Raw genomic sequence first — 72,089 nt, 5'->3', positions numbered from 1 at the left:
TCCCACCGGAACCAGAAATCTTCTCATCTGTTTTGAGTCAACAATGTGTACCATCTCATCTCAACGAAGTAAAGCACAGCAAAGACGTCACCAGAACCGTAAATGGTAGCCCTCACCGGAAACGGAAATTTCAGCTGTGTCCACCATCTCATTTTAATCCAGTCACGGTCCTTTAATTAGCGTCCCTAAGTTACGGGTCAATTTTTCAATCAGACATCGGGAGGGAGATCCTTTTGACTCTCTCTCTCCGAAAACACACCCTTCCAATTATCCTCTCACTGAAATATAACAACAGAAACAACTACAGCAACAGAAATAGCAGCAGCAGCGACTTCCCCTTTTTTTGTTGTGGATGGATTGCCCCTTATTTGAATGCTTCGCTGTCAGGATGGCCGAGCGGTCTAAGGCGTTGCGTTCAGGTCACAATCTCCAATGAATGGGTGGGTTAAGTTCCACTTCTGACAATCTGTTTAAGTAGATGTTATCCCAAATGCTTTTCACCAGCATTTTCACGACAGTGGCTTTTACAACCAAGCAGTCATGCAGTTAAATTTGACCTTGCTGGCTCCCTGTTGTAACTGTAGTAACTATAGCTGGAAATGAAGAAACACAAATTGGAAAGATGGCCAAAAACAGAGGATTTCCATCACTCCGGTATCTGTCTTACTTTAGCGTTACACGTCATTACATGTCACAAAGTTGAATAACTCTGCTTTTCAGCTGTGCACAGTATTTAGAACACCACTAGATTGGCCTGGAATAGAACCCCAGACTCTGGCGGGTCAGGCGGGAGTTTTTCCACTGAACCAGCAATGCTCATGTCTGGCTAGTTTTTGGCCTCCCAAGCTGTGGAATAACTTTTACTAGCCCTAACCTAACCATAACCATAACCCTAACCCAGTTCTTTTTGGGTATTGTCTTGGCTGTCCTGGAAGTATTGGCCGTTGCAGTACGCCGGCCCGTGCATTGCCTTTGGCATCCTATTTCAACTGTCCAGTCGTCAGACGAAGCGGAGGACATGATCGAGATTACCTTAACCTCACCATAACCCGAACCCATTGCTTTTGGGATTTTGTCTGATCCACTTATCAAAGCTGCACTCTTTTTGTACATTATGCATATTTTGGTTGTAGTATACACAAATCAAAAGTGAATTTCAAGAAGACGTCATGAACAAGTAGACATTTACTTTTTTGGATCTTGGATGTCCTGGAAGTATTGGCCGTTGCAGCAAGGGCAAAAAATCAAGAAAGACAAATTTGAAAGAAGCCCAAACCCTTCGGGGATTTTTACGGCGCTGCGTTCAGATGGTAGTCCCAGATGGAGGCATGGGTAAAAATCCAGCTTCTGACAAGCTCTTTCTGTAGATGTTATCCTAAATGCCTACTTTGCTCGAGCATTTATGCAACAGCAGCATAATCACCCAAGCATCCAGACAGTTGACTTGGACCTCACTAGCTCCATGTAGCAACTACCTCATCTTACCTCAGTGTCAAAAGTGAATGCAAGAAGACGTCATGAACAAAGAGACATTTACCTTTTGGGATCTTGGCTGTCCTGGAAGTATTGGCCGTTGCAGCAAGGGCAAAAAATCAAGAAAGACAAATTTGAAAGAAGCCCAAACCCTTCGGGGATTTCTACATTTTCTTAGTTCTTTGTCCAGACAATGAGAATGTGAAGTGTTGAATGTGAATTCCCCCTGTTACTTTTGTGGATGGATTCTGCATCTGAAGAAGGTCATTGTGAAACAGGACGGAATTGTTCATTTTACAGTAACAGTGAGCCTGTCACAATATACTTGATTGAATCAATGCCATCTCATGGGAAAAAAAGCTATTCTAGCTTGGATCAAGATAATGAACCACTGACAGCTGACTCACATGAGATTTTGCCTTCAACCAACCAAATTAAGGCTGCCGTTTAGGATTTTGAGGTGACTTCAGCCATGCTTGGCTCGTTGTTCTAGTGGCATGATTCTCGCTTTGGGTGCGAGAGGTTCTGGGTTCAACTCCCGGATTAGCCCAGGAGACAAGTTCAAGCTATGTGTTTGATATTAATGTTCATTTGTCTAAAATCCTTGTTCAAATCTTGGTGGACCCTGCGTCAGTTTAGTTCTTCCCTTTGCACTCTGAAAGTCTTCTGACACGTGTCAGATCACACATTCTATGTATCATCAACAAGTTTACTGTGTATTATAGAAACTGGGCTCTTATTTGAATGCAGGAAATCCCTTCTTGATGAAAGCATTTGAAATCGATAAGCAATTAAAGAAAACTTGCTTTGGCACAAGCTGTATGCTATTCCTTTTAAAACCGGCCTGAGTTAATTTTCCCTCCCTGATTTCTTTCATTCTAACTTGCATCCGAAGTACGTAATTGTGAAACAGGACGGAATTGTTCGTTTTACAGTGACTTTCAGACTGTCACAATAAACTTGGTTGAATCAATGCATCTCATCTCTCTATGAATTCGGGTCACACACTCTAATTTGAATGCAAGAAATCCATTCTTGCGCAGAGCTTGATGAAAGTATTTGAAATCGATAAGCAATCAAAGAAAACTTGCCTATAAAAATGCCTAGGGCACAAAGCTGTATGCTATTCCATCAGAACCAGCTTCTCGGTTTACCTTTATTCCAACCTGCATCCTAAGTAGGTCATTGTGAAACAGGACAGAATTGTTATTTTTTCAGGGATGGGTATTCTTTTTGGCATAGGGGGTGGAAGGGTGGAGGGTTTTTTGTTGTGGTGCAGGGGAGGGTGCTGGGGGTAGATATTGTTTATGGGGGCGTTCCTTTGAGGGGTTTTGTGCGGGGTGAGGCTTTTTTAAAGCGTGTCATCCGGTGGGTGCCACCTGACTTGGCAGAGGCTATGGAGACCCCCCTCACTCTGGAGGAGCTTGAGGGTGCCATCTGAAGGATGGGAAAGCGAAAGGTCCCGGGTATCGACGGTCTGCCAGCTGAGTTTTACCTCAAGTTTTGGGGGTTGCTTGGTCCGGGGGTGCTGGAGGTGCTGACCGAGGTCCTCCGCGCAGGGGCTCTTGGATTGTTGATGGCTATGGGGGGGATTTCCCTTCTTTTCAAGAAGGGAGACGTCTCTGACATTAATAACTGATGGCCATTGACCATGCTGTGTGCTGACGACAAGTTTCTGGCTAAGGTCCTCGCCGACCGTCTGCGCACAGTCCTCCCGGATGTGGCCCATGTGGAGCAAACATGCGGAGTGGATAGGCGCTCTGTGAGGTGGAACCTCCAGCTCATCAGAGACGCTGGGTGGAAGATAGAGGTCAACCCCTGATGGTGGTATGGTGGTATCTTGTCGAATCTTGTCACTGGAGGTGCACAAGCCAGTATATCATCAGTGCCGGTCCCAAGCCCGGATGAATAGAGAGGGTTGTGTCAGGAAGGGCATCCGGCGTAAAAACCATGCCAAATCAAACATGAAGACAACAAATCTGATTTCCACACCGGATTGGTCGTGGTCTGGGTTAACAACGACCCACACTGGTGCCGTCAGCCAACAGGGTGCCAGTGGAAATTGTGCTACTGTCGGCCAAAGAAGAAGAAGAGGGGGAAGTGTGTCCGGAGAGAGCAGGGGCGGAAGAAGGGTAGGAGAGTAGGGTTGAGAGTAGGAACTTTGAACGTTGGCAATATAAAGAGTAAAGAGAGAGAGCTGGCTGACATGATGGAGAGAAGGAAGGTAGATGTACTATGTGTACAAGAGACCAGGTGGAAGGGGAGTAAGAACAGGAGTATTGGAGCCGGGTACAAACTGTTCTACCATGGAGTGGAGGGCAGGAGAAATGGGGTAGGGATAGTCTGAAAGGAAAAATATGTCAAGAATGTTTTGGGGAAAAGAGAGTGTCGGACAGAGTGATAAGCATGAAGCTGGAAATTGATGGGGTGATAATGAATGTGGTCAGTGCATATACTCCCCAAGTTGGGTGTGAGATGGAAGAGAAAGAAGAATTCTTTAGTGAGTTGGATGTAGTGGTGGAGAGCGTCCCCATGGGAGAGAGAGTGGTCGTTGGAGCACATCTCAATGGGCATGTTGGCATGGGATCAGAGACATAGATGACAAGAAGGTGATGGTTAGGGATGGTGTCCAGGAGAGGAATGTGGAAGGACAGATGGTGATGGAGTTCGCCAAAAGGATTGAATTGGCTGTTGTGAATACGTATTTCAAGAAGAGGGAGGAACACAACGTGACATACAAGACTGGAGGAAGGAGCACACGGTGGACTACATCTTGTGCATGAGGTGCTGAAAGATTAGCGACTGCAAAGTGGTGGTAGGTGAGTGTGTTGCTAGGCAGCATCGGATGGTGGCCTGGAGGATTACTCTGGAGGCCAAGAGGAAGAAGAGAGTGAAATAAGAGCCAAAGATAAAATGGTGGATGTTGAAAAAGGAGGAGTGCTGCATGCATTTTAGGGAAGAGGTAAGGCAGCTAATAGGTGGGAATGAACGGTTACCAGATGACTGGGAAACAACTGCAGAAGTGATGAGGGAGACGGCACTTGAGTGTACTTGGTGTATCATGCAGGAAGAGAAAGGAAGACAAGGCCTTTTGGTGGTGGAATGAGTATGTACAGGAGAGCATAGAGCAGAAGAGGTTGGCAAAGAAGAAATGGGATAGTCAGAAAGATGACGAAAGTAGACAGGAGTACAAGCTGATGCGGTGCAAGGCAAAGAGAGAAGTGTCTAAGGCAAAGGAAAAGGCATATGACATGTTGTATGATAGGTTGGAGAGTAAGGAAGGAGAAAAGGACTTGTACCGATTGGCAAGACAAAGGGACCAAGCTGGGAAGTATGTGCAGAAGGTTAGGGTGATGAAGGATAATGATGGGAATGTGCTGACTAGTGAGGAGAGTGTGTTGAGAAGGTGGAAGGAGAACTTTGAGGAGTTGATGAATGAAGAAAATGAGAGGGAGAGAAGAGAAGAACCTGGAACAGCTGACCATACTATGCCGTCCATTTTATCTCCCCCGGGAATTCAGCACGGTCATCATTACAGCCATTTATATCCCACTGTAAGCGGACACCGACGCAGCTCTGTCGGTTCTGTACGATGTGTTGTGCGGATTTCAGAACAGACATCCCGACGCGGCTGTGGTGGTGACTGGGGACTTTAACAGGGCCAACCTTAAAAAAGTTCTGCCGAATTTCCACCAACACATCCCGTGTGCCACCAGGGGAGACAGAACTTTGGACCATTGTTACACAGCGTACAACAACGGATACAAGACCGTCTCGCTCCCTGCTTTCGGAAAATCAGATCACGCCACGATCTCGCTGGTTCCTGTTTACAGGCCTCTGATTGCGCGAGAACTGGTGGTGACGAGGGAAGAGAAGCGGTGGACGGATCAATCAGAGGCTGCTCTTCAGGACGCTCTGAGGGACGTAGACTGGGACGTGTTCCAATCAAGTTCAAGTGACGTCAGCGAGTTTACGGAGGTTGTAGTAAGTTTTGTAACTACGCTAGCAGATAATATTTTTCCCACGGTGAAAGTTCGGAGATTCCCAAACCAAAAACCATGGGTTGATAAATCCATCCGCTGCACTCTGAATGCTCGCACGGCCGCTTACAACGACGGTCTTGTATCTGGAAATATGGACAATTACAAAGCGGCGTCATACAATCTGCGGAGGGCGGTGAGGGACGCTAAACGGACGTACAGGGAGACCGTGGAGCTACAGATGGAGCGGGGGGACACCAGACGCTTGTAGGAGGGGCTGCGAACAATAACAAACTACAACAGCAGCTCCTCCCCAGCCACGAGTGTGGACGCCTCCCTAGCCAACCAACTGAACTCCTTTTATGCGCGGTTCGAGTCTGGCAACAGCACCGCTAGCTCTCCGGCTAATTGGAGTTACACCGCTGGGGATGAGCGCGCACTCCCAGTGTCCGTGCACGAGGTCAGGAGGGCTTCGATGCGGGTGAACACCAGGAAAGCTGCAGGCCCAGATGGCATATCTGGGCGAGTACTGAAGACCTGTGATAACCAGCTAGCTCCGGTGTTCACTACAATATTCAACATCTCCCTGGCGAATCAGTGGTCCCGTCCTGCTTCAAGAGGTCCATCGTCGTTCCTGTCCCGAAGATCGCCTCTCCTGCCTGCCTGAATGACTACCGTCCGGTGGCCCTCACCTCGGTGGTCATGAAGTGTTTCGAAGAGGCTGATTAAGCATTATATCTGCGCCTCCCTCCCCCGCACCTTGGACCCATTACAGTTCGCGTACCGGCAAAACAGATCCATGGATGACGCGGTCTCTCAGGTACTGCACACTACCCTCACGCACCTGGATGGCCAGAAGGGGGCCTATGTGAGAATGCTGTTCATCGATTATAGTTCAGCTTTCAACACCATAGTCCCCACCAGACTGGCTGTCAAGATGGAGGAGCTCGGACTGAATACTCCGCTGTGCGCCTGGATCCTGGACTTCCTCACAGCCCGCCCCCAGGTGGTAAGGGTGGGGAAGCACATGTCAAGCTCCCTCACTCTGAATACAGGATCCCCCCTGGGCTGTGTCCTCAGCCCCCTACTGTACTCCCTGTACACAAATGACTGTGTGGCCAGGTCCAGCTCCAATACCATCATAAAGTTTGCTGACGACATTGTGGTCGTGGGCCTGATCACCGACTGCGTTGAGAAGGCCTACCGCGAGGAGGTGGCTGACCTGTCACTCTGGTGCCAGGACAACAGCCTCCACCTGAACGTCAGCAAAACTAAGGAGCTGATTGTGCACTTTAGGCGAGGATCACAATCGAGGAGGCACGCGTCCTCGGTGATTAAGGAGACTTCTGTCGACAGGGTGAGCAGCTTCAAATACCTGGGAGTCCACATTACAGAGGACTTAACATGGACTGTACACACAGACACTCTGGTGAGAAAGGCGAGGCAGCGTCTTTACCACCTCAGGCAGCTGAGGAAATTCCGGGTCTCGGTGAGGATCCTCAAGTCCTTCTACTCTGGAGCAGTGGAGAGCATCCTGACAGGCAACATCACTGCCTGGTTTGGGAACTGTACTGCTCAGGACAGGCGGGCCCTGCAGAGGGTGGTGAGTTCAGCTGAACGTACCACTGGAACTACCCTCCCCCCCTTGCAGGAGTTATACACCAGGAGGTGTAGTAGCAGAGCCCACAGGATCATGAAGGATCCTCATCACCCCAACAACGGACTGTTCCAGTTGCTGCGGTCAGGCAAGCGCCTCCGCAGTCGCACAGCGAGAACAGAGAGACTGAGACTGAGTTTTTTCCTGCAAGCCATTAGAACTGTCAATGCTGACCTCACCAGGGGTCCTCACTGAGCCATACACATAGGCTCCACTACCTTCTGTACTGTATGTAGTATACTGTACCGCATACTGTGTCACTGTTCAGGGTTGTTCGTGATGCCGTATTGCTGTGCCGTACTGTTGTATACTGTGCTGTATTATCCCAAACACTACCTCACTTTATTCACATGCCACTTTAATGCACATATCTGTATATACATAATTGCCTATTCCATATACATAAGCATATTCCCTCTATCTATTTCATTTGATTTCATTTTATTTTCATTGTATTTTATTTTATTCTATATGTTTTTATACAGTAAGTCGAATACTTATATATAAGTATTCGACTTACTGTATTACGTTTGAGGAGTCAGTTAGTTGGGCTATTAGAAATTTTTCCTAGGACATATTGTGTGTTATCACCGGGTGCGTTGCATTACATTTCACTGCATATATGTATGAAAGTATGTATATGTAAGTGACGAAAAATAAATCTTGAATCTTGAATCTTGAATCTTGGTATGTGATGGGAAGCTCGTTCCAAGTTATAAAAATCAGCTGGTCTTCAGGTTCAAGTTCAAGTTTAAGTTCAAGAGATTATTTGTCACATACATATTGAAGTTTTTACCATTTCTGTCCACTTGTGTTCAGCTGATTGATCTGACTCGAGGAAGGGAATGTACCAAATGTTTGTCTGTGTTACAGAGGGGATCGACGCACAGGCTCGTAAGCAGCCCAGCAGTGGAACGCCATTCCTCCTACGCACAAGAGAATCATTATTATCCAGTATTATTATAATAATCCTCAGTGATATATATAATTGTGGCCCCGCCGCCGCATATTGAAATTAACAATAAAATAATCCTCAGTGATATATATAATTGTGGCCTGCGTGCCGCATATTGAAATGAACAATAATTCTTTCGCCATGTCGGCACAACACGGCCAGAAAGACTCCATCTCCCTCCCTAAACCCTTACCTGTGGGCAGAGACTCCCACAAGTGGCGCCTGAGCAGAGACCCAGGAGGGGCAGGGCGCCGAGTAAAAGGCTCCCTGGAGTCTTTCCGTGGTCTGCAGCTTGACTATGCCCCTTTGTCCGCCACATTTATATTTTGAATTGTATTTTCCAAATTGTCATTTCTCTGACCTGCTTTACTTTAAAATAACACAGAATAATTATTTATTACTTGTAAATTGTGATGAAAAATTTTATCTCAAAATTGTCTGCGAGCCATATATGTCATCGAAAAAGCCATAATTCGCTTGCGGGCCATAGGTTCCCGACCCCTCCCCAATAGAATACCTCTCATACAAATGAAAGGAGATGATACAGAATTGACAGAAACAATTGTTGATTATATGAGTAAAATGTTGAAAAACAAACATATTACGGCTAGATTGTCTCCCCCGACAGAACCAGTGACACAAGGTGAGATCCCGGTGAAACCAAGCGATTGGGTATTCATCAAGGTCCTGAAGATGAAGTGTTGGTCTACACCCCGGTGGAAGGGCCATTCCAGGTCCTGCTGTCCACCCCCACTGCAATCCGCATAGCTCAGGGAAAAACCTGGGTCCACCTCACACACTGCAAAAAGACTGGCATCACACCAACGGATTTCGATAGGTAGACACCATGGCTGAAAGACCATGGTACCGCTTTTGAAGGACGGGATGTGGGTTTAGGGGAACCATCTGTATATTGACGTCAATATCACTGCTGATAGTGGTACCCATACAATGGTACGAGACACAGGAGTCTAGGGGACAACCCACTGATGCCAGCACCACTGCAGCACCAGAGGCGTCTGTCGATAGGACCGAGCGCTATCGAGTAAAAAGAACTGCACACCCCCAATCTGATGAAAACATACACCGACCCAAAAGGGCAGTGAGCCCATATCTAAGGATTTCAACCCTGTGATTGCTTGGAAATTTACGGAAGGACAAACAACTAGTGTCCAATTTGACCTATGTTCAGTAATTCACTGTGGAAACCAGCAGTCGGGATATGTGTGGAGCACGAAGTACGTTTGCGAGGTACCCCATTCCTGACAATTTCAAGGTATACCTATGTCCACTAACCCCTAAAAGGAATGTTAAGTTAGCTCTGGCTCTGGCACAGGCCATGTAGTCTACATGGCCTGTGCCAGAGCCAGAGCTATGGTACCATTCCCCTTAAATCCTTATAATAATTCACAAGGTTCTAAGTGCGTATTACAATTATATGCCTCTACCGCCATCCCTGAAAATGGTATTGCTCACCTGTTTCCCCCATGTCCCCTAAGGTTAGACCCCCATGGTTCACGCCGTATGATGGTAACTTTACCTGTCTGTAGAGAGGCGGATCAGGACCGCACGTGGGAACACTGACGTCCTGCAACACAACCTTAAAAGTATCTGCGGGTGATGAAGGGGTGATGAATACTTGGGTGGCAAACCAGGCCACAGCAAGACATCTGCTGGTTCTGTGGAGGGAAGACCCTCCACCCGCTACTACCCGCAGGTTGGCGTGGGACCTGTGCTCCAGTACAGCAGATAATGCCCTTTAATGTCCTACCAGTAAGTGGCAGTAGTAACCATGTCCTGCCAACTACAACTGATCCTAAACGACACAGGAGAAGTTCCCCCGGAGAACGTTCGATAATCGAGGATATATTTATGCTATCAGAGTACCACGAGGGGTCCCCGCAGAGTTCAAAGCTCGCGATGAGATAGCTGCACGACTGGAATCTGTGCTTTTCTGGTGGTCAACCATTAATAAAAATGTTGATCGGATAAATTACATATACTACAACCAGCAAAGATTCATTAACTGTACTCGGGATGGGATAAGGGGCCTGGCAGAGCAATTGGATAAAACTAGTTTGATGACGTGGCAAATTCGAATGGCATTGGATATGTTGCTGACTAAAGATGGTGGCATTTGTAAGATGTTTGGCGACATATGTTGTACTTTCATCCCAAACGACACTGCTCGTGACGCCAGGGTGACCAAAGCATTGGTTGGACTGACAGCATTGTCCGAGGAGATGACGGAAAACACAGGGATATATAATCTATTCACCAAATGGCTGGGGACCATGTATAGTAAAAGGAGTGGCATGTTACAATCAATCCTTATCAGTAGCAGAAATGATTACAATTATAGCTACGTGTGGTTGTTGTTGTGTTCCATGCATTAGAGGGTTGTCTCAAAGACTCATAGAGAACTAAAACTATGCTGCACGCACAAGTTCCTAATGATGACAACAATGACAGTACAAATGCAAATTTTGAATTTCTGATCAAACCCAATCAGGAGGATTTTAATGATCTAACTCCTGTTCAGGATATGCTCAAGATTGCAGGTTCAGATGTGGATCTCAACGTCTGATGGCCAAAAACAAAAGTTGACACAAACCACACCAATGGAAATTCTTACAATGACACAAAAGTTTAATTAGATAAGAATTTTTAGGCATTATGAAGAGTTTATAGACAATCTCCAAAGGATTTTATAAGTCTCTGATGGCACAAAGTATGCAGCCAATTAAGATTGTTAATCTCAACTATGAACATACATGTTATCCGGGAAGAAGGTTGATGTTTTATATTTGGTTTATTGCGCAAGGGCAAGTCTTACTTAGCCAGGGAAAGGTCCAGCTGTAGGATCCGATAGGACGACCAGTCAGTGTTCGACACCTTTTGAATATTTATTTTGGACCTTCCTCCCTCTTATTACACAGAGATTAAGAAATGTATTATTAATGTTCTAAAAGAGTTGTTTTTACACTGATGACTGGTTTTTGTATACCCCATTAGGATAGTCGCCGAGGCAGAGGGGTGGTCTACAACATGGAACCTACAGTATGCTGCATAATGTAGAGCTTGCAATTTGATTAATTTAAACATGAGACAAATGGGCGTGAACATCAAAGTCATAGGTCGAGCTTGTCTCTGGGCTCTTCCGGGAGTTCAACCCGGGACCTCTCGCACCCTAAGCGAGAATCATGCCACTAGACCAACGAACCAAGCATGTCAGAAATTGCATCAAATCCCGTACGCCAAACTGGTTGGTTGGCGGCAAAATCTCATGAGAGTCAGCTGTCAGTGGTTCATTACCTTGATCGCCTAGGCAGAGGGACCCTGAGAGAATTTCCCTGTCAGAATGGATACTGAGTTTAGGAAATCGTATTATTGTACTGCCCGGCAGGCTTTATGCTCTCACACCCCAAATAAAATGTTATTCTTGGAATAAGCATAAACAGGGGGGAATGTGATAAGAATTGCACATGTCTATGTTTTGCTGTACTTTTCACATGAACTTTTGAACAAGGTTTTCTTCTAAAGGCTAACTAGAGTTCATGTCTTAAAAAAGACATGAACTAGTCACTTTCTGTGCCTTAATGTAAAGAGGAGAAAGGCAACATGTCTCAACCATCAGTTAAGGGAACTTCAACAGATAATCTGAGAGAGAAAGTAGTGTTTTAAAGACTGTGCCCATTGAAAAAGAGAAGTCATTCCACTTTGGACAGGAGCAACGTCTAATGCTAAAGTACGATGTGGCGCTACGTCCAGGGAGCCAGTAAGGTGAGTGACGTCAAAGTCAACTGCATGACTGCTTCGTTAGAAATGCCACTGTCATGCAAATGCAAAGCAGACATTTAGGATAACATCTACTTAAAGAGGGTTTCAGAAGTGGGATTTGACCCGAGGTCTCCATCGGAGACTGCGACCTGAACGCAGTTCCTTAGATCACTCGACCATCCTGACGGCGAAGCACTCAAATAAGGTGCAATCCATCCACAACAAAAAAATCCCTTCTTGCGCGGAGCTTGATGAAAGCATTTGAAATCAATAAGCCATCAAAGAAAACTTGCCCATAAAAATGCCTTTGGCACAAAGCTTAATGCTATTCCTTCAGAAGCGGACTGAGTTTATTTTCCCTCCCTGTTTTCCTTCATTCTAACCTGCATCCGAACAAGGTCATTGTGAAGCAGGACTGAATTGTTCGATTCACAGCAACTTTGAGCCTGTCACAATAAACTTCATTGAATCAATGCCATCTCATGGGAAAAACCTCTACTTGATTGGATTAAGGTAATGAACCACTGACATGTGACTTTCATGAGATTTTGCGGACAACCAACCAAATCTAGGCTGGCGTTCAGGATTTTGAGGGGACTTCAGACATGCTTGGCTCGTTGGTCTAGTGGCATGATTCTCGCTTCGGGTGCGAGAGGTCCCGGGTTCAACTCCCGGATGAGCCCAGAGACAAGTTCCAGCTATGTGTTTTTTATGAACGACGTCCTGAGATCAGTTCCCGGGTGATCCCAGAGACAAGTTCCACCTGTGTGTGATATTGATGTCCATTTGTCTAACATACATCATGTTTAAATAAATTGCAAGCCCTACCATATGCAGCATGGGTTCCATGTTGTAATTGTTTAGGCTTTGCATTCAGTGATCCTAGTTCAAATCTTGGTGGACCCTGCTTCAGTTTAGTGACAGGAGACAGGTTCCAGCTATGTGTTTGATATTAAAGTCCAGTTGTCTAAAATACATCATGTTTAAATACATTAAAATTGCAAGCCGTTTAAATCTTGGTGGCATTTGAAATCAATGAGTTAATTTTCCCTCCCTGTTTTCCTTCATTCTAACTTGCCTCCGAATAAGGTAATTTTGAAACAGGAAGGAATTGTTTGTTTTACAGTAACTTTGATCCTGTCACAATAAACTTGATTGAATCAATGCCATCTCATGGGAAAAAACCTCTACTTGCTTGGATCAAGGTAATGAACCACTGACAGCTGACTCTCATGAGATTTTGCCGACAACCAACCACATTACGTTTGCCATTCGGGATTTTGAGGCAATGTCAGACATGCTTGGTTCGTTGGTCTAGTGGCATGATTCTCGCTTAGGGTGCGAGAGGTCCCGGGTTCAACTCCCGGACGAGCCCAGAGACGAGCTCGACCTATGAGTTTGGTGTTGCCCATTTGTCTCATGTTTAAATGAATCAAATTGCAAGCTCTACATTCTGTAGCTTCCATGTTGTAATGGTTTAGGCTTTGCTTTCAGTGATCCTAGTTTAAATCTTGGTGGACCCTGCTTCAGTTTAGTTCGTCCCTTTGCACTCTGAAAGTCTTCTGACACATCTGTCAATGAATTTACGTCACACATTCTAAGTGCTTCAAGAAGCACTTTTCTGATATTCCTACGTTGTTTGACAACCTCACATGTTATTTGATGCTCTGAGTCAACAAGTTGACAGAGTATTACAGTAACTGGGCTCATGTTTGAATGCAAGAAATCCCTTCTTGATGAAAGCATTTGAAATCAATAAGCAATTAAAGAAAACTTTCCCATAAAAATGCCTTTGGCACAAAGCTGTATGCTATTCCTTCAGAACCGGCCTGAGTAAATTTTCCCTCCCTGTTTTCCTTCATTCTAACCTCCAGCCGAACAAGGTCATTGTGAAGCAGGACGGAATTGTTCGATTCACAGTAACTTTGATCCTGTCACAATAAACTTGATTGAATCAATGCCATCTCATGGGAAAAAACCTCTACTAGCTTGGATCAAGGTAATGAACCACTGGCAGCTGAATCTCATGAGATTTTGCCTACAACCAACCAAACAGAAGCTGCCGTTCAGGATTTCGAGGCGACAGCCCATTCTTGGCTCGTTGGTCTAGTGGCATGATTCTCGCTTCGGGTGCGAGAGGTCCCGGGTTCAACTCCCGGACGAGCCCGGAGACAAGTTCCTGCTGTGTGTGATATTAATGTCCATTTGTCTAACATACATCATGTTTAAATAAATTGCAAGCCCTACCATATTCAGCATGGGCTCCATGTTTTAATGGTTTGGGCTTTGCATTCAGTTTTTCTAGTTTAAATCTTGGTGGACCCTGCTTCAGTTTAGTTCGTCCCTTTGCACTCTGAAAGTCTTCTGACACATCTGTCTAGGAATTCGGGTCACACATTCTAAGTGCTTCCAGAAGCACTTTTCTGATTTTCCTCCGTTGTTTGATAACCTCACATGTTATTTGATGCTCTGAGTCAACAAGTTGACTGTGTATTACAGTAACTGGGCTCTTGTTTGAATGCAAGAAATCCCTTCTTGCGCAGAGCTTGATGAAAGCATTTGAAATCAATAAGCAATTAAAGAAAACTTTCCCATAAAAAGGCCTTTGGCACAAAGCTGAATGCTATTCCTTCAGAACCGGCCTGAGTTTGTTTTCCCTCCCTTTTTCCCTTCATTCTAACTTGCATCCGAAGTAGGTATTTGTGAAACAGGATGGAATTGTTCGTTTTACAGCAACAGGGAGCCTGTCACAATATACTTGATTGAATCAATGCCATCTCATGGGAAAAAAAGCTATACGAGCTTGGATCAAGGTAATGAACCACTGACAGGTGACTCTCATGAGATTTTGCCTACAACCATCCAAAATTAAGGCTGCCTTTGAGGATTTTGAGGCGACTTCAGACATGCTTGGTTCGTTGTTCTATTGGCATGATTCTCTCTTTAGGTACGAGAGGTCCCGGACGAGCCCAGGAGACGAGTTAAAGCTATGTGTTTGATATTAAAGTTCAATTGTCTAAAATACATCATATTTAAACAAATTCAAATTGCAAGCCGTTCAAATCTTGGTGGCATTTGAAATCGATAAGCCATCAAAGAAAATTTGCCCATAAAATTGTCTTTGGCACAAAGCTGTATGCTATTCCATCAGAACCGGCCTGAGTTAATTTTCCCTCCCTGTTTTCCTTCATTCTAACTTGCATCCGAAGAAGGTAATTTTGAAACAGGAAGGAATTGTTTGTCTTACAGTAACTTTGATCCTATCACAATAAACTTGATTGAATCAATGCCATCTCATGGCAAAAAACCTCTACTAGCTTGGATTAAGGTAATGAACCACTGACAGCTGACTCTCATGAGATTTTGCTGCCAACCAACCAAATTAAGTTTGCCATTCGGGATTTTGAGGCATTTTCTAACATGCTTGGTTCGTTGGTCTAGTGGCATGATTCTCGCTTAGGGTGCGAGAAGTCCCGTGTTCAACTCCCGTACGAGCCCAGAGACAAGTTCCACCTATGAGTTTGATAGTCACGTCCATTTGTCTCAAATACATCATGTTTAAATGAATCAAATTGCAAGCTTACTGTTGGTTCCATGTTGTAGTGGTTTTGGCTTAGAATTCAGTGATCCTAGTTCAAATCTTGGTGGACCCTGCTTCAGTTATGTTCGTCGCTTTGCACTCTGAATGTCTTCTGACACATCTGTCAATGAATTCAGGTCACACATTCTAAGTGCTTCAAGAAGCACTTTTCTGATATTACTACGTTGTTTGACAACCTCACATGTTATTTGATGCTCTGCGTCATCAAGTTGACTGTGTATTACAGTAACAGGGCTCTTGTTTGAATGCAAGAAATCCCTTCTTGCGCTATGGGAGAAATTTACTAGTACATTTAAAATAAATATGTTCATTATATTCTACCATTAAATAAGAAGGAACATTCATTATCTTGCCCATATGCTATATGAATGAAGTAATTGTGCGTGAAACAGGGGTCAGCAAAGACATGGTGTTTCAGTCTAAACAAAGGTAGCAGACCGGAATAAGTGCTTTGTTGGCTGTGAGCCATATGACATGGGAAGGTCTGTTATTGCAAACATCCCCTCTAAAATATGGCCTGGACTAGCGTCGGGAGGTTTGCTAATGTAACTAACGTCAAAGAATGCAGACAAATGGCTTCTTTGCACTATTGACCGTGTAGGAGGAAGGAAGGGATCCTTTTTGAGGAGACAGATGTACATTCTGGACCAGCAGAAAGAGGTTAAAAGAAGGAGTCCGTGAGCGGCTCGGGAGTTCTTTGTCAAACCAACTCAGATTCTGTTGTCACTTCTTGCAAGTGAAAATAAAGTCTTATATCTTCAGACCTCGACTCTCTCGAACCTCTCTTCTTCAGTTTAAGTGTTAGATGCGTTTTTTTCCACAACATATTTGGCGTTGTCGGCAGGATTGAAGAACAGGGACCCTGGGCTGCTGGGCTGTGGGTCGGGGACCAGCAAGGGTCACACAAAAACGGGTGGCCACCCAACTTGAAAAGGTAAGCATTGTTCCTACCTATTAATTTAGAAAATTTGTGTGATCATTGTCTGCCCGATTCTCACGCCCGTAGTAGGTCTCTCCAAAAAGAACCAAAAGCATATATGTTAAAGAAGGAGGAGAGAGAAAGAGAGTGGCTTGGAATGAATTTGACGCATGCATGCACACACAACGCTCTGTGATTTATACACATTGTAGCGGAGTGTGGAAACGATCCAGAGAGATCTCTTTTACTTCTGGTAAGCAGGTTAGAGACGTCCTGTATAGATCTCTTTTACTTCTGGTAAGCAGGTTAGAGACGTCCTGTATAGATCAATTTTTGGTAAGCAGGGTAGAGACGTCCTGTATAGATCTCTTTTACTTCTGGTAAGCAGGTTAGAGACGTCCTGTATAGATCTATTTAATTTTGTCTACGTGTTATCATATAGAAAGTCCATTAAAAGCATAGGGACAGTGCTCAGAGGCTTATCACTCATGTGATTATCCACTTTAAGTTTGTTTTAAAGTTTAAAAATCTGGGATACTCCCTCTGACGAGAGGGCTCAGTTGGTCGGAAGAGTTATTTTGTGTTGTTTTGTGTTGGTCAGGAGCTTTGTTATGTGTTGGTAAATCTGGGATACCGCCTTTCAAGAGAGAAAGGGTCTGCATAGTCAGAGAATTGTGTTTGTCTTCGTCTATTGTAGTTAATTAGCTGAGAGTAGGAGTTCAAGAAGTAATAGATAGAGATATAGGTGAAGATAAGGTATTGTAACTAACAACTAGCCTAAAATACATTTCTAATAATAGGGTCGAGCAGAGTGGCTGGGGAAGCCTGTAGAGAGCAGGGGTTAGAAAGGAGGAGAAGAGAAAGAGAAAAGGTGGGGGTCGAGCAGCTCCGGGGGAGCAGAAAAGAAAAAAAGGAAAAGAAGAGCAGCTTTACATTCACTTGGAGAAGACTGAGGAAAAGGCGTGAACGTAAACTGTAGTGAATAACAACAGAATAAAACTAGATAATAATAGCTACATACACTATTAAGTATCATGGCCCCTACAGCCGTAGAAATATTGACTAAAAAAAACCCTTTAAATAAAGAGGAGAAAATAAAAATCTCAGCCAAATGGGGTAAGAGGACTGCCAAATTGGGAACAAAGTGGCCAGAGGAAGGAACATTTGATGCTACGGTGTGTGAAGAAATGGAGGTGATGATAAAGAATCACAAAACAAATAAAACCGGGAAAAAAGCGATTGAGAAAAGAGAGAGAGAGAGGATAATATTAGCAATGTTCCAAAAAGAAGGGACACAGTGGAGGCAGAGAGAAAGAACAGCTAGGGAAATGTTGAGTGGAGTTGAGGAAGTTGAAAAGGTTCAGCCACCTCCATATAACACAGGACAGTACCCAATGATAACAGGCACAGTGGAGGTTAAAGGGGAGGTTAAGCTGGATAAAGAGAGGGACAAGGCTTGTAGAACACAGAGAGGGAGAGGACCACCCTTACACATGGACTGTTATAAAGGCCTTAGAAGGACAGCCAACGAGTGGAGTAGTGATAGCGGTAGTGATAGTGATGGGGACGAGGGGGATAATAGAGGAAGAAGGTTAAAAGACAGCCAGATGGAGATGACAGCAGAGTGCAGCCATGAGGGAGAGAGCTTCAGTGGGACACCAGGGAAAGAAAGGGAGGGGGCCGAGCCCAGCAGCAGTATATCAGCGCAAGTTCCCCAAGCGTTCGACTTGCAAGAGGAACGTAGGAGATCGCAAAGAAAGAAAAGAGCACCTAAGACTTATTCAGGAATATATCCTATCCTGGTAAAAGGACAACAAGCCCAATATATCCCATGGGGGTCCCAAGATTTGGAAGAATTGGTAAAAAAGTTACCTAATATTAACAAAGGGGCTGCAAAGTGGATGGGGATGTTTGAGGAAAACACCATAGGGAATATAATGGTGGTGGGTGATCTGAATGCTTTGTTGGCCAGAGTGTTGGGGATAGAGAAGATGAAGAGCATACTAACAAACGGGGGTTTGAGCCAACTGCTGGACGAGGCCTCTGATGGAACCACATTTGACGCTTATAGACAAAGAACTTGGACAGCACTCAGATGCGAGTACCCAGTCTGTATAGACCACAGGATCCTGAGGGGTCACACAATAGGCGACACAGAGAACCCTGCAACATTCCTGCAGAACCAAGTTAGGAGGTGGCAATTGGAGACGGAGAAAGATCCAGAAAATGATGGATTGGTCTCGATCCTGTTCAGAAATGCCATAGTAGAAGCATTGCCTGACCCGGTCAAGCAAAGCAAGCTAGGAGATGTGGTGGGACTGACCTCATCAATGCCCCATAAAGAGTTCAGCGATCATCTGGTCCACGCAGTGGAGAGATATCGACAAAACGAACAGAAGATTCAAGAACAAAGCAAAGTGGTGCAGAGAAGGCTGACTCAGCTTCAGCTAGAAGAACTCACGAAGAAAGAAAAGAAAAAGCATGCGGTTGTTGTGAAACCAGATGTTGCAACAATGCAAAACTTCCAACAGGCCCCGCCACAGATCCAACCTCTTCAACAGACATTTCCCCCCCCGGCACGACAGCCTCAGAGCCAAGGGTCACTCACCCCACCTGTGGTTAATGTTTATACGCAGAATAGTGGGAATCCGAGGGGTTGGAAAAAACAGAACCAGTATAGGGGACAGCGAGAAAATCCAAGGTATGCTCAGAAGCAGGGACAGTGTAGTTACACCCTGGGACGGGGGCCCCCGAGACAGTACAGAGAGCTTATGGTATGTTGGGGATGTAACCAGGAAGGACATACAAGAAACGAGTGTTTAACCAACCCTTCCTCACCAAGACAACAGCAGGGACAGCAGTGGCAAGGTCAGCAAGGTCAAGGAGGAGGTCAGCGAAGACAGACAGGACCGTTTATGGGTCAAGGGTACTAGGGGTGCCCAGAGAATCCTCAGGGGGAGGGTCAGCATGTAGCAATTACGAAACATGCTGAAGTGGAACCAACACTGCAGGTTCTGATAAATGATAGAGGCACACCAATGATGGTTGATACTGGAGCTACTTACACATGTCTAAGTAAAAAAGATGCCTCTCATCTCCCCATGGCAGAAAAAATTGCCAAAACTGTAGGATTTTCGGGACAAACGCAGTTAACACCCACCCATGACATTAAAGCTACACGGACGTGTAGCTACCATACCCATCTTGGTTTCAGATACCACACCGGTCAATTTATTAGGAAGAGATGCACTATGTAAATTAGGAATACAAATATTATGCACACCACAAGGCATACTAATTGAATCAACAGGGATAGCACCTCAAATGGTGGTATCAAAACCAGATACTGCAAATATTTACTGGATAGGTGATATCCACGAGCAAGTCAGCAAAACAGTGGACAAATGGGGAAAATACATTAGAGCTCAAATTCCCCAAGAAAGAGAGTCAAGGATAGGATATCATTGCACCCTGATATATGATCCACAGCAGGACCCACAATTGGAAAAGGAATGGCAAACGAAAGCCGCAGGAAAAAAAGTGGCAATTGAATCGCAACACATAGTAATTGGACCACAAGGTGCTGCTATGGCGGCAAAAGATGCGGATCAGTCGACAGCAATCAAAAATTGGTTCACAGACACTGACAGAGTACCTCACATTACCCTACTGATAAACAACGGTTTCGAAGCTAAACACCTGGGGGCAATGGTGTCCTATGAAAACCAACTCAAATGGGAGGAAACGGATAACAAATTAATTCTCCAGTCATGTAAAAAATATTTGAAGAAATTGTGCTACACACACATAACAGGCGTTTTACAGGAAGTGGAAGTGATTCAAAAACAACAGGAACCACTAACAGCAGGACAACTACTCAGGGACAGACAGATGGAGTTGAGGACAGAAATGGAAGAGACGATACCTGGACAGGTATGGTCACAATCTGACACCGATGTAGGTTTAGTGCATTCAGCTAACGCGGTAAAAATCCAAACCAAACCAAACGTTCAACTGCCATGGCGAAAACAATATTATATGAAACCCGAGGCAGAGGCAGGCATAGCTCCCACCATAGAAGGACTAATAAAGGCAGGTGTTGTATTAGAGACAAAAAGTAACTGTAACACTCCTTTGCTTCCTGTGCTAAAAGCAGATAAACAAAAATGGCGGTTAGTGCATGATTTGCGAGCTGTCAATGACGTTGTTGAGGACATGCAGGCTGAAGTTCCAAATCCACACACGATGCTGACCAACGTTCCTCCTGATGCCAAGTATTTCACAGTGATTGATTTATGTGTTGCATTTTTCAGTGTACCTCTTGCAGAAGAAAGCAGACATTTGTTCGCATTTACGTATAAAGGTAAACAATACACTTATACAAGAATGCCACAGGGGTTTAAACATTCTTCACATTTGTTTAATCAGGTGTTGAAAAGTGATTTGAACGAACTGGTACTACATGGTACACTGATACAGTATGTGGACGATCTCCTGATATGTTCTCCTACATTGGAACAGTGTCATGTGGACTCCATGGCTGTATTAACACGATTGGCAATAGGGGGGCACAAGGTGTCCCGGAAAAAATTACAATACTGCCAGACAGATGTCGAATACTTGGGGAGGCTGATAGCACACCAAACTAAAGCCATAGCACCCAATCAGCTCGAGGGGATTAGCAAAGCACCTAAACCAGACACGGTACGACAAATGATGAAATTTCTGGGGATGACAGGGTTTAGTTCAGATTGGATAGAGGACTATGCCCTTAAAACTGCACCATTAAGAGCAATAATGAAGAACGTAGGAACAACTAACCTTCAAGCTAAACTTATGTGGGATGCAGATGCATTGGCAGCGTTTGAAAGCATCAAACGAGAACTTCAGGGAGCAAGTGTATTGGCAACTCCAGACTATACAAAACCATTCCTATTGTATGTAGCAAATAGGAGTCAGGGGTACGCATCAGCAATACTAATGCAAGAATCCTGCAGTGGGAGGCGAAATCAACACATAGCATATTATAGCTCAAAATTGGATACAGTAGCACAAGGCTAGCCACCCTGTTATCAGGGATTAGCTGCGGTACAGTATGCTTATGACAACGCTTCGTCCATCACGATGGGATATTCGGTAACTATTTTTACACATCATAAAGTTACTGAACTGATTGAACAGGGGAAATTTGTGTTGACAAACTCGAGGTTGTTGGAATATTTGACCTTGCTTCCGTTCCCCGATGTTACCATTAGAAGGTGTTCAACGGTGAACCCAGCAGACAAAATTCCGCATGATTTTGAAGGGACGTCACATGACTGTGTGACTGATTCTCTGACGTTTACCAAGTTAAGGCCTGATTTGTTGTCAACGCCACTAATTGGGGCTGAGGAGGAGTTCTTTGTAGATGGTTCGTGCTACAGAGATCATTTGGGTAACCATGCAGGATTTGTAGTAGTACGACAAAACCCGGATAGAACTTTCGCTGGTTTAAAGAAGACTGATGCATAATGCATTGTGATCAGATTGTGGAACTGATGTTGGCATTTTTGCTACCTAAGCAAGTGGCGATTATCAAATGTCAGGCACACAAGAAAGGAAATGACTATGTCACAAAAGGAAACCGTGCTGCAGATGAGGCGGCCAAGAGAGCCTCTAACAGTTGTGTTTTGATTCAGGCAGTGTTGACTATGCCTGTGGCTTCACCTACTGAAGATGATGTTGTCCGCATGCAAGAGAAGGCTGGTGTCTATGAGCAAAACATGTGGCTGAAGAGGGGTGCGGTGCACACGTTAGTGGCACCGACCGCGTTGTTAGGATTGCTTATCACTAATGCGCATGGTTTTGACCATTGCGCAAGGGGGGAAGTAGTAAGGAGAATCAGAAAACAAGGTTTTTGGTCACCATACTTGCAAACAATGGTTGAAAATCAGCTCAATGAATGTGAAGTATGTGCGAAAAATAATGTAAGAAAAACAATCACCACCCCATTGGGACACATTCCAACACCGGAGGGACCATTCAGACATCTTGTCTTAGACTATGTGGACATGATCAAAAAAGTAAATGGGAAAAGATATATGCGTGTAGTCATTGACAGATTTAGCAGATGGGTGGAGGCAGTCCCATCAAAAGATCAGAGTGTGGCCATAGTAATCAAATTTTTGACCAGAGAGGTCATGCCAAGGTTTGGAATTCCAACAGAAATAAGCTCAGACAAGGGCTCTGCGTTTATCCAAAAAACTGTTAAACAAGTAATACAGCAATTGCATGTGAAGCAAAGATTGGGTGGTGTGTATCACCCTCAATCACAAGGAATGGTAGAAAGAGTGAATGGAACAATCAAGACAAAATTTAACAAAAATTGTGCAAGTGCTAAATTGAACTGGGTAGATGCACTCCCATTAGCACTAATGAGTTATCGCATGCAAAATAACAGAATGACACATTTAACCCCACATAAAATGCTCACGGGTCGACCCATGCCTGCACCTAACCTCAGAGGACCCCATAATGGTCCTCCACTGGAACAATTGCAATTAGAAATTAGAGAATATATCAAGCAACTAACTGGCATACATAAGCATATATTCCAACAGGAGAAGGACCGAGTTCCAGAACCAGAAGACGACCCACCAAGGGGGGTGGAACCAGGCGACCAGGTGTACCTAAGGGTGTTCCGGAGAAAGTGGAACGAGCCCAGGAGAGAAGGACCATACAAAGTCACCAATGCAACCCCAACTGCCATCCAGGTGGAAGGGAGTTCCACCTGGTACCACCTCAACCACTGCACGAAAGCTGCGCAGCCCAGGACGAGGCAAGAGAGTGGGGAGGTGTTGGATGCAGACGCACCCGATACTGACCCACCACCCCAAGACCAGACCCAGCCCAGCCAGGATGATGATGACGACATGGAAGGGGAGAAATCCAAGGTTTGACCTGGCCTTGAGGAGGCTCACATGTGATCGTGCTAGTAACCTCTCGATGTGGGTCACACCCTTGGTATAAAAGTAATCATATAGAAATGCGGAGAAAGAACAAATAAGGTGTTCTTAACCACTCTTAACAACTTGAAACAAAAAACAAATAAGGTGTTCTTAACCACTCTTAAAGAAAACAACTACGTCTACCAACAACTAATAAAGCATCTAAACTACAAATATAAGACAAATTACTCTGGACCTATACTACTAAGAGGAAACAAGCATCCTTTTAAATGTAAGTCACCTTAAACCCTGGTTAGGGGACTTCTCCTTGAAGCCAGAATATGCCTATATTCTTTAACCCAAATGGGATAACTACAAAACATGAACCTGACACTCTACCTACCATAATACGGGATTGGAGAATCTTGATAACGTGCGACGGCCCGTGCATTACCTTTGGTCCCCTATACCAAACTGACCATGCTGGCCAGGGGGGAACATAGGAAAAGTACTCACCAATACATACCAGGCTACCCAAACTGGGTAGACGGGATCATCAATACAGTACTCACCCAACCTAATCTAGCCTGTGCCTAGGAAAGCAGATTCTCCTTATAACCCATTATATGTATTATCTAACCAAATCTCTCTCCCCTTTCTTTCCTCCTCTTAAAGGCATTGACATGGCGCAAGATAAGGTGTACAACAACTTCCAACTATTGATTAGAGTCTATTCTCATAAATTAACAACTATACAAAATAACTTAGCTTACAATTTTTTTTTTTTTTCTCTTTTTTAATTCTTTTTCTCATTCTCTTCCCCTTCTCTCAGGAAACTGAGAGAGCTGGGACGGTAGAGAATAGCCCGAACAGGCAGGAGGAGAATGCAGTCCGAACAGACGGCTCTCCATCCCTCTACCTCCCTTCTACATATACTTCTCCTCCACTTCCCTCTCCTCTCCAACCCTAATCCTAAAACCCTGACCCTAACCCTAACCCTAACTCTAGCTCTAAACCTAACCCTAACGTTAACCCTAAGACTTAACCCTAAACCTAACCCTTAGCCTAACCCTAAACCTAAGCCTAGCCCTGGTTCTAAACCTAACCCTAACCCTAACGTTAACCCTAAGACCTAGCCCTAAACCTAACCCCAAACCTAACCCTAAACCTAACCCTTATCCTAACCCTAAAACCAAATCCTAACCCTAACCATTGACGAATAGAGGTCGTACCCAAACTCAACAAAATCCAAGAACAAAAATATCCCACTGACAAATAGAGGTCGTACCCAAACTCTACAAAATCCAATTGAAAATGGAAGAAGTTTCCCAATGACAAACTGAGACAGAACTGACCTATACTCAACAAAATCTAAGAACATAGATATCCCACTGACAAATAGAGGTCGTACCCAAACTCTACAAAATCCAATTGAAAATGGAAGAAGTTTCCCAATGACAAACAGAGACGGAACTTACCTATACTCAACTAAATCTAAGAACATAGATATCCCACAGACAAATAGAGGTCGTACCCAAACTCATCAAAATCCAACCAACAAGAGTAGAAATATTTCCTAAAATAAACCAATTGACCGGGGGACACACACCAGGGTCTTGACGAAGCCCAGGTGGCCTGCCTCAAGGAGAGGGTGTATAGTTTGTTTAAAAGGCTGAAACACTCAATGATCCTGAGGTACACTACTGATGAATGTGTCCTAAATTTCTAAAAGTAATCATATAGAAATGCGGAGAAAGAACAAATAAGGTGTTCTTAACCACTCTTAACAACTTGAAACAAAAAACAAATAAGGTGTTCTTAACCACTCTTAAAGAAAACAACTACGTCTACCAACAACTAATAAAGCATCTAAACAACAAATATAAGACAATTTACTCTGGACCTATACTTCTAAGAGGAAACAAGCATCCTTTTAAATGTAAGTCACCTTAAACCCTGGTTAGGGGACTTCTCCTTGAAGCCAGAATATGCCTATATTCTTTAACCCAAATGGGATAACTACAAAACATGAACCTGACACTCTACCTACCATAATACGGGATTGGAGAATCTTGATAACGTGCGACGGCCCGTGCATTACCTTTGGTCCCCTATACCAAACTGACCATGCTGGCCAGGGGGGAACATAGGAAAAGTACTCACCAATACATACCAGGCTACCCAAACTGGGTAGACGGGATCATCAATACAGTACTCACCCAACCTAATCTAGCCTGTGCCTAGGAAAGCAGATTCTCCTTATAACCCATTATATGTATTATCTAACCAAATCTCTCTCCCCTTTCTTTCCTCCTCTTAAAGGCATTGACATGGCGCAAGATAAGGTGTACAACAACTTCCAACTATTGATTAGAGTCTATTCTCATAAATTAACAACTATACAAAATAACTTAGCTTACAATTTTTTTTTTTTTTCTCTTTTTTAATTCTTTTTCTCATTCTCTTCCCCTTCTCTCAGGAAACTGAGAGAGCTGGGACGGTAGAGAATAGCCCGAACAGGCAGGAGGAGAATGCAGTCCGAACAGACGGCTCTCCATCCCTCTACCTCCCTTCTACATATACTTCTCCTCCACTTCCCTCTCCTCTCCAACCCTAATCCTAAAACCCTGACCCTAACCCTAACCCTAACTCTAGCTCTAAACCTAACCCTAACGTTAACCCTAAGACTTAACCCTAAACCTAACCCTTAGCCTAACCCTAAACCTAAGCCTAGCCCTGGTTCTAAACCTAACCCTAACCCTAACGTTAACCCTAAGACCTAGCCCTAAACCTAACCCCAAACCTAACCCTAAACCTAACCCTTATCCTAACCCTAAAACCAAATCCTAACCCTAACCATTGACGAATAGAGGTCGTACCCAAACTCAACAAAATCCAAGAACAAAAATATCCCACTGACAAATAGAGGTCGTACCCAAACTCTACAAAATCCAATTGAAAATGGAAGAAGTTTCCCAATGACAAACTGAGACAGAACTGACCTATACTCAACAAAATCTAAGAACATAGATATCCCACTGACAAATAGAGGTCGTACCCAAACTCTACAAAATCCAATTGAAAATGGAAGAAGTTTCCCAATGACAAACAGAGACGGAACTTACCTATACTCAACTAAATCTAAGAACATAGATATCCCACAGACAAATAGAGGTCGTACCCAAACTCATCAAAATCCAACCAACAAGAGTAGAAATATTTCCTAAAATAAACCAATTGACCGGGGGACACACACCAGGGTCTTGACGAAGCCCAGGTGGCCTGCCTCAAGGAGAGGGTGTATAGTTTGTTTAAAAGGCTGAAACACTCAATGATCCTGAGGTACACTACTGATGAATGTGTCCTAAATTTCTAAAAGTAATCATATAGAAATGCGGAGAAAGAACAAATAAGGTGTTCTTAACCACTCTTAACAACTTGAAACAAAAAACAAATAAGGTGTTCTTAACCACTCTTAAAGAAAACAACTACGTCTACCAACAACTAATAAAGCATCTAAACAACAAATATAAGACAATTTACTCTGGACCTATACTTCTAAGAGGAAACAAGCATCCTTTTAAATGTAAGTCACCTTAAACCCTGGTTAGGGGACTTCTCCTTGAAGCCAGAATATGCCTATATTCTTTAACCCAAATGGGATAACTACAAAACATGAACCTGACACTCTAACTACCATAATACGGGATTGGAGAATCTTGATAACGTGCGACGGCCCGTGCATTACCTTTGGTCCCCTATACCAAACTGACCATGCTGGCCAGGGGGGAACATAGGAAAAGTACTCACCAATACATACCAGGCTACCCAAACTGGGTAGACGGGATCATCAATACAGTACTCACCCAACCTAATCCAGCCTGTGCCTCGGAAAGCAGATTCTCCTTATAACCCATTATATGTATTATCTAACCAAATCTCTCTCCCCTTTCTTTCCTCCTCTTAAAGGCATTGACATGGCGCAAGATAAGGTGTACAACAACTTCCAACTATTGATTAGAGTCTATTCTCATTAATTAACAACTATACAAAATAACTTAGCTTACAATTTTTTTTTCTCTTTTTTCATTCTTTTTCTCACTCTCTTCCCCTTCTCTCAGGAAACTGAGAGAGCTGGGACGGTAGAGAATAGCCCGAACAGGCAGGAGGAGAATGCAGTCCGAACAGACGGCTCTCCTTCCCTCTACCTCCCTTCTACATATACTTCTCCTCCACTTCCCTCTCCTCTCCAACCCTAATCCTAAAACCCTGACCCTAACCCTAACCCTAACTCTAGCTCTAAACCTAACCCTAACGTTAACCCTAAGACTTAACCCTAAACCTAACCCTTAGCCTAACCCTAAACCTAACCCTTATCCTAACCCTAAAACCAAATCCTAACCCTAACCATTGACGAATAGAGGTCGTACCCAAACTCAACAAAATCCAAGAACAAAAATATCCCACTGACAAATAGAGGTCGTACCCAAACTCTACAAAATCCAATTGAAAATCGAAGAAGTTTCCCAATGACAAACTGAGACAGAACTTACCTATACTCAACAAAATCTAAGAACATAGATATCCCACTGACAAATAGAGGTCGTACCCAAACTCTACAAAATCCAATTGAAAATGGAAGAAGTTTCCCAATGACAAACAGAGACGGAACTTACCTATACTCAACTAAATCTAAGAACATAGATATCCCACGGACAAATAGAGGTCGTACCCAAACTCATCAAAATCCAACCAACAAGAGTAGAAATATTTCCTAAAATAAACCAATTGACCGGGGGACACACACCAGGGTCTTGACGAAGCCCAGGTGGCCTGCCTCAAGGGGAGGGTGTATAGTTTGTTTAAAAGGCTGAAACACTCAATGATCCTGAGGTACACTACTGATGAATGTGTCCTAAATTTCTAAAAGTAATCATATAGAAATGCGGAGAAAGAACAAATAAGGTGTTCTTAACCACTCTTAACAACTTGAAACAAAAAACAAATAAGGTGTTCTTAACCACTCTTTAAGAAAACAACTACGTCTACCAACAACTAATAAAGCATCTAAACAACAAATATAAGACAAATTACTCTGGACCTATACTACTAAGAGGAAACAAGCATCCTTTTAAATGTAAGTCACCTTAAACCCTGGTTAGGGGACTTCTCCTTGAAGCCAGAATATGCCTATATTCTTTAACCCAAATGGGATAACTACAAAACATGAACCTGACACTCTACCTAACATAATACGGGATTGGAGAATCTTGATAACGTGCGACGGCCCGTGCATTACCTTTGGTCCCCTATACCAAACTGACCATGCTGGCCAGGGGGGAACATAGGAAAAGTACTCACCAATACATACCAGGCTACCCAAACTGGGTAGACGGGATCATCAATACAGTACTCACCCAACCTAATCTAGCCTGTGCCTCGGAAAGCAGATTCTCCTTATAACCCATTATATGTATTATCTAACCAAATCTCTCTCCCCTTTCTTTCCTCCTCTTAAAGGCATTGACATGGCGCAAGATAAGGTGTACAACAACTTCCAACTATTGATTAGAGTCTATTCTCATAAATTAACAACTACACAAAATAACTTAGCTTACAATTATTTTTTTTTTTTCTCTTTTTTCATTCTTTTTCTCACTCTCTTCCCCTTCTCTCAGGAAACTGAGAGAGCTGGGACGGTAGAGAATAGCCCGAACAGGCAGGAGGAGAATGCAGTCCGAACAGACGGCTCTCCTTCCCTCTACCTCCCTTCTACATATACTTCTCCTCCACTTCCCTCTCCTCTCCAACCCTAATCCTAAAACCCTGACCCTAACCCTAATCCTAACTCTAGCTCTAAACCTAACACTAACGTTAACCCTAAGACTTAACCCTAAACCTAACCCTTAGCCTAACCCTAATCCTAAGCCTAGCCCTGGTTCTAAACCTAACCCTAACCCTAACGTTAACCCTAAGACCTAGCCCTAAACCTAACCCCAAACCTAACCCTAAACCTAACCCTTATCCTAACCCTAAAACCAAATCCTAACCCTAACCATTGACGAATAGAGGTCGTACCCAAACTCAACAAAATCCAAGAACAAAAATATCCCACTGACAAATAGAGGTCGTACACAAACTCTACAAAATCCAATTGAAAATGGAAGAAGTTTCCCAATGACAAACTGAGACAGAACTTACCTATACTCAACAAAATCTAAGAACATAGATATCCCACTGACAAATAGAGGTCGTACCCAAACTCTACAAAATCCAATTGAAAATGGAAGAAGTTTCCCAATGACAAACAGAGACGGAACTTACCTATACTCAACTAAATCTAAGAACATAGATATCCCACGGACAAATAGAGGTCGTACCCAAACTCATCAAAATCCAACCAACAAGAGTAGAAATATTTCCTAAAATAAACCAATTGACCGGGGGACACACACCAGGGTCTTGACGAAGCCCAGGTGGCCTGCCTCAAGGAGAGGATGTATAGTTTGTTTAAAAGGCTGAAACACTCAATGATCCTGAGGTACACTACTGATGAATGTGTCCTAAATTTCTAAAAGTAATCATATAGAATTGCGGAGAAAGAACAAATAAGGTGTTCTTAACCACTCTTAACAACTTGAAACAAAAAACAAATAAGGTGTTCTTAACCACTCTTAAAGAAAACAACTACGTCTACCAACAACTAATAAAGCATCTAAACAACAAATATAAGACAAATTACTCTGGACCTATACTACTAAGAGGAAACAAGCATCCTTTTAAATGTAAGTCACCTTAAACCCTGGTTAGGGGACTTCTCCTTGAAGCCAGAATATGCCTATATTCTTTAACCCAAATGGGATAACTACAAAACATGAACCTTGACACTCTACCTAACATAATACGGGATTGGAGAATCTTGATAACGTGCGACGGCCCGTGCATTACCTTTGGTCCCCTATACCAAACTGACCATGCTGGCCAGGGGGGAACATAGGAAAAGTACTCACCAATACATACCAGGCTACCCAAACTGGGTAGACGGGATCATCAATACAGTACTCACCCACCCACCCTAACCCTAACCCTAACCCTAACCCTAACTGAGCCATGCACTAGGCTCCACTACCTACTGTACTGTATGTAGCATACTGTACCGCATACTGTATCACTGTTCAGGGTTGTTCGTGATGCCGTATTGCTGCGCCGTACTGTTGTATACTGTGCTGTATTATCCCAAACACTACCTCACACTATTCACATTCACATGCCACTTTAAATGCACATATCTGTATATACATAGCCATATTCCTTCAACCTATTCCATTTTATTTCAATTTATTTTTTATTGTATTTTATTCTATATATTTTTTATCTTATTCTATAAGTATTCCACTTACAGTATTACGTTTTAGGAGTCAGTTAGTCGGTCTATTAGAAAGGAATTTTCTACTTTTTATTTTATTTTATTTTTGTACTTTTTCCTAGGACTTATTGTGTGCTATCACCGGGTGCGTTGCATTACATTTCACTGCATAAATGTATGGAAGTATGTATATGTATGTGACAAATAAGAATCTTGAATCTTGAATCTTGAATCTTGAAGGCCCCATTTGTTTATCGTTTTTTGATTCTTACCGCAGAACATTATTGCAGATTTTTCTTTATTGATTCTTGCGCCAGAGGCTTTCTCATAGGCCCCTAGGTGTTTGAAGACATGGTCTATGCTGTCACCATCCAAGACCATGATATTAATGTCGTCTGCATATTGGACTATTTTGGTTTTGTTGCCATTTGGCGTTAAGATACCTTTTATATTTTTGTCTTTCAGTATTAGGAGTGCGAGGGGTTCTGCGACCAGGGTGTATAGCAGAGCTGAGAGGGGGCATCCCTGTCTCACCGACCTCTCGATCCGAATGTCCCTGGTGAGAAGTCCGTTGCATTTCACCCTGCTACTCGCACATCGATATAACACCTTGATCCAATCGATGAACTTTGCTCCGAAGCCGAACTTTTCCATTACGGACCAGAGGAACGGATGCTCAACCCTGTCAAAAGCTTTTTCTAGGTCTACTCCAAGCAGCAGGCCCCTCTGCATAGTCATTGTTTTTACTGTATCCCTAATTGTATTGATGGAGTCTGTAATATCTCTGCCTGGGATACTGTAAGTTTGCGTATTGCTGATGATTGAGCCTATTACTGCTTTAAGTCTATTAGCCAGAATTTTTGCCAGAATCGTATAATCTGAATTGAGTAGGCTAATTGGCCTATAGTTTTTCAGTTGGTTCCGACATCCTTTATTCTTAAATACAATTATGATGATACCTTTTGTGAGGGAGTCCGGAGTTGTCTGGTTTACTCTAATACTAGTGTAAAGTTTTAGCAGCAAGGGGGCCAGCTGGGCTTTGAAGCACTGGTAGAACTCTGTCCAGATTCCGTCTGGGCCTGGGCTTTTGTTCTTATTTAGTCCATCTATTGCCAGTTCTACTTCCGCTAATGTGATTACCGTGTCGCACTGTTCTTTGTCGATGTGATTGATTTCCCTATCAATACATTCCAGTATTTCTTTAGTCTGTTTTGGATTGGAGCTGTTACTAGTAAAGAGGTTCTCGTAATACCTATGTATTTCGTCCAGTATGTCTTCCTGCTCAGCTATTATTTCCCCCTTACTATTTTCAATCGGACCCATTCTGGCTTTGTTTTGGGTTTTTTTTCTAGGCCAAGGAAAAAAGCTGTACATTTCTCCCCATCTGTGATATTTTTAAATCTACTTCTAACAGCTGCTCCTATGCATCTTTTCTTTTCAAAAGAGTGAAGTTTAGCTTCATATTCTTCAAATTTTGCACAACTTCTGTCAGGGTTATGGTCAAGTAATGTAATTTCTTTTGCGAGGAGGTCCCTTAATGTTCTCTCCTCCATTCCTTCCCGCCATCCTTTCTCTTTACTATAATTTATACAGGCTCTCTTAATTCGTCTTTTTACATCGTCCCATGATTTGATTTAGTTTCCTTCTACAGCTAATTCATCCGTTATATTGCTCAGTAGATTCCTTATCTTTTTTTTGAAGGTTTGGTCCTCAAGGAGACTGGCATTGAAGCACCAGATGCCCCCACCTCTGGGCCTTCCATCGTCCCCTAATTGCCAGTATAAAGATGCGTGATCGCTCCAGCTATTGAACTCATATTTAATTTTGTTAATGTCTCTGATAATGCTGGAGGAAGCCAGACAGAGATCGATTCTGGACTGTTTGAGGACCCCCTTTACAATCTGCCTTCTCGAGAAGTCCCGCTTCAAAGGGTTTGAGATTCTCCACATTTCTACTAGGTTATGGTGATTTATCAAATTCATTAGGGTTGTTCGACTGGCGTCACTCTTGAAGGTATTGTTTACTGACACGTCCATTTTTGTTAGAGCCACATTAAAGTCTCCAGTTATTATTACATTGATTCCGTACGATTTCTTTAATTTAATGAACAACTGCTTTCTATGATTTTCATTGTTTGGTGCATATATGTTAATTATTCTATATCGTTGTTTATTAAGTGAAAAATCTACAATTAATACTCTGCCTTGATCGTCTTGGTATATCTCTTCAGCACTCATGCCTGATGCAATCTTAGATATGATTGCCACCCCGCATGATCTTGCTGACCCGTGGTTTGAAAATACCTGCTTGTTTCTCTGGTTCGCCACATAGTCGTGATGCTCCTGGTCCCACCAAGTTTCTTGCAGGCAGACTACATCCGAGTTCAAAGTTTGCAGTACAGAATCTATTTTCGATTTTGTGCGTAGGCCGTTAGCATTTAGAGAAGTGAAGCTAATCATAAGAGTCACACTGAGATGAGAGTATGATTTTCGACATTTAGTTATTAACTCTGTCTTTGTTTCTCTTGCTTCTCCTTCTCATCTGCTTTTCACTTAGCCTTTTCCCAATTCTGTTCATATGAGACAAGTCTATCTCGGATTCGGCCTCACTTGCACTTGAGATCGGGTTATCAAGAGGCAGTCGCTGGAGGGGCTGGGACTGAGATGATGACCTGTTCATCATTCCCATCTCAGATGCAGGATCTCTGATTTGCTTCAGCAGCAGCGGGGTAGGAGCGGGGGTGGGGCCCACTCCCAAGGCTAGCACCTCCCCTCCCACCTCCGCCTTCAGCCTCGCTCCTCGTCTCGCTCCGCTCTCCTCGTCAGAGCCGGAGCTCAGATCTAGCCTCACCTCGCTTGCTTGGTTCATACTACCCTCCACTGCAGGTTGAGTTTCATCCCTCACATCCGCCTGCCCCGTCTCAGTCTCCATTTTATTTTCATCCTCGCTATGCAGTTCGCCTTGCCTATCGGTTGAAGCGGCCGTCGTCACCAGCGGAGCGCCGCCGTCCTCCTCGCTCTTATTGCAGTCACATTCATTCCAAGTGTTATGACACAGGTCACATTTCTTGGCACTTTTGCACTCTCTCGCAAAGTGTCCTTGCAATCCACATTTGCGACAGAAGAACTCCGGACATTCCCGTAGGATATGTCCAGGCTGTATACAGAGGCGGCAGACCTTTGATTGTCTATCGTGAATGACGCGGAAGTACTCTGGCCCTATGGCAGTTTGAAACTTTGCAGAGTATGGAAGACTCTGAACTAATTTATTGAATTTTACTCTCATAAACCGTGTACCGTCCACAATACGGGTTCCTGGCCACATTCTGCGCTTAATCGGTGAGGTGGCCGACACGCCCCAACCATGTAGCTTCCCCAGGAATTCGTCGTCAGTAATATAAGCCGGGAGGTTGAGGAAGGAAACGACCATCTCGTCATTCCTCAGTTCTCTGGCTATAATTCTTACTTCTCCAATCTTGAATCCCTCCAGCAGGCGATCTTTCCCTCTTTGGTGACTCATTGTAAGTTCGTATCGTCGATCTCCGGTGGTGCGGCAAGCTAGTAAACCGCCGCAGAGCTCTCGCACGTTCTTCATCAATTCCGTCGTCGTAATACTTTCCTCCCCTTGCAGTTCCACACAGACTGTAAGCTCTTTTCCATAGCTTCTGTCTGCTTCGCCGCCACCTTTTGGTGCGTTTGCTTCTTCATTCAGCCGTACGTGATCCATTTTCCCGGTCGCAGAGTTTGTTTCAATGTGATCGGTCATCGCACACCCCAGGAAAACAGGTGGTTGGGGTGTGTTGGGGGGGGACCCCCCACGCACTGAAAACAACCACTGCTGGAGGATCAGTCACATAAAAATGAAAAAGATTCCTTAAAGACATTGTGGAGTCCGGAAAAAACTCCCTTCCGTGTTCCACCCGCGGTGTTCCACTTCCTGGTGCTGTCGGATGCCAGTCGCGCATGCGCACTGGTTGACAAACAACACTTTAGCCACAAATACATGTTAGATGGGCCTAGAACTCTGTGAGAAACACTTAAGAAGCACATAATAGTTCATCATATTAATTAAAGTTCTATGCTGTACTGCAGCATTCTGAATCATTCACCTATGAAGAGACAATGGTTCGGTGTTTCTCTAATTCAGCTAGACAGCAAACCGTCCAATGTTCTTAAAATGCTCATACCTCGACAAATTCATTTTATATGGGCCTAAAACTGGTTGACAAACAAACACTTTAGCAGCACATACTAGTTAATCATTGTATTTAAACTGTCTGACACTGTCACACAGAGTAATGACTGAAGCTTTTAACCAATTCCCCTTTTCGACGTTTAAATCGGCTGAAAATGCGTTTTTTCCCACATGTGCACACTATGATGAAAATGATCATAACTCGACAAATTCATTTTCTATTGGCCTAAAACTGTTTGACAAACAACACTTTAGCAGCATATACTAGTTCATCATTGTATTTAAACTGTCTGTCACTGTCACACAGAGTAATGACTGTAGCTTTTAACCAATTCGCCTTTTCGACGTTTAAATCGGCTGAAAATGCATTTTTTCCCACATGTGCACACTATGATGAAAATGATCATAACTCCACAAATACATGTTAGATGGGCCTAGAACTCTGTGAGAAACACTTAAGAAGCACATAATAGTTCATCATATTAATTAAATTTCTATGCTGTACTGCAGCATCCTGAATCATTCACCTCTGAAGAGACAATGGTTCGGTGTTTCTCTAATTCAGCTAGACAGCAAACTGTCCAATGTTCTGAAAATGCTCATACCTCGACAAATAGATGTTGTATGGGCCAAAAACTGTTTGACAAACAGCACTTTAGCAGCATATACTAGTTCACCATTGTATTTAAACTGTCTGACACTGTCACACAGAGTAATGACTGAAGCATTTAACCAATTCGCCTTTTCGACGTTCAAATCGGCTGAAAATGCGTTTTTTCCCACATGTGCACACTATGATGAAAATGATCATAACTCGACAAATAAATTTTACATGGGCCTAGAAATCTGATAGAAACACTTAAGAAGCACATAATAGTTCATCATATTAATTATATTTCTATGCTGTACTGCAGCATCCTGAATCATTCACCTCTGAAGAGACAATGGTTCGGTGATTCTCTAATTCAGCTAGACAGCAAACCGTCCAATGTTCTGAAAATGCTCATACCTCAACAAATTGTTAGGAGGTGTGCTGAGTGAACCCAGGTGCAGAGAACAAGGCAGAGGCGAGGTGGCAAAAATAGAGGTTTTACTCAAAACAAGTACAAAACTGGGCAAAAACAAATAAGAAGTCTCGGGAGCTTGGGACAAGAGCGTTGTCATGAGGTTAGACAAACTCAAGACTGAGCGCCCGAGGACACAAACGACAGGGTCTAAATAGGGACGACCAAACGAGACACAGGTGAAACATATCATCTAATGAGGCAGGGTAATCAGGAACAGAAATAGGTGAAGCAGAGCAACCTTGAAAAGGCAGTACTGGCGGCATCTAGTGGCTGATGCTGGTAGGACCCGGGCGAACCCTGACACAAATACATGTTGTATGGGCCTAAAACTGTTTGACAAACAACACTTTAGCAGCATATACTAGTTCACCATTGTATTTAAACTGTCTGACACTGTCATACAGAGTAACGACTGAAGCGTTTAACCAATTCCCCTTTTCGACGTTTAAATCGGCTGAAAATGCGTTTTTTCCCACATGTGCACACTATGATGAAAATGATCATAACTCGACAAATTCATTTTCTATTGGCCTAAAACTGTTTGACAAACAACACTTTAGCAGCATATACTAGTTTATCATTGTATTTAAACTGTCTGTCACTGTCACACAGAGTAATGACTGTAGCTTTTAACCAATTCACCTTTTCGACGTTTAAATCGGCTGAAAATGCATTTTTTCCCACATGTGCACACTATGATGAAAATGATCATAACTCCACAAATACATGTTAGATGTGCCTAGAACTCTGTGAGAAACACTTAAGAAGCACATAATAGTTCATCATATTAATTAAATTTCTATGCTGTACTGCAGCATTCTGAATCATTCACCTCTGAAGAGACAATGGTTCGGTGTTTCTCTAATTCAGCTAGACAGCAAACCGTCCAATGTTCTGAAAATGCTCATACCTCGACAAATACATGTTGTATGGGCCAAAAACTGTTTGACAAACAACACTTTACCAGCATATGCTAGTTCACCATTGTATTTAAATTGTCTGACAGTGTCACACAGAGTATTGACTGAAGCGTTTAGCCAATTCCCCTTTTCGACGTTTAAATCGGCTGAAAATGCGTTTTTTCCCACATGTGCACACAATGATGAAAATGATCATAACTCCACAAATACATGTTAGATGGGCCTAGAACTCTGTGAGAAACACTTAAGAAGGACATAATAGTTCATCATATTAATTAAATTTCTATGCTGTACTGCAGCATCCTGAATCATTCACCTCTGAAGAGACAATGGTTCGGTGTTTCTCTAATTCAGCCAGACAGCAAACCGTCCAATGTTCTGAAAATGCTCATACCTCGACAAATACATGTTGTATGGGCCTAAAACTGTTTGACAAACAGCACTTTAGCAGCATATACTAGTTCACCATTGTATTTAAACTCTCTGACACTGTCACACAGAGTAATGACTGAAGCATTTAACCAATTCGCCTTTTGGACGTTCAAATCAGCTGAAAATGCTTTTTTTCCCACATGTACACATAATGATGAAAATGCTCATAACTCGACAAATACATGTTAGATGGGCCTAAAACTGTTTGACAAACAACACTTTAGCAGCATATACTAGTTCATCATTGTATTTAAACTGTCTGTCACTGTCACACAGAGTAATGACTGAAGCTTTTAACCAATTCGCTTTTCGACGTTTAAATCGGCTGAAAATGCGTTTTTTCACACATGTGCACACTATGATGAAAATGATCATAACTCCACAAATACATGTTAGATGGGCCTAGAACTCTGTGAGAAACACTTAAGAAGGACATAATAGTTCATCGTATTAATTCAATTTCTATGCTGTACTGCAGCATTCTGAATCATTCACCTCTGAAGAGACAATGGTTCGGTGTTTCTCTAATTCAGCTAGACAGCAAACCGTCAAAAGTTCTGAAAATGATCATAACTCCACAAATACATGTTAGATGGGCATAGAAATCTGAGAGAAACACTTAGGAAGCACATAATAGTTGATCATATTAATTAAATTTCTATGCTGTACTGCAGCATTCTGAATCATTCACCTCTGAAGAGACAATGGTTCGGTGTTTCTCTAATTCAGCTAGACAGCAAACCGTCCAATGTTCTGAAAATGCTCATACCTCGACAAATACATGTTGTATGGGCCTAAAACTGTTTGACAAACAACACTTTAGCAGCATATACTAGTTCACCATTGTATTTAAACTGTCTGACACTGTCACACAGAGTAATGACTGAAGCGTTTAACCAATTCCCCTTTTCGACGTTTAAATCGGCTGAAAATGCATTTTTTCCCACATGTGCACACTATGATGAAAATGATCATAACTCCACAAATACATGTTAGATGGGCCTAGAACTCTGTGAGAAACACTTAAGAAGCACATAATAGTTCATCATATTAATTAAATTTCTATGCTGTACTGCAGCATCCTGAATCATTCACCTCTGAAGAGACAATGGTTCGGTGATTCTCTAATTCAGCTAGACAGCAAACCGTCCAATGTTCTGAAAATGCTCATACCTCAACAAATACATGTTGTTTGGGCCTAAAACTGTTTGACAAACAACACTTTAGCAGCACATACTAGTTCATCATTGTATTTAAACTGTCTGTCACTGTCACACAGAGTAATGACTGTAGCTTTTAACCAATTCGCCTTTTCGACATTTAAATCGGCTGAAAATGCATTTTTTCCCACATGTGCACACTATGATGAAAATGATCATAACTCCACAAATACATGTTAGATGGGCCTAGAAATCTGAGAGAAACACTTAGGAAGCACATAATAGTTGATCATATTAATTAAATTTCTATGCTGTACTGCAGCATTCTGAATCATTCACCTCTGAAGAGACAATGGTTCGGTGTTTCTCTAATTCAGCTAGACAGCAAACCGTCCAATGTTCTGAAAATGCTCATACCTCGACAAATACATGTTGTATGGGCCTAAAACTGTTTGACAAACAACACTTTAGCAGCATATACTAGTTCACCATTGTATTTAAACTGTCTGACACTGTCACACAGAGTAATGACTGAAGCTTTTAACCAATTCGCCTTTTCGACGTTTTAATCGGCTGAAAATGCGTTTTTTCCCAAATGTGCACACTATGATGAAAATGATCATAACTCGACAAATACATTTTCTATAGGCCTAAAACTGTTTGACAAACAACACTTTAGCAGCATATACTAGTTCACCATTGTATTTAAACTGTCTGACACTGTCACACAGAGTAATGACTGAAGCGTTTAACCAATTCCCCTTTTCGACGTTTAAATCGGCTGAAAATGCATTTTTTCCCACATGTGCACACTATGATGAAAATGATCATAACTCGACAAATACATCTTATATGGGCCTAGAAATCTGAGAGAAACACTTAAGAAGCACATAATAGTTCATCATATTAATTAAATTTCTATGCTGTACTGCAGCATCCTGAATCATTCACCTCTGAAGAGACAATGGTTCGGTGATTCTCTAATTCAGCTAGACAGCAAACCGTCCAATGTTCTGAAAATGCTCATACCTCAACAAATACATGTTGTATGGGCCTAAAACTGTTTGACAAACAACACTTTAGCAGCATATATTAGTTCACCATTGTATTTAAACTGTCTGACACTGTCATACAGAGTAATGACTGAAGCGTTTAACCAATTCGCCTTTTCGAAGTTTAAATCGGCTGAAAATGCATTTTTTCCCACATGTGCACACTATGATGAAAATGATCATAACTCCACAAATACATGTTAGATGGGCCTAGAACTCTGTGAGAAACACTTAAGAAGCACATAATAGTTCATCATATTAATGAAATTTCTATGCTGTACTGCAGCATCCTGAATCATTCACCTCTGAAGAGACAATGGTTCGGTGTTTCTCTAATTCAGCTAGACAGCAAACCGTCCAATGTTCTTGAAATGCTCATACCTCGACAAATACATTTTATATGGGCCTAAGACTGGTTGACAAACAACACTTTAGCAGCACATACTAGTTAATCATTGTATTTAAACTGTCTGACACTGTCACACAGAGTAATGACTGAAGCTTTTAACCAATTCGCCTTTTCGACGTTTAAATCGGCTGAAAATGTGTTTTTTCCCAAATGTGCACACTATGATGAAAATGATCATAACTCGACAAATACATTTTCTATGGGCCTAAAACTGTTTGACAAACAACACTTTAGCAGCATATACTAGTTCATCATTGTATTTAAACTGTCTGTCACTGTCACACAGAGTAATGACTGTAGCTTTTAACCAATTCGCCTTTTCGACGTTTAAATCGGCTGAAAATGCATTTTTTCCCACATGTGCACACTATGATGAAAATGATCATAACTCCACAAATACATGTTAGATGGGCCTAGAACTCTGTGAGAAACACTTAAGAAGCACATAATAGTTCATCATATTAATTAAATTTCTATGCTGTACTAAAGCATCCTGAATCATTCACCTCTGAAGAGACAATGGTTCGATGTTTCTCTAATTCAGCTAGACAGCAAACCGTCCAATGTTCTGAAAATGCTCATACCTCGACAAATACATGTTGTATGGGCCTAAAACTGTTTGACAAAAAACACTTTCGCAGCACATACTAGTTCATCATTGTATTTAAACTGTCTTACACTGACACTTTTGACACTTGATTTTTTTTGACATAGTATAGTATGTCATTTTTGGGATATTTTTTGGCGTTGTATTTTCTGAAGGATTTGTGATATTTTTCGGCGTTGTATATTTTTACGTTTTTCGACATAGTATTATGTAGTTTTTGTGATATTTTTCGGCGTTGTATATTTTGACGTTTTTCGACATAGTATTATGTCGTTTTTAGTATATTTATCTGGGTTGTATATTTTGAAGTATTTGTGATATTTTTCGGCGTTGTATATTTTGACGTTATTCGACATAGTATTATCTCTATTTTGGGATATTTTTTTGCGTTGTATATTTTGACGTTTTTCGACATAGTATTATGTCGTTTTTGGGATTTTTATTGGCGTTGTATATTTTGACATTTTTCGACTTTTTTTGTATGTCGTTTATGGGATATTTATCTGGGTTGTATATTTTGAAGTATTTGTGATATTTTTCGGTGTTATTTATTTTGACCTCTTTCGACATAGTATAGTATGTCATTTTTGGGATATTATTTGGCGTGGTATACTTTTACGTCTTTCGACAAAGTATTATGTAGTTTTTGGGATATTTTGTGGTGTTTTTTATTTTGACCTTTTTCGACATAGTATTATATCGTTTTTGGGATATTTATCTGGGTTGTATATTTTGACATTTTGAACATATTTTGGCGTTGTATATATTGATGTTTTTCGACATAGTATTATGTCATTTTTGGGATATTTTTTGGCGTTGTATATTTTGACGTTTTTGGGAATTTTTTCGGCGTTTTACCTTTTGACGATTTTCGAGATAGTATTATGTCGTTTTTTGGGATATTTTTTGGCATGGCATATTTGACGTTGTTTGACATAGTATTATGTCGTTTTTGGGATATTTTTTGGCGTTGTATATTTTGACTTTTTTTGACATAGTATATTATGTCATTTTTGGGATAATTTTTGGCGTTGTATATTTTGTCGTTTTTCGACATAGTATTGTTTAGTTTTTGGGATATTTTTTGGTGTTGTATATTTTGAATTTTTTCGACATAGTATAGTTTGTCGTTTTTGGGATATTTTTTTCGGCGTTGTATATTCTGACGTTTTTTGACATAGTATACTATGTCGTTTTTTGGGATATTTATCTGGGTTGTATATTTTGACATTTTGGAAATTTTTTGGCTTTGGATATTTTGACTTTTTTCGACTTTTTTCGTGTGTCGTTTTTGGGATATTTATCTGGGTTGTATATTTTGAAGTATTTGTGATATTTTTCGGCATTGTATATTTTGACGTTTTTCGACATAGTATTATTTAGTTTTTGGGATATTTTTTGATGTTTTATCTTTTGACGTTTTTCGACTTTTTTTTGTATGTCGTTTTTGGGATATTTATCTGGGTTGTATATTTTGACGTTTTTGGGATATTTTTGGGCGTGGTATATTTGGACGTTTTTCAACATAGTATTATATCGTTTTTGGGATATTTTTTGGCGTGGTATATTTGGACGTTTTTCGACATAGTATATATAGAATGTCGTTTTTGGAATATTTTTCGTTGGGTATATTTTGAGGTTTTTCGACCTAGTATTATATCGTTTTTGGGATATCTATCTGGGTTGTATATTTTGACGTTTTTCGACATAGTATTATGTCATTTTTGGGATATTTTTTGGCGTTGTATATTTTGACGTTTTTCGACATAGTATTATATCGTTTTTGGGAATTTTATCTGGGTTGTATATTTTGACGTTTTTGGGACATTTTTGGCGTTGCATATTTTGACTTTTTTCGACATGATATATTATGTTTTTTTTTGGGATATTAATCTGGGTTGTATATTTTGACATTTTGGACATATTTTGGCGTTTTATCTTTTGACGTTTTTCGACATAGTATTATGTTGTTCTTGCGATATTTTTTGGCGTTGTACATTTTGACTTTTTTCGACATAGCCTTACGACCCGGAGAAGAAGTTAAGTTTGAGATATTTTCGATTTGGTATATTTTGACGTTTTTCGACATAGTATATTATGTCCTTTTTTGGGATATTTATCGGGGTTGTATATTTTGACGTTTTGGAAATATTTTGGCATTGTACATTTTGACTGTTTTCGACTTTTTCCGTATGTAGTTTTTGGGATATTTATCTGGGTTGTAAATTTTGAAGTATTTGTGGTATTTTTCGGCGTTGTATATTTTAACGTTTTTCGACATAGTATTATGAAGTTTTTGGGATATTTTTTATGTTGTATATTGTGACGTTTTTCGACATAGTATTATGTCGTTTTTGGGATATTTATCTGGGTTGTATATTTTGACGTTTTTGGGACATATTTGGCGTTGTATATTTTGACTTTTTTCGACATCGTATAGTATGTCATTTTTGGGAAATTTTTCTGGATTGTATATTTTGACGTTTTTAGATATTTTTCGATGTGGTATATTTTGAGGTTTTTCGACATAGTATTATGTCGTTTTTGAGATATTTATCTGGGTTGAATATTTTGACGTTTTTCAATATAGTATAGTATGTCATTTTAGGGAAATTTTTCTGGGTTGTATATTTTGAGGTTTTTCAACATAGTATTATGTAGTTTTTGGGATATTTATCTGGGTTGTATATTTTGACGTTTTTCGATATAGTATTCTGTCGTTTTTGGGAAATTTTTTGGCGTTGTATATTTAGTTTTTTTCCGACTTTTTCGGTATGTCGTTTATTTTTGTTATTATTTGTGATATTTTTCGGCATTGTATATTGTTACGTTTTTTGACATAGTATTATGTAGTTTTTGGGATATATTTTGGTGTTTTGTATTTTGACTTTTTTCGACATAGTATAATATGTCGTTTTTGGGATATTTTTCGGCGTTGTTTATTTTGACGTTTTTCGACATAGTGTATTATGTCATTTTTGGGATAGTTTTTGGCGTTGTATATTTTGACTTTTTTCGACATAGTGTATTATGTCATTTTTGGGATAGTTTTTGGCGTTGTATATTTTGACTTTTTTCGACTTTTTTCAATTTTGGGATATTTATCTGGGTTGTATAGTTTGACGTTTTTGTAATATTTTTCAGCGTTGTACATTTTGACGTTTTTCGACATAGTATTATGTACTTTTTGGGATATTTATCTGGGTTGTATATTTTTACTTTTTTCTACATAGTATAGTATGTCGTTTTCGTGATATTTATCTGGGTTGAATATTTGGACGTTTTTGTGATATCTTTCGGCGGGGTATATTTTGCCGTTTTTCGACATAGTATTATGTCCTTTTTGGGATATTTTTTGGCGTGGCATATTTGACGTTTTTTGACATAGTATTATGTCGTTTTTTGGGATATTTTTTGGCGTTGTATATTTTGACGTGTTTTGATATAGTATATTATGTCATTTTTGGGACAATTTTTGGCGTTGTATATTTTGACATTTTTCGACTTTTTTTTTATGTCGTTTTGCGGATATTTATCTGGGTTGTATATTTTGAAGTATTTGTGATATTTTTCGGTGTTGTATATTTTTATGTTTTTCGACATAGTATTATGTAGTTTTTGGGATATCTTTCGGCGTGGTATATCTTGATGTTTTTCGACATAGTATAGTATGCCGTTTTTGGAATATTTATCCGGGTTGTATATTTTGACGTATTTCGACATAGTATAATGTCTTTTTTTGGATATTTTTGGGTGTTGTTTATTTTGACTTTTTTCGACATTGTCTCTAGTATGTCGTATTTTGGGATATTTATCTGCAAGGTATATTTTGACGTTTTTGTGACATTTTTGTGACTTCTTTCGTATGTCGTTTTTGGGATATTTATCTGGGTTGTATATTTTGAAGTATTTGTGATATTTTTCGGCGTTGTATATTTTGACGTTTTTCGACATAGTATTATTTAGTTTTTGGGATATTTTTTTGTGTTGTATATTTTGACGTTTTTCGACATACTATTATATCGTTTTTGGGATATTTATCTGGGTTTTATATTTTGACGTTTTTGGGACATTTTTTGGCTTTGGATATTTTGACTTTTTTCGACATAGTTTATGTCGGTTTTTGGGATATTTATCTGGGTTGTATATTTTGACATTTTGGACATATTTTGGCGTTGTATATTTTGATGTTTTTCGACATAGTATTATTTAGTTTTTGGGACATTTTTTGGTGTTGTATATTTTGACGTTTTTCGACATAGTATTATATCGTTTTTGGGATATTTATCTGGGTTGTATATTTTGACGTTTTAGGGACATTTTTTGGCTTTGGATATTTTGACTTTTTTCGACATAGTATACTATGTCGTTTTTTGGGATATTTATCTGGGTTGTATATTTTGACATTTTGGATATTTTTTGGCGTTGTATATTTTGACGTTTTTCAACATAGTATTATATCGTTTTTGGGATTTTTACCTGTGTTGTATATTTTGACGTTTTTGGGACATTTTTTGGCATTGTACATTTTGACTTTTTTCGACATGATATATTATGTTGTTTTCTGGGATATTTATCTGGGTTGTATATTTTAACATTTTGGACATATTTTGGCGTTGTATGTTTTGACTTTTTTCGACATAACAAGTATGTCGTTTTTGGGATATTTATCTGGTTGTATATTTTGACGTTTTGGGAATTTTTTCAGCGTTTTATCTTTTGACGTTTTTTGACATAGTATTATGTCGTTTTTGGGATATTTTTTGGCGTTGTATATTTTGACGTTTTGCGACATAGTTTAGTATGTTGTTTTTGGTATATTTATCTGGGTCGTATATTTTGACATTTTTGTGATATTTTCGACGTGGTATATTTTGACGTTTTTCGAAATAGTATTATGTCGTTTTTGGGATATTTTTTGGCGTTGTATATTTTGACTTTTTTCGACTTTTTCGTATGTCGTTTTTGGGATATTTATCTGGGTTGTATATTTTGAAGTATTTGTGATATTTTTCGGCGTTGTATATTTTGACCTTTTTCGACATAGTATTGTTTAGTTTTTGGGATATTTTTTGGTGTTGTATATTTTGAATTTTTTCGACATAGTATAGTTTGTCGTTTTTGGGATATTTTTTTCGGCGTTGTATATTCTGACGTTTTTTGACATAGTATACTATGTCGTTTTTTGGGATATTTATCTGGGTTGTATATTTTGACATTTTGGACATTTTTTGGCTTTGGATATTTTGACTTTTTTCGACATAGTATTATGTCATTTTTGGGATATTTTTTGGCGTTGTATATTTTGACTTTTTTCAACCTGATATATTATGTTGTTTTTTGGGATATTTATCTGGGTTGTATATTTTGACATTTTGGACTTATTTTGGCGTTCTTGGGAATTTTTTCGGCGTTTTATCTTTTCACGTTTTTCGACATAGTATTATGTAGTTTTTTGGGATATTTTTTGGCATGGCATATTTGACGTTTTTTGACATAGTGTTATGTCATTTTTGGGATAATTTTTGGCGTTGTATATTTTGACGTTTTTCGACTTCTTTCGTATGTCGTGTTTGGGATATTTATCTGGGTTGTATATTTTGAAGTATTTGTGATATTTTTCGGCGTTGTACATTTTGACGTTTTTCGACATAGTATTATTTAGTTTTTGGGATATTTTTTTGTGTTGTATATTTTGACGTTTTTCGACATACTATTATATCGTTTTTGGGCTATTTATCTGGGTTTTATATTTTGGCGTTTTTGGGACATTTTTTGGCTTTGGATATTTTGACTTTTTTCGACATAGTTTATGTCGGTTTTTGGGATATTTATCTGGGTTGTATATTTTGACATTTTGGACATATTTTGGCGTTGTATATTTTGATGTTTTTCGACAAAGTATTATTTAGTTTTGGGACATTTTTTGGTGTTGTATATTTTGACGTTTTTCGACTTCTTTCGTATGTCGTGTTTGGGATATTTATCTGGGTTGTATATTTTGAAGTATTTGTGATATTTTTCGGCGTTGTATATTTTGACGTTTTTCGACATAGTATTATTTAGTTTTTGGGATATTTTTTTGTGTTGTATATTTTGACGTTTTTCGACATACTATTATATCGTTTTTGGGCTATTTATCTGGGTTTTATATTTTGGCGTTTTTGGGACATTTTTTGGCTTTGGATATTTTGACTTTTTTCGACATAGTTTATGTCGGTTTTTGGGATATTTATCTGGGTTGTATATTTTGACATTTTGGACATATTTTGGCGTTGTATATTTTGATGTTTTTCGACAAAGTATTATTTAGTTTTGGGACATTTTTTGGTGTTGTATATTTTGACGTTTTTCGACATAGTATTATATCGTTTTTGAGATATTTATCTGGGTTGTATATTTTGACGTTTTAGGGACAGCTTTTGGCTTTGGATATTTTGACTTTTTTCGACATAGTATACTATGTCGTTTTTTGGGATATTTATCTGGGTTGTATATTTTGACATTTTGGATATTTTTTGGCGTTGTATATTTTGACGTTTTTCGACATAGTATTATATCGTTTTTGGGATTTTTATCTGTGTTGTATATTTTGACGTTTTTGGGACATTTTTTGGCATTGTACATTTTGACTTTTTTCGACATGATATATTATGTTGTTTTTTGGGATATTTATCTGGGTTGTATATTTTAACATTTTGGACATATTTTGGCGTTGTATGTTTTGACTTTTTTCGACATAACAAGTATGTCGTTTTTGGGATATTTATCTGGGTTGTATATTTTGACGTTTTGGGAATTTTTTCAGCGTTTTATCTTTTGACGTTTTTTGACATAGTATTATGTCGTTTTTGGGATATTTTTTGGCGTTGTATATTTTGACTTTTTTTGATGAAGTATATTATGGCATTTTTGGGATAATTTTTGGCGTTGTATATTTTGACGTTTTTCGACATAGTATAGTATGTCGTTGTTGGGATATTTTTTGGCGTTGTATTTTTTGACTTTTTTCGACTTTTTTCGTGTGTCGTTTTTGTGATATTTTTCTGGGTTGTATATTTTGAAGTATTTGTGATATTTTTCGGCATTGTATATTTTGACGTTTTTCGACATGGTATTATTTAGTTTTTGGGATATTTTTTGATGTTGTATATATTGACCTTTTTCGACATAGTATAGTTTGTCGTTTTTGGGATATTTTTCGGCGTTTTATCTTTTGACGTTTTTCGACTTTTTTTTGTATGTCGTTTTTGGGATATTTATCTGGGTTGTATATTTTGACGTTTTTGGGATATTTTTGGGCGTGGTATATTTGGACGTTTTTCGACATAGTATTATATCGTTTTTGGGATATTTTTTGGCGTGGTATATTTGGACGTTTTTCGACATAGTATATATAGAATGTCGTTTTTGGAACATTTTTCGTTGGGTATATTTTGAGGTTTTTCGACATAGTATTATATCTTTTTTGGGATATCTATCTGGGTTGTATATTTTGACGTTTTTCGACATAGTATTATGTCATTTTTCGGATATTTTTTGGCGTTGTATATTTTGACGTTTTTCGACATAGTATTATATCGTTTTTGGGAATTTTATCTGGGTTGTATATTTTGACGTTTTTGGGACATTTTTGGCGTTGCATATTTTGACTTTTTTCGACATGATATATTATGTTGTTTTTTGGGATATTAATCTGGGTTGTATATTTTGACATTTTGGACATATTTTGGCGTTTTATCTTTTGACGTTTTTCGACATAGTATTATATCGTTTTTGCGATATTTTTTGGCGTTGTACATTTTGACTTTTTTCGACATAGCCTTACGACCCGGAGAAGAAGTTAAGTTTGAGATATTTTCGATTTGGTATATTTTGACGTTTTTCGACAAAGTATATTATGTCCTTTTTTGGGATATTTATCGGGGTTGTATATTTTGACGTTTTTGGAAATATTTTGGCATTGTACATTTTGACTGTTTTCGACTTTTTCCGTATGTAGTTTTTGGGATATTTATCTGGGTTGTAAATTTTGAAGTATTTGTGGTATTTTTCGGCGTTGTATATTTTAACGTTTTTCGACATAGTATTATGAAGTTTTTGGGATATTTTTTATGTTGTATATTGTGACGTTTTTCGACATAGTATTATGTCGTTTTTGGGATATTTATCTGGGTTGTATATTTTGACGTTTTTGGGACATATTTGGCGTTGTATATTTTGACTTTTTTCGACATCGTATAGTATGTCATTTTTTGGAAATTTTTCTGGGTTGTATATTTTGAGGTTTTTCGACATAGTATTATGTAGTTTTTGGGATATTTATCTGGGTTGTATATTTTGACGTTTTTCGATATAGTATTCTGTCGTTTTTGGGAAATTTTTTGGCGTTGTATATTTTGTTTTTTTTCCGACTTTTTCGGTATGTCGTTTTTGGGATATTTATCTGGGTTGTAAATTTTGAAGTATTTGTGATATTTTTCGGCATTGTATATTGTTACGTTTTTTGACATAGTATTATGTAGTTTTTGGGATATATTTTGGTGTTTTGTATTTTGACTTTTTTCGACATAGTATAATATGTCGTTTTTGGGATATTTTTCGGCGTTGTTTATTTTGACGTTTTTCGACATAGTGTATTATGTCATTTTTGGGATAGTTTTTGGCGTTGTATATTTTGACTTTTTTCGACTTTTTTCAAATTTGGGATATTTATCTGGGTTGTATAGTTTGACGTTTTTGTAATATTTTTCAGCGTTGTACATTTTGACGTTTTTCGACATAGTATTATGTACTTTTCGTGATATTTATCTGGGTTGAATATTTGGACGTTTTTGTGATATCTTTCGGCGGGGTATATTTTGCCGTTTTTCGACATAGTATTATGTCCTTTTTGGGATATTTTTTGGCGTGGCATATTTGACGTTTTTTGACATAGTATTATGTCGTTTTTTGGGATATTTTTTGGTGTTGTATATTTTGACTTTTTTTGATATAGTATATTATGTCATTTTTGGGATAATTTTTAAGTTGTATATTTTGACTTTTTTCGACATAGTAAAGTTTGCTGTTTTTGGGATATTTTTTGGCGTTGTATATTTTGACATTTTTCGACTTTTTTTTTATGTCGTTTTGCGGATATTTATCTGGGTTGTATATTTTGAAGTATTTGTGATATTTTTCGGTGTTGTATATTTTTATGTTTTTCAACAAATATATATATAGTATTTCGTCTTTGGGAAATTTTTCTGGGTTGTATATTTTGAGGTTTTTCGACATAGTATTATGTAGTTTTTGGGATATTTATCTGGGTTGTATATTTTGACGTTTTTCGATATAGTATTCTGTCGTTTTTGGGAAATTTTTTGGCGTTGTATATTTTGTTTTTTTCCGACTTTTTCGGTATGTCGTTTTTGGGATATTTATCTGGGTTGTAAATTTTGAAGTATTTGTGATATTTTTCGGCATTGTATATTGTTACGTTTTTTGACATAGTATTATGTAGTTTTTGGGATATAATTTGGCGTTGTATATTTTGACTTTTTTCGACATAGTATATTATGTCATTTTTGGGATATTTTTTGGCGTTGTAGATTTTGACGTTTTTCGACCAAGTATAGTTTGTCATTTTTGGGATATTCATCTGGGTTGTATATTTTGAAGAATTTGTGAAATTTTTCGGCGCTGTATATTTTAACGTTTTTCGACATAGTATAATATGCCGTTTTTGGGATATTTTTCGGCGTAGTATTATGTCGTTTTGTGGGATATTTATCTGGGTTGTATATTTTGACGTTTTTCGACATAGTATCATAACGTTTTTGGGATATTTTTTGGCGTTGTATATTTTGACGTTTTGCGACATAATTTAGTATGTTGTTTTTGGGATATTTATCTGGGTTGTATATTTTGACGTTTTTGGGACAATTTTGGGCGTGGTATATTTTGACGTTTTTCGACATAGTATTATGTCGTTTTTGGGATATTTATCTGGTTGTATATTTTGACATTTTTGTGATATTTTTCGGCGTGGAACATTTTGACTTTTTTCGATATAGTATATATAGCATGTCGTTTTTTGGATATTTACCTGGGTTGTATATTTTGATATTTTTCAGCATTGTATATTTTGACCTTTTTCGACATAGTATATATAGTATGTCGTTTTTGGGTTATTTATCTGGGTTGTACATTTTGATGTTTTTGTGATATTTTTCGGTCTTGTATATTTTCAACATAGTTTAGTATGTTGTTTATCTGGGTGGTATATTTTGACGTTGTTGGGACATTTTTTTTGGCGTGATATATTTTGACTTTTTTCGACAAAGTATATTATGTCATTTTTGTGATATTTAATTGGTTGAATATTTTAACGTTTTTGTGGTATTTTTCGGCATTGTATAGAATGTCGTTTTTGGAATATTTATCTGAAAGACAGAAAGATTGAAAGAAAGAATGAAAGAAACATTGAAAGAAAGATTGAAAGACAGATATTTTGAAGAAACATTGAAAGAAAGATTGAAAGACAGATGGATTGAAAAAAACAATGAAAGAAAGATTGAAAGAAAGAAAGATTGAAATAAAGATTGAAAGAAAGATTGAAAGACTGAAGGAAAGAATGAAAGAAAGATTGAAAGAAAGATTGAAAGAAAGATTGAAACATTGAAAGATTGAAAGAAAGATTGAAAGAAAGATTGAAAGAAAGATTGAAAGAAAGATTGAAAGACTGAAAGAATGAATGAAAGAAATATTGAAACATTGAAAGAAAAAATGAAAGAATTAAAGAAAGATTGAAAGAAATATTGAAATAAAGATTGAAAGATTGAACGAAATATTGAAATAAAGATTGAAAGATTGAAAGAAATATTGAAATAAAGATTGAAAGATTGAAAGAAAGAAAGTTTGAAAGAAAGAATGAAAGAAAGATTGTAAGAAAGAATGAAAGAAAGATTGAAAGAAAGATTGAAAAAGAAAGATTGAAAGAAAGATTGAAAGAAAGATTGAAAGAAGGAATGAAAGAAAGAATGAAAGAAAGATTGAAAAATTGAAAGATTGAAAGAAAGAAAGAACGATTTAAAGAAAGATTGAAAGAAAGATTGAAAGAATGAAAGATTGAAAGAAAGAATGAAAGAAAGAATGAAAAAAAGAATGAAAGTAAGATTGAAAGAAAGATTTAAAGAAAGATTGAAAGACAGAAAGATTGAAAGAAAGATTGAAACATTGAATGATTGAAAGAAAGACTGAAAGAAAGATTGACAGACAGAAAGATTGAAATAAAGAATGAAAGAAAGATTGAAAGAAAGATTGAAAGACTGAAAGAAAGAATTAAAGAAAGATTGAACAATTGGAAGAAATATTGAAAGAAATAAAGATTGAAAGTAAGAAAGATTGAAAGAAAGAATGAAAGAAAAATTGAAATAAAGAATGAAAGAAAGATTGAAAGAAAGACAGATTGAAAGATTGACAGACAGAAAGATTGAAAGAAAGATTGAAAGAAAGAGAGATTGAAAGAAATATTGAAAGTAATAAAGATTGAAAGAAAGAATAAAAGAAAGATTGAAAGATTGAAAGAAAGATTGAAAGAAAGATTTAAAGATTGAGAAGAATGAAAGAAAGATTGAAAGAAAGCTTGAAAGAAAGATTGAAAGACTGAAGAAAAGAATGAAAGAAAGATTGAAAGAAAGATTGAAAAAGAAAGATTGAAAGAAAGATTGAAAGAAAGATTGAAAGAAGGAATGAAAGAAAGAATGAAAGAAAGATTGAAAAATTGAAAGATTGAAAGAAAGAAAGAACGATTTAAAGAAAGATTGAAAGAAAGATTGAAAGAATGAAAGATTGAAAGAAAGAATGAAAGAAAGAATGAAATAAAGAATGAAAGTAAGATTGAAAGAAAGATTTAAAGAAAGATTGAAAGAAAGAAAGATTGAAAGAAAGATTGAAACATTGAATGATTGAAAGAAAGACTGAAAGAAAGATTGACAGACAGAAAGATTGAAATAAAGAATGAAAGAAAGATTGAAAGAAAGATTGAAAGACTGAAAGAAAGAATGAAAGAAAGATTGAACGATTGGAAGATATATTGAAAGAATTAAAGATTGAAAGTAAGAAAGATTGAAAGAAAGAATGAAAGAAAAATTGAAATAAAGAATGAAAGAAAGATTGAAAGAAAGACATATTGAAAGATTGACAGACAGAAAGATTGAAAGAAAGATTGAAAGAAAGAGAGATTGAAAGAAATATTGAAAGTAATAAAGATTGAAAGAAAGAATAAAAGAAAGATTGAAAGATTGAAAGAAAGATTGAAAGAAAGATTTAAAGATTGAGAAGAATGAAAGAAAGATTGAAAGAAAGCTTGAAAGAAAGATTGAAAGACTGAAGAAAAGAATGAAAGAAAGATTGAAAGAAAGATTGAAAGAAAGAAAGATTGAAAGATTGAAAGAAAGGTTGAAAGAAAGATTTAAAGAAAGATTGAAAGACTGAAAGAAAGAATGAAAGAAAGAATTAAAGAAAGATTGAAGATTGAAAGATTGAAAGAAAGATTGATAAAATAAAGATTGAAAGAACGGTTGAAAAAAACAAAGAAAGATTGAAAGATCAAAAATTTTAAAGAAAGGAAGATTTAAAGAAGGATTGAAAGACTAAAAGTAAGAATGAAAAAAAAGAATGAAAGAAAGATTGAAAGAACGATGGAAAGAAAGATTGAAAGACAGAATGAAAGAAAGATTGAAAGATTGAAATATTGAAAGAAAGAATAAAAGAAAGATTGAAAGAAGGATGAAAGAAAGATTGAAAGATTGAAAGATTGAAAGAAAGATGGAAAGTTTGAAAGAAAGATTGAAAGAAAGAATTAAAGAAAGAATGAAAGACTGAAAGAAAGAATAAAAGAAAGGTTGAAAAAAAGAATGAAAGAAAAAAAGATTGAAAGTAAGAAAGATTGAAATATTGAAAGAAAGAATGAAAGAAAGATTGAAAGAAAGAGAGATTGAAAGTAAGAAAGATTGAATGAAAGATTGAAAGTAATAAAGATTGAAAGAAAGAATGAAATAAAAATTGAAAGATTGAAAGATTGAAAGAAAGATTGAAAGGAAGAATTAAAGAAAGATTGAAGATTGAAAGATTGAAAGAAAGATTGAAAAAAGAAAGACTGAAAGAACGATTGAAAAAAACAAAGAAAGATTGAAAGATCAAAAGATTTAAAGAAAGAAAGATTTAAAGAAGGATTGAAAGACTACAAGTAAGAATGAAAGAAAAGAATGAAAGAAAATTTGAAAAAAACAAAAATTGAAAGAAAGAAAGATTTATAGAAAGATTGAAAGAAAGATTGAAAAAAGAAAGAAATATTGAAAGAAAGAATGAAAAATAGATTGAATGATTAAACAATTGAAAGAAAGATTGCAAGAAAGATTGAAAAAAGAAAGATTGAAAGAAAGAATAAAAGGAAGATTGAAAGATGGATGGAAAGAAAGATGGAAACATTGAAAGACAAAATAAAAGAAAGATTGACAATTTGAAATATTGAAAGAAAGAATGAAAGAAAGATTGACAGACAGAAATATTGATAGAAAGAATGAAAGAAAGATTGAAAGAAGGATTGAAAGACTGAAAGAAAGATTGAAAGTTTGAAAGAAAGAATGAAAGAAAGAATGAAAGATTGAAATATTTAAAGAAGGAATGAAAGAAAGATTGAAAGATTGAAAGAAAGATTGAAAGTTTGAAAGAAAGAATGAAAGAAATATTGAAAGATTGAAATATTTAAAGAAGGAATGAAAGAAAGATTGAAAGATTGAAAGAAAGATTGAAAGTTTGAAAGAAAGAATGAAAGAAAGAATGAAAGAAAGATTGAAAGAAAGAAAGATTGAAAGAAATATTGAAAGAAAGATTGAAAGATTGAAAGAAAGAATGAAAGAACGATTGAAAGAAAGATTGAAAAAAAGAAAGATTGAAATAAAGATTGAAAGAAAGATTGAAAGACTGAAGGAAAGAATGAAAAATAGATTGAAAGATTAAACAATTGAAAGAAAGATTGCAAGAAAGATGGAAAAAGAAAGATTGAAAAAAGAAAGATTGAAAGAAAGAATAAAAGAAAGATTGAAAGATGGATGGAAAGAAAGATTGAAAGATTGAAAGACAAAATAAAAGAAAGATTGAAAATTTGAAATATTGAAAGAAAGGATGAAAAAAAGATTGAAAGATTGAAAGAAAGATTGAAAGAAAGAAAGATTGAAAGAAAGAATGAAAGAAAGATGGAAAGAAAGATTGAAAGAAAGATTGAAAAAAGAAAGATTGAAAGAAAGATTGAAAGAAGGAATGAAAGAAAGGATGAAAGAAAGATTGAAAAATTGAAAGATGGAAAGAAAGAAAGAACGATTGAAAGAAAGATTGAAAGAATGAATTGAAAGAATGAAAGATTGAAAGAAAGAATGAAAGAAAGAATGAAATAAAGAATGAAAGAAAGATTCAAAGAAAGATTTAAAGAAAGATTGAAAGAAAGAAAGATTTAAAGAAAGATTGAAAGAAAGAAAGACTGAAAGAAAGATTGACAGACAGAAAGATTGAAATAAAGAATGAAAGAAAGATTGAAAGAAAGATTGAAAGACTGAAAGAAAGAATGAAAGAAAGATTGAAATAAAGAATGAAAGAAAGATTGAAAGAAAGAAAGATTGAAAGATTGAATGATTGAATGAAAGACTGATAGAAAGATTGAAAAAAAGATTGAAAGACTGAAAGAAAGAATGAAAGAAAGAATAAGAGAAAGATTGAAAGATTGAAAGAAACAATGAAAGATTGAAAGAAAGAATGAAAGAAAGATTGAAAGATTGAAAGAAAGACTGAAAGAACGATTGAAAGAAAGAATGAAAGAATGAAAGAAAGATTGAAAGAAATATTGAAAGAAAGAGAGATTGAAAGTAAGAAAGATTGAATGAAAGATTGAAAGTAATAAAGATTGAAAGAAAGAATGAAAGAAAAATTGAAAGATTGAAAGATTGAGAGAAAGATTGAAAGGAAGAATTAAAGAAAGATTGAAGATTGAAAGATTGAAAGAAAGATTGAAAAAAGAAAGACTGAAAGAACGATTGAAAAAAAACAAGAAAGATTGAAAGATCAAAAGATTTAAAGAAAGAAAGATTTTAAGAAGGATTGAAAGACTACAAGTAAGAATGAAAGAAAAGAATGAAAGAAAAATTGAAAAAAACAAAAATTGAAAGAAAGAACGATTTATAGAAAGATTAAAAGAAAGATTGAAAAAAGATTGAAATATTGAAAGAAAGAATGAAAAATAGATTGAATGATTAAACAATTGAAAGAAAGATTGCAAGAAAGATTGAAAAAAAAAAGATTGAAAGAAAGAATAAAAGAAAGATTGAAAGATGGATGGAAAGAAAGATGGAAAGATTGAAAGACAAAATAAAAGAAAGATTGACAATTTGAAATATTGAAAGAAAGAATGAAAGAAAAATTGACAATTTGAAATATTGAAAGAAAGAATGAAAGAAAGATTGACAGACAGAAATATTGAAAGAAAGAATGAAAGAAAGATTGAAAGAAAGATTGAAAGACTGAAAGAAAGAATGAAAGAAATATTGATAGATTGAAATATTTAAAGAAGGAATGAAAGAAAGATTGAAAGATTGAAAAGAGATTGAATGTTTGAAAGAAATATTTAAAGAAAGATTGGAAGACTGAAAGAAAGAATGAAAGAAAGAATGAAAGAAAGATTGAAAGAAAGAAAGATTGAAAGAAATATTGAAAGAAAGATTGAAAGATTGAAAGAAAGAATGAAAGAACGATTGAAAGAAAGATTGAAAAAAAGAAAGATTGAAATAAAGATTGAAAGAAAGATTGAAAGACTGAAGGAAAGAATGAAAGAAAGATTGAAAGAAAGATTGAAACATTGAAAGTTTAAAAGAAAGATTGAAAGAAAGATTGAAAGAAAGATTGAAAGAAAGATTGAAAGACTGAAAGAATGAATGAAAGAAATATTGAAACATTGAAAGAAAAAATGAAAGAATTAAAGAAAGATTGAAAGAGATATTGAAATAAAGATTGAAAGATTGAACGAAATATTGAAATAAAGATTGAAAGATTGAAAGAAATATTGAAATAAAGATTGAAAGATTGAAAGAAAGAAAGCTTGAAAGAAAGAATGAAAGAAAGATTGTAAGAAAGAATGAAAGAATGAAAGAAATATTTATAGAAAGATTGAAAGAAAGATTGAAAAAAGAAAGAAAGATTGAAAGAAAGAATGAAAATTGGATTGAAAGATTAAACAATTGATAGAAAGATTGCAAGAAAGATGGAAAAAGAAAGATTGAAAAAAGAAAGATTGAAAAAAGAAAGATTGAAAGAAAGAATAAAAGAAAGATTGAAAGATGGATGGAAAGAAAGATTGAAAGATTGAAAGACAAAATAAAAGAAAGATTGAAAATTTGAAATATTAAAAGAAAGGATGAAAAAAAGATTGAAAGATTGAAAGAAAGATTGAAAGAAAGAATGAAAGAAAGATTGAAAGAAAGATTGAAAGAAAGATTGAAAGAAAGATTGAAAGAAAGATTGAAAGAAGGAATGAAAGAAAGGATGAAAGAAAAATTTAAAATTTGAAAGATGGAAAGAAAGAAAGAACGATTGAAAGAAAGATTGAAAGAATTAATTGAAAGAATGAAAGATTGAAAGAAAGAATGAAAGAAAGAATGAAATAAAGAATGAAAGTAAGATTGAAAGAAAGAAAGATTGAAAGAAAGATTGAAACATTGAATGATTGAAAGAAAGACTGAAAGAAAGATTGACAGACAGAAAGATTGAAATAAAGAATGAAAGAAAGATTGAAAGAAAGATTGATAGACTGAAAGAAAGAATGAAAGAAAGATTGAACGATTGGAAGAAATATTGAAAAAAAGATTGAAAGACTGAAAGAAAGAATGAAAGAAAGATTGAAAGATTGAAGGATAGAATGAAAGAACGATTGAAAGAAAGAATGAAAGAAAGATTGAAAGATTGAAAGAAAGATTGAAAGTAATAAAGATTGAAAGAAAGAATAAAAGAAAGATTGAAAGATTGAAAGAAAGATTGAAAGACTGAAAGAAAGAATGAAAGAATGAATTAAAGAAAGATTGAAGATTGAAAGATTGAAAGAACGATTGAAATAAACAAAGAAAGATTGAAGGATCAAAAATTTTAAAGAAAGAAAGATTTAAAGAAGGATTGAAAGACTAAAAGTAACAATGAAAAAAAAGAATGAAAGAAAGATTGAAAAAAACAAAGATTGAAAGAAAGAAAGATTTATAGAAAGATTGAAAAAAGAAAGAATGGTTGAAAGAAAGAATGAAAAAAGAAAGAATGGTTGAAAGAAAGAATGAAAAAAAGATTGAAAGAACGATGGAAAGAAAGATTGAAAGATTGAAAGACAGAATGAAAGAAAGATTGAAAGATTGAAACATTGAAAGAAGGATGAAAGAAAGATTGAAAGATTGAAAGATTGAAAGATTGAAAGAAGGATGAAAGAAAGATTGAAAGATTGAAAGATTGAAAGAAAGATGGAAAGTTTGAAAGAAAGATTGAAAGAAAGAATTAAAGAAAGAATGAAAGACTGAAAGAAAGAATAAAAGAAAGATTGAAAAAAAGAATGAAAGAAAGAAAGATTGAAAGTAAGAAAGATTGAAAGATTGAAAGAAAGAATGAAAGAAAGATTGAAAGAAAGCTTGAAAGAAAGATTGAAAGACTGAAGAAAAGAATGAAAGAAAGATTGAAAGAAAGAAAGATTGAAAGATTAAAAGAAAAAATGAAAGAATTAAAGAAAGATTGAAAGAAAGAATGAAAGAAAGAATGAAAGAAAGATTGTAAGAAAGAATGAAAGAATGAAAGAAAGATTGAAAGAAATATTGAAAGAAAGTAGGATTGGAAGTAAGAACGATTGAAAGAAAGATTGAAAGAAAGAAAGATTGAAAGAAAGAATGAAAGAAAAATTGAAAGAAGGAATGAAAGAAAGATTGAAAGATTAAAAGCAAGAATGAAAGAAAGATTGAAAAATTGAAAGATTGAAAGAAAGAAAGAACGATTGAAAGAATGAAAGATTGAAAGAAAGAATGAAATAAAGAATGAAAGTAAGATTGAAAGAAAGATTGAAAGACTGAAAGAAGGAATGAAAGAAAGATTGAAAGGTTAAAAGCAAGAATGAAAGAAAGATTGAAAGAAAGAATGAAAGAAAGAATGAAAGAAAGATTGTAAGAAAGAATGAAAGAATGAAAGAAAGATTGAAAGAAATATTGAAAGAAAGTAGGATTGGAAGTAAGAACGATTGAAAGAAAGATTGAAAGAAAGAAAGATTGAAAGAAAGAATGAAAGAAAAATTGAAAGAAGGAATGAAAGAAAGATTGAAAGATTAAAAGCAAGAATGAAAGAAAGATTGAAAAATTGAAAGATTGAAAGAAAGAAAGAACGATTGAAAGAATGAAAGATTGAAAGAAAGAATGAAATAAAGAATGAAAGTAAGATTGAAAGAAAGATTGAAAGACTGAAAGAAGGAATGAAAGAAAGATTGAAAGGTTAAAAGCAAGAATGAAATAAAGATTGAAAAATTGAAAGATTGAAAGAAAGAAAGATTGAAAGTTAGAAAGATTGATAGAAAGATTAAAAGATTGAAAGAAAGAATGAAAGAAAGATTGAAAGAAAGATTTAAAGAAAGGTTGAAAGACTGAAGGAAAGCATGAGTGAAAGATTGAAAGAAAGATTGAAAGAAAGAAAAATTGAAAGTATTAAAGATTGAAAGAAATATTGAAAGAAAGATTGAAAAATTGAAAGATTGAAAGATAGAATGAAAGAAAGATTGAAAGATTGAAAGATTGAGAGAAAGAATGAAAGAAAGATTGAAAGATTGAAAGAAAGATTGGAAGAAAGATTGAATGTTTGAAAGAAAGATTGAAAGAAAGATTTAAAGAAATATTGAAAGACTGAAAGAAAGAATGAAAGAAAGATTTAAAGAAATATTGAAATTAAGATTGAAAGAAAGAAAGATTGAAAGGAAGAATAAAAGAAAGATTGAAAGAAGGATGGAAAGAAAGATTGAAAGATTGAAAGACAGAATGAAAGAAAGATTGAAAGACTAAAAGTAAGAATAAATAAAAGATTAAAGTAAGATCGAAAAAAACAAAGATTGAAAGAAAGAAAGATTTATAGAAAGATTGAAAGAAAGAATGAAAAAAGAAAGAAAGATTGAAAGAAAGATTGAAAAAAAGATTGAAAGATTGAAAGAAATATTGAAAGAAAGAAAGATTGAAAGTAAAAACAATTGAAAGAAATATTGAAAGTAAGGAAGATTGAAAGAAATATTGAAAGAAATAATGAAAGAAAGATTGTAAGAAAGAATGAAAGAATGAATGAAAGATTGAAAGAAAGAGAGATTGAAAGTAGTAAAGATTGAAACAAAGATTGAAAGTAATAAAGATTGAAAGAAAGAATAAAAGAAACATTTTAAGATTGAAAGATTGAAAGAAAGATTAAACGAAAGATTTAAAGAAAGATTGAAAGACTGAAAGAAAGAATGAAAGAAAGAATTAAAGAAAGATTGAAGATTGAAAGATTGAAAGAAAGATTGAAAAAACAAAGATTGAAAGAACGATTGAAAAAAACAAAGAAAGATTGAAAGATCGAAAGATTTAAAGAAAGAAAGATTTAAAGAAAGATTGAAAGACTAAAAGTAAGAATGAAAAAAAGAATGAAAGAAAGATTGAAAAAAACAAAGATTGAAAGAAAGATTGAAAGACTAAAAGTAAGAATGAAAAAAAGAATGAAAGAAAGATTGAAAAAAACAAAGATTGAAAGAAAAAAAGATTTATAAAAAGATTGAAAGAAAGATTGAAAAAAGAAAGAAAGGTTGAAAGAAAGAATGAAAAAAGATTGAAAGATTAAACAATTGTAAGAAAGATTGCAAGAAGTATTGAAAAAAGAAATATTGAAAGAAACAATAAAAGAATGATTGAAAGAAGGATGGAAAGAAAGATTGAAAGATTGAAGGACAGAATGAAAGAAAGATTGAAAGATTTAAAGAAGGATGGAAAGAAAGATTGAAAGATTGAAAGATTGAAAGAAAGATGGAAAGTTTGAAAGAAAGATTGAAAGAACGATTTAAAGAAGGATTGAAGGACTGAAAGAGAGAATAAAAAAAGGTTGAAAAAAGAATGATAGAAAGAAAGATTGAAAGATTGAAAGAAAGAATGAAAGAAATATTGAAAGAAAGATTGAAAGAAAGCTCTAAAGAAAGATTGAAAGAAAGAAAGATTGAAAGTATTTAAGATTGAAAGAAATATTGAAAGAAAGATTGAAAGATTGAAAGAAAGAAAGATTGAAAGAAAGAATGAAAGAAAGATTGTAAGAAAGAATGAAAGAAAGATTGAGAGAAATATTGAAAGAAAGTAGGATTGAAAGTAAAAACGATTGAAAGGAAGATTTAAAGAAAGATTGAAAGAAAGATTTTAAGAAAGGTTGAAAGACTGAAAGAAAGAATCAAAGAAAGAATGAAAGAAAGAATGAAAGAAAGAATGAAAGAAAGATTGAAAGATTGAAAGAAAGATTGAAAGAAAGCTCTAAAGAAAGATTGAAAGAAAGAAAGATTGAAAGTATTTAAGATTGAAAGAAATATTGAAAGAAAGATTGAAAGATTGAAAGAAAGAAAGATTGAAAGAAAGAATGAAAGAAAGATTGTAAGAAAGAATGAAAGAAAGATTGAGAGAAATATTGAAAGAAAGTAGGATTGAAAGTAAAAACGATTGAAAGGAAGATTTAAAGAAAGATTGAAAGAAAGATTTTAAGAAAGGTTGAAAGACTGAAAGAAAGAATGAAAGAAAGAATGAAAGAAAGAATGAAAGAAAGAATGAAAGAAAGATTGAAAGATTGAAAGAAAGAATGAAAGAATGATTGAAAGAAAGAATGAAAGAATGAAAGAAAGATTGAAAGATTGAGAGAAATATTGAAAGAAAGAGAGATTGAATGTAAGAAAGATTGAAAGAAAGATTGAAAGTAATAAAGATTGAAAGAAAGAATGAAAGAAAGATTGAAAGTTTGAAAGAAAGATTGAAAGAAAGATTGAAAGACTGAAGGAAAGAATGAATGAAAGATTGAAAGAAAGATTAAAAGAAAGAAAGATTGAAATTATTAACGATTGAAAGAAATATTGAAAGAAAGATTGAAAGATTGAAAGGTAGAATGAAAGAAAGATTGAACGATTGAAAGAAAGAATGATAGAAAGATTGAAAGATTGAAAGAAAGATTGAAAGTAAAAAAGATTGAAAGAAGAATGAAAGAAAAATTGAAAGATTGAAAGATTGAAAGAAAGATTGAAAGAAAGATTTAAAGAAAGATTGAAAGAAAGATTGAAAAAAGAAAGATTGAATGAACGATTGAAAAAAACAAAGAAAGATTGAAAGATCGAAAGTTAAATGAATGAAAGATTTAAAGAAAGATTGAAAGACTAAAAGTAAAAATGAAAAAAAAGAATGAAAGAAAGATTGAAAAAAACAAAGATCGAAAGAAAGAAAGATTTATAGAAAAATTGAAAGAAAGATTGAAAAAAGAAATATTGAAAGTAAAAACGATTGAAAGAATTATTGAAAGAAAGAAAGATTGAAAGAAAGATTGAAAGAAAGATTGAAAGAAAGAATGAAAGAATGAACGAAAGATTAAAAGATTGAAAGAAAGAATGAAAGAAAGATTGAAAGTTTGAAAGAAAGATTGAAAGAAAGTTTTAAAGAAAGATTGAAAGAGTGAAGGAAAGAATGAGTGAAAGATTGAAAGAAAGATTGAAAGAAAGAAAAATTGAAAGTATTTAAGATTGAAAGAAATATTGAAAGAAAGATTGAAAGATTGAAAGATAGAATGAAAGAAAGATTGAAAGATTGAAAGATTGAAAGAAAGAATGAAAGACTAAAAGTAAAAATGAAAAGAAAGAATGAAAGAAAGATTGAAAAAAAACAAAGATTGAAAGAAAGATTTATAGAAAGATTGAAAGAAAGATTGAAAAAAGAAAGAAAGATTGAAAAAAAGATTGAAAGATTGAAAGACATACAGAAAGAAAGAAAGATTGAAAGTAAGAACGATTGAAAGAAATATAGAAAGAACGAAAGATTGAAAGAAAGATTGAAAGAAAGAATGAAAGAATGAACGAAAGATTGAAAGATAGAAAGAAATATTGAAAGAAAGAAAGATTGAATGTTAGAGAGATTGATAGAATGATTGAAAGATTGAAAGGAAGAATGAAAGAAAGATTGAAAGATTGAAAGAAAGAATGAAAGAAAGATTGAAAGAAAGATTGAAAGAAAGATTGAAAGAAAGATTGAAAGTTTGAAAGAAAGATTGAAAGAACGATTGAAAGAAAGATTGAAAGTTTGAAAGAAAGATTGAAAGAACGATTGAAAGACTGAAGGAAAGAATGAATGAAAGATTGAAAGAAAGATTAAAAGAAAGAAAGATTGAAAGTATTAACGATTGAAAGGAATATTGAAAGAAAGATTGAAAGATTGAAAGATAGAATGAAAGAAAGATTGAAAGATTGAAAGAAAGAATGAAAGAAAGATTGAAAGATTGAAAGAAAGATTGAAAGTAATAAAGATTGAAAGAAGAATGAAAGATTGAAGGATTGAAAGATTGAATGAACGATTGAAAAAACAAAGAAAGATTGAAAGATCGAAAGATTTAAAGAATGAAAGATTTAAAGAAAGATTGAAAGACTAAAAGTAAGAATGAAAAAAAAGAATGAAAGAATGATTGAAAAAAGCAAAGATTGAAAGAAAGAACGATTTATAGAAAGATTGAAAGAAAGATTGAAAGATTGAAAGAAATATTGAAAGAAAGAAAGATTGAAAGTAAGAACGATTGAAAGAAATATTGAAGAAAGAAAGATTGAAAGAAAGATTGAAAGAAAGAATGAAAGAATGAAAGAAAGATTGAAAGATTGAAAGAAATATTGAAAGAAAGAAAGATTGAAAGTTAGAAAGAGTGATAGAAAGATTGAAAGAATGAAAGAAGGATTGAAAGATTGAAAGAAAGAATGAAAGAAAGATTGAAAGAAAGATTGAAAGTTTGAAAGAACGACTGAAAGAAAGCTTGAAAGACTGAAGGAAAGAATGAATGAAAGATTGAAGAAAGATTGAAAGTATTAACGATTGAAAGAAATATTGAAAGAAAGATTGAAAGATTGAAAGATAGAATGAAAGAAAGATTGAAAGATTGAAAGATTGAAAGAAAGAATGAAAGAAAGATTGAAAGAAAGAATGAAAGAAAGATTGAAAGGAAGATTGAAAGACTGAAAGAAAGAATGAAAGAAAGATTGAACGATTGGAAAAAATATTGAAAGAAATAAAGATTGAAAGTAAGAAAGATTGAAAGAAAGAATGAAAGAAAAATTGAAATAAAGAATGAAAGAAAGATTGAAAGAAAGACAGATTGAAAGATTGACAGACAGAAAGATTGAAAGAAAGATTGAAAGAAAGAGAGATTGAAGGAAATATTGAAAGTAATAAAGATTGAAAGAAAGAATAAAAGAAAGATTGAAAGATTGAAAGAAAGATTGAAAGAAAGATTTAAAGATTGAGAAGAATGAAAGAAAGATTGAAAGAAAGCTTGAAAGAAAGATTGAAAGACTGAAGAAAAGAATGAAAGAAAGATTGAAAGAAAGATTGAAAGAAAGAAAGATTGAAAGAGTGAAAGAAAGGTTGAAAGAAAGATTTAAAGAAAGATTAAAAGACTGAAAGAAAGAATGAAAGAAAGAATTAAAGAAAGATTGAAGATTGAAAGATTGAAAGAAAGATTGAAAAAAGAAAGATTGAAAGAACGGTTGAAAAAAACAAAGAAAGATTGAAAGATCAAAAATTTTAAAGAAAGGAAGATTTAAAGTAAGAACGATTGAAAGAAATATTGAAGAAAGAAAGATTGAAAGAAAGATTGAAAGAAAGAATGAAAGAATGAAAGAAAGATTGAAAGATTGAAAGAAATATTGAAAGAAAGAAAGATTGAAAGTTAGAAAGAGTGATAGAAAGATTGAAAGAATGAAAGAAGGATTGAAAGATTGAAAGAAAGAATGAAAGAAAGATTGAAAGAAAGATTGAAAGTTTGAAAGAACGACTGAAAGAAAGCTTGAAAGACTGAAGGAAAGAATGAATGAAAGATTGAAGAAAGATTGAAAGTATTAACGATTGAAAGAAATATTGAAAGAAAGATTGAAAGATTGAAAGATAGAATGAAAGAAAGATTGAAAGATTGAAAGATTGAAAGAAAGAATGAAAGAAAGATTGAAAGAAAGAATGAAAGAAAGATTGAAAGAAAGATTGAAAGACTGAAAGAAAGAATGAAAGAAAGATTGAACGATTGTAAGAAATATTGAAAGAAATAAAGATTGAAAGTAAGAAAGATTGAAAGAAAGAATGAAAGAAAAATTGAAATAAAGAATGAAAGAAAGATTGAAAGAAAGACAGATTGAAAGATTGACAGACAGAAAGATTGAAAGAAAGATTGAAAGAAAGAGAGATTGAAAGAAATATTGAAAGTAATAAAGATTGAAAGAAAGAATAAAAGAAAGATTGAAAGATTGAAAGAAAGATTGAAAGAAAGATTTAAAGATTGAGAAGAATGAAAGTAAGATTGAAAGAAAGCTTGAAAGAAAGATTGAAAGACTGAAGAAAAGAATGAAAGAAAGATTGAAAGAAAGATTGAAAGAAAGAAAGATTGAAAGATTGAAAGAAAGGTTGAAAGAAAGATTTAAAGAAAGATTAAAAGACTGAAAGAAAGAATGAAAGAAAGAATTAAAGAAAGATTGAAGATTGAAAGATTGAAAGAAAGATTGAAAAAAGAAAGATTGAAAGAACGGTTGAAAAAAACAAAGAAAGATTGAAAGATCAAAAATTTTAAAGAAAGGAAGATTTAAAGAAGGATTGAAAGACTAAAAGTAAGAATGAAAAAAAAGAATGAAAGAAAGATTGAAAGAACGATGGAAAGAAAGATTGAAAGACAGAATGAAAGAAAGATTGAAAGATTGAAATATTGAAAGAAAGAATAAAAGAAAGATTGAAAGAAGGATGAAAGAAAGATTGAAAGATTGAAAGATTGAAAGAAAGATGGAAAGTTTGAAAGAAAGATTGAAAGAAAGAATTAAAGAAAGAATGAAAGACTGAAAGAAAGAATAAAAGAAAGAAAGATTGAAAGTAAGAAAGATTGAAATATTGAAAGAAGGAATGAAAGAAAGAGAGATTGAAAGTAAGAAAGATTGAATGAAAGATTGAAAGTAATAAATATTGAAAGAAAGAATGAAAGAAAAATTGAAAGATTGAAAGATTGAAAGAAAGATTGAAAGGAAGAATTAAAGAAATATTGAAGATTGAAAGATTGAAAGAAAGATTGAAAAAAGAAAGACTGAAAAAACGATTGAAAAAAACAAAGAAAGATTGAAAGATCAAAAGATTTAAAGAAAGAAAGATTTAAAGAAGGATTGAAAGACTACAAGTAAGAATGAAAGAAAAGAATGAAAGAAAATTTGAAAAAAACAAAAATTGAAATAAAGAAAGATTTATAGAAAGATTGAAAGAAAGATTGAAAAAAGAAAGAAATATTGAAAGAAAGAATGAAAAATAGATTGAATGATTAAACAATTGAAAGAAAGATTGCAAGAAAGATTGAAAAAAGAAATATTGAAAGTAAGAAAGATTGAAAAAAAGAATGAAAGAAAGATTGAAAGAAAGATTGAAAAAAAGAAAGATTTAAATAAATATTGAAAGAAAATTTTAAACAAAGATTGAAAGACTGATAGAAAGATTGAAAGAAAGAATGAAAGAATGAAAGAATGAAAGAAAGATTGAAAGAAAGATTGAAAGAAAGAAAGATTGAAAGTCATATAAATTGAAAGAAAGAATGAAAGAAAGATTGAAAGATTGAAAGAAAGATTGAAAGAAAGAAAGATTGAAAGAAAGAATGAAAGACAGATTGAAAGAAAGAATGAAAGAAAGAAAGATTGAAAGTAATAAAAATTTAAAGAAAGAATGAAAGAAAGATTGAAAGATTGAAAGAAAGATTAAAAAAAAGAATAAAAGAAAGATTGAAAGAATGAAAGAAAGATTGAAATAAATAATGAAAGAAAGATTGAAAGAAGGAATGAAAGAATGAAAGAAAGATTGAAAGATTGAAAGAAATATTGAAAGAAAGAACGATTGAAAGATTGAAAGAAAGAATGAAAGATTGAAAGAAAGATTGAAAGATTGAAAGAAAGATTGAAAAAATGAAAGATTGAAAGAAAGAATAAAAGAAAGATTGAAAGAACGATTGAAAGATTGAAAGAAAGAATGAAAGATTGAAAGAAACATTGAAAGAAAGATTGAAAGATTGAAAGAAAGAATGAAAGAGAGATTGAAAGATTGAAAGATTGAAAGAAAGATTGAAAGAAAGATTGAAAGTTTGAAAGAAAGATTTAAAGAAATATTGAAATATTGAAAGAAATATTGAAAGAGAGAAAGATTAAAAGTAAGAAAGATTGAAAGAAAGAATGAAAGAAAGATTGAAAGATTGAAAGATTGAAAGAAAGATTGAAAGAAAGAAAGATTGAAAGAAAGAATGAAAGATTGAAAGAAGGAATGAAAGAATGAAAGAAAGAATGAAAGAAAGATTGAAAGAAAGATTGAAAGAAATATTGAAAGAAAGAAAGATTGAAAGTAAGAAGGATTGAAAGAAAGAATGAAAGAAAGATTGAAAGATTGAAAGAAAGATTGAAAAAAGAAAGATTGAAAGAATGATTGAAAGAAAGATAGAACGACTGAAAGAAAGAATGAAAGAAAGATTGAAAGATAGATTGAAAGAGAGATTGAAAGAAATATTGAAAGACTGAAAGAAAGAATGAAAGAAAGATTGAAAGAAAGATTGAAAGAAAGAAAGAAAAATTGAAAGAAAGACTGAAAGATTGAAAGAAAGATTGAAAGAACGATTGAAATAAAGGAGAACGAAAGAAAGGTTGATCCATTAACATCAGCACAACCCCATTGTGTTTATTGTTCTATGATAAGATTGAAAGAAAGATTGAAAATAAGATTGAAAGAAACAAAGATTGAAAGAAAGATTTAAAAAAAATGAGTACTAGTCACTTTTAAAAAATCATTTGTCCTATGGATTAAATGCCATACACACTTGCATCTCTCCCCTCCCACCCCACACACATTCACATGACCAATCCTCCCAACACCCACACACACATGCGTACATGCACACACACACACACACACACACACACACACTAGCACAGGAATAAATGTACCCGTACATGTTAGGCCCACGGCCTCCCAGCGCCACTAGAGGCCGCCCTTGCCCCATCTGCAGCTCCCTACTCAGACCCAATTGCACACACCTGGGATCAATAACCCGCACTGTATTTAGCCCCAGCTTCCTAGCCATTCCTTGCCAGACCGTCAACTAGCTTTCCCCGAGTTGCATCGCGATTGGCTCCCTTCCTAGTTCCTAGTTCCTAGTTCCTAGTTCCTAGTTCCTAGTTCCTAGTTCCCAGTTCCCAGTTCCCAGTTCCAAGTTCCTAGTTTATGTCTTGTTGTCTCGCCTTCCCTTCACCTGTCTGTCTCCGCTTGTCGACCAGGACTCTCCACCCAGCCTGGTTCCCCGTCTCTCCACCCGGATCCTGGACCCCATCTCCTGGTCATCATCGTCCCTGCCCTGCCCTGCTCCATCCCCTCCCGACCAGGTCCCCCCGGCCAGCTCCACCGTCCCGGTTAATAAACATCCCTTGCCTGCCTCCCGTGTCCCTGTGTCGTGCGTTTGGGTTCCTCCCTGTTCGGGTCGTGACAGTACGGTCTGGCCAGGAAAACATGGACCCAGCCGACACAGAAGGGCTCCGCCGCGCACTCCGGGACAGAGGAGTGTTGCTTGGGCAACATGACCGGGTCCTCCGGGACATCGCGGAACACCTCCGGACCATCTCTGCGGCCGTCAGCAGCCTGCAGGGCCCTCCGGCCCCCGTGGCCTCCCCTGCTCCTCCGACCTGCCCTCCTTCCCCCACCAGGGCTCCCAGCGCCTCTCTCGTTCCCCCTGAGCCCCACGTTCCGGCTCCAGCGCCTTACGATGGCGATTTCGGCACCTGCCGCGCCTTCCTTGTGCAGTGCGCGGTGGTTTTCCAACAGCGGCTGTCGTCGTACGCCTCCGATAGTGCCCACATCGTGTTCCTCATCTCCTGCCTGAGAGGGGCGGCTCTCGGCTGGGGTTCCGCGGTTTGGAGTCAGGGGGGTCCCGTGAGTCTCTCCTGCGATCTGTTTACCCGCGAAATGAGGAGAGTCTTCGACCACCCAGTTTGCGGCAAGGAGGCCGCCAGAAGACTCCTCTCCCTCCGCCAGGGTTCCCGTAGCGTCGCCTCCCTCGTCGTCGAGTTCGAGTCTTTATGTTGTCCGCAGCCGGTGCTTGACTACTTTGTCCGCCACATTTATATTTTGAATTTTATTTTCAAGTTGTAATTTCTCTTACCTGTTTTACTTTAAAATGACACAGAATAATAATTTATTACTTGTTAATTGTGATGAAAAATTTTAGCTCAAAATTGTATGCGAGCCATATACCGTCATCAAAAGAGCCGTAATTGGCTCGCGAGCCATAGGTTCCCGACCCCTGCTCTAGATTGATTCAATCTTTAAGCTTACTCAGATCTTCCCTGATCGGAACAATATCTCAGTGAGTCGTCACCTTCACTTTTCGGGAATCTTGTGTTGCCTTTGCTGGACCTGTCCAGACGACTCCTTGTTGGATATCTTACGGCCGGTCTCTGACTGCCGCTGGGCACACAACCTGGACATGAAGAGAGTCTCATCATCGTCGCCAGATTGTTGGATAAATTATCCTAGGTGGTCGGTGAGGTTAATCTGCCCGCTACAGGAAAACAAAACTGAGAGTATTAAAGATATTTATTCTGCAAAATAAAGAGAAAGATACCGTCATGCTTCAAAGCAGTGTTCTGATCAGTCTACCCCTATTACTGACGAAGAGGGCTTTATACCAAAGAGAGGTTGTGTGTCAGGTGTCATTTACAACTCTGATCCTCAGTCATATCCCTGGGTGTTCCCCCAAACAGTGATTTAACAGTCAAACTTCGGTCACAGACACAATCCTACTGTACCATAAAACAAACACACAACGCTCTTTTAAGTCCCTCTTGTCCTTATCCTTATCTCCACACAAGGTTAAGTGAAGGATGGAATGTGGTCTGGTTTTTCCAATACTACAACTGAAATGTTTTAGACAGTTTTTACACACAGACACACACAGACAATTTTTTTGTCTCTTTATATTAACTCTGAGTGACTCATAAAAACCCATAGACAATGAGTTTTATAACTAAGTAACATACAAAAGGCTATTGTCCTGTATAAAACATGTAAAACCTCATTCAAATAGTTGATCATGTGCATTTTTCTCTCACAGCCTACATACGTGCAACTGCGGCTCTAGCGCATGCCACTGTGATTGCACTGACGTTTCACCTTCTGGACTTGATAGACCTGCTGGCTAATTTAAGGGTCTTATTGGCCCGACTTAATGGCCTTGTTGGCTGACTTGAAGGACCTGCTGGATGCGTTGCCAAGCCCGCTTTGCGCACTCAAAGTTGTACTGCCACTGCGGTCCAGGCCTTTTGCCCGTTCCTCCAAGCCTGGCTGTCTGTTTGGGCCCACGAGTTCTGTGGAGCCTCAGCCTTCCGAGGGGTCTGAGGGTTCCGTGGGCCCTGGGTGTTCTGACATCATTGCTCTCAGCAATGCCTTGAGGTGAGGCCAATCTTTTTACTCTTAAGCCCTCACCACATGTAGCTGTACTTGGCTATACAGCGAGCTAAACACTCTTGCAATAAGTACCCAGAGACAGGAGCGCACTTTTGGTATCGTTAATGAAAGCGGTGTAAAACTGTGGAACAGTAGAGAAATATGCAGATAAACGATCAATCTCTATGCAGATGTAGATAACGTGTTAATACGTTGTCATAGCTCCCACATTGTATACATACAACAATAACATGAATTATCTCACAAATTGTGCTTTCTCAAGGGCAGTGAAGAGGCTGATGGAAGAGATGTTAATCCGGGTCTGGGACATGATCAGATTGGCTGAGTGTGCCTTGATCTGTTTATGCCTGTTCTGATTTTACTATTATATTATTATACTATCATCCAAATGCTATGATGTTGCAATACTGACTGCGCGGGGGGCGCACCGGGAGGCAGAACAACCGTGTTTTGGTTGCATCTAAATTTTTTAGTATGGCTTTTAAGTTGGTTTTTAACTGTATTTCTGTGTTTGTATTGGAACTGATTTTTTTAATCTGGCTTTTAAATCAGTTTTGAAACTGTATTTCTGTATCAGGATTGGGTCTGAATTTTTGGGACACATCATCAGTAGTGGACCCCAGGACCATGGGGTGTTTGACCATTATCACTAGACACCCTCGCCTGAGGAAGGCCCTCCCGTGGTTGATCAAGCCTCGGAGTGTGTCCCATAGCCAATTGGAGTTCAATTTGGGTTATGCTCGATTGTGGGTAGGCAAAGAGTTTTGCTAAGCATTAATTTAGAATGATTTATGTTAAGAGTTTTGCTAAACATTAATTTTGAATGACCAATTTACTAATGCTTCATGCAATTATGCCATGTCAAGGTTGGTATGGTAAATTATAAAAAAAAAATAAAAGGTTACGTTTAATAGGTAAGTATTTAGAGGTGTCTTGTGTTCCTACTTTGTGTCAGGGTCTTCTGTAGGTTCAGAATGAAGTTAGCTCCTCGGCACATCTGAATTTATGGGGCATAGCTCCACCCATTTTTTGGAATAAACTCCTTTTATTTTCTTTGTTTTCTTCCAATAAAAATCCTAATTGGTTTTAACCAATTGGGGATGGGGGGATGGGTTTTAACCAACTTCATCTTTCATTTTCATAAACGTCCTTTACTTACTCAACTTACTACGCCGGATCGAGCTGTACACTCTACCTTCATCCACTCCCTCATTTTCATGAGGGAAAGGAGGATAGAAGAGAGAAGATAGAAGATAACGTATTGTCAGACGATTTAAAATGCTGAAAAGGCGGTTAGGTTAAAAGCTTGTATGTGCGCCCCACACTGTGTTGGTGTGGGGCGTGGTTGTGTGTTTGGGCGCCGCGCCCCTGCATCGATCTGGTCGCGATTCGCCTATCTCTCCCAGTGCCAAAACTTATATTCACAAATACACCATACAATAGGCCTAGGGCTTGCGGGATGGGTGGGGTGCAAGCTATATAGGTGGGGATGCAGCGGGCAGCTGCCATCTTGCCTGTCACGCTCCTGCCCCAGCGTGCTTCTCGTCCATTACGAAATGTTAATCCGACTCATATTGGCTTAGAATGCATACACTCGCACACGAATCCTACTCCAAGCAACACTCCACCAGACCAGGGTCTGCGGGGCAGGAGGGGTGTGAGTGATTCAGGGTCGACTTGCCTGAAGGACTTGCATCCCCAACCCCGCAATTTTGACTGCAATAGGCAACAGTACACATTTAGCACTGGGGTTTTCCGGGATGGACAGACAGGCGGTCCTATCACACACACACACACATGCA

This window comes from Zeus faber (assembly GCF_960531495.2).
Source record: "Zeus faber genome assembly, chromosome: 19".
Lineage (NCBI taxonomy): Eukaryota > Metazoa > Chordata > Actinopteri > Zeiformes > Zeidae > Zeus > Zeus faber.
The sequence above is the reverse complement of the archived record's forward strand: the minus strand, read 5'-3'. Positions refer to the sequence as shown.